Genomic DNA, 72089 nt, shown 5'->3' on the forward strand with positions numbered 1-72089 from the left:
TTTGAACACTTACTATGAAGAGTGTTCCTACATAAACAACATAGGCTACACAATTTCTCAGAAGATGCCAAAATTGTTGCTTTGTGAGTAAAGAATAAAAGTTAGAAAAAACAATTTTCAGTAAATGTTGTTTCTTTTTAAAAGTAGTTTCCAATAGTACCTTTAATGACCCATGTTCTCTTTTGAAATTTCGAAGTTGACCACAGGTACCCCTACTTTCGTTTGTTACCGGAATTGGTACTACCACCAATCGATTCTTTACAAAGGTTTCGGTTATGAAAATTTTTATGAACAACCAGTATCACAATACTTTCCAGAAAAAAAGGCTGGTATATATATATACAGGGTGTTTCAAAACACGGGGCATAATTTCAGGTATGTATTTCCCACATGTAGACAATCACAATAGTTCATTACAGCATGTGTCCGGAAATGCTTTATTTCCGAGTTATGGCCATCAAAACATTGAAATTCACCGGAACGTTTTTCTTTCCGCAGGTCGTTGCCGTCAAAGGAGACATTAAGAGGGCACTCTGACAGTTCATTCCGAGGCGAAGGTTACATTCAATGTTGTGTAGGCGTTAGACTGTGCGGCATGTATTCAAATCAAGAGCTGGCAGAGATACACTTCATGTACGGTAAGGCGGAAGGCAATGCTGCGCTGGCTCGTCGTTTGTACCAGGTGAGGTACCCACAGCGACAATGTCCAGATCGGAAGACATTTGTACGTCTCCATTACCGTCTGTGCGAGTATGGAAAATTTAAGTCTCCTGGTTTGGGAAGGGGACGACCAAGATCTACAACTCCAGAAGTACAGGAGGAGATTCTGGAGGCTGTGAACATGACTCCTTCTATCAGCACACGAAGGGTAGCGTTGCAAGTCAATGTTCCTCATACGACTGTCTGCAGACTGTTGAAAGAGTATCAGTTGTATCCCTATCATTTGCAACGTGTACAGGCCCTGTCACCAGCAGATTACCCAGAACGAGTTAGGTTCTGTCAGTGGTTCTTGCAGCAGTGTGGTGTAAATCCGAACTTTCCTGCCTTAGTATTATTTACAGATGAAGCACAGTTCACACGAGATGGCATAACAAATTTCCACAATCAGCATGTATGGGCGTATGAAAACCCACGTGCATCTGTTCCATCTCATCACCAGGTATGGTTGTCCCTCAACATGTGGGCCGGTATCATTGGTGATCGATTAGTTGGACCCCATGTACTTGGTAACAGACTAACGAGGCAGGCGTACACAAACTTCCTGGAAAACACCATACCTCATGCTTTAGAAGACACTCCACTGATCAATCGTCAACATATTCACTTCCTGCATGATGGCGCTCCTGCACACTTCAGTCGTACGGCTCGCCGGTACTTGGATCGAAGGTTTCCTGATCGATGGATAGGTAGAGGTGGCCCAATTGCTTGGCCTCCACGCTCACCTGATCTGAACCCTCTCGATTTCTACTTGTGGGGCCATTTAAAATCATTGGTTTATTCGTCTCCGGTGACTGATTTGGAATCCCTTCGGAATCGAATTGTGGCATGTTCTGAGGACATACGCAATACTCCTGGAGTTTGGGATCGTGTTCGCAGGTCAATGAGACATCGATGTGAGGTCTATATTCAAGCAGGAGTTGGACATTTTGAACATCTTCTGTAATGACAACGACCTGCGGAAAGAAAAACGTTCCGGTGAATTTCAATGTTGTGAAGGCCATAACTCGGAAATGAAGCATTTCCGGACACATGTTGTAATGAACTATTTTGATTGTCTACATGTGGGAAATACATACCTGAAATTATGCCCCGTATTTTTAAACACCCTGTATATATAACAAAAATGTCTCAGGGAAAAGAGTTTATAATTGAAGGGAATCCGAATTGAAAAAGTGCAACTTTAGTTTATTTTTGAAACTAGATAATTTTCGACAGTCTCTGACAGAGACAGAGTTCAAGAGATGAGCTGCAGAGACGGTGAAAGATGAAGAGTAGGAGGATGTTCTGTGTTTAGGAATGGAGAGTGTGATATTATAGTATTGTGAGCGAGTATCCATTTCGTGATAGGGGGACAGATGTTGAGACGGACCCAGGACAGCATATTTAGCGACTGTCAGATACTGTCAGATTTACGGACGTTGCAAATAAATCGAACGCACGCATTATAAACACGCTGTTGTCTGTCAGTCTCATGTTAACGTCAGTGTAAAGAGTGTCACAGTAATCATAATGAGGCATCAACAGCGACTGTACTAAACTCTTCTTCAGAAACAACGGAAGGAAATTTCGGATTCTTTTTAATTTGTGAGTATTCCAACCTAAGTTTTTGTTCATATAAATTCCTAGATTTTCTGCTCTATCACTGTGAGGGACAATAGTTTCATTTATTTTAACAGGAGATAAGTCACCTGTGTTTAATTTACATAAAAGTCGTTGATTTCCCAGTATGCCTGTGATGTCTCCGAGTTCAATTTTAGTCCAATATTTTTCGTCCTAGAAATAAAAGATTTTAGGTCACTGTTAACTTCATTTATTGCTTAATTTAGTGCGAGGTGCAGAGATATTATATCTTTGATGGGCGATCATAAGAGTACAAGTCAATTTTTAGCGAAATTGAGATAAGTACAGTTTTGTCATCATCGGCTCGTTATCTACGTCTGATAAAAGGAGTACAAGTCAAAGACTACTCTCTTAACACCACATAAATTTAATTTAATTTCTGACTTGTACTGGTCAGACCAGAGCTGCTTTCCATTGTAACTCTGTAATGTTTGATTTATTATTGTGGCGCCATGTTGGAAGACCTATTCGCGTCGGGAAGTTGCGCGCGCATCTAGTGCGAGGGAAAGTGCTGCGTGACGCGGAGCAGGGGGAAACATCGGGATGTGTCGCAAAGCCACGCGAACCGATTGTTGTGGAAGCTACGCGACGCAGTACATTCGAGAACGTGTAATCTAATAAATAGAAGGGCAAGTGAGCTGCAAAGAAGGGCCAGTTTAGTTTGGTCAGTTATTTTGTGAATCAGCAGCAAGCGACTAAGGAAGCCAGCCTTCGAGACCGGGGTTTGACGTGCAGAGAACTTGATTGAGTAACTGTAGCAGCATCGAGGCGGAAGCAACGCGTCCGGAAGTCTTGGGTTCGACGTGCAGTGGCCTTGAGTGAGAAACTGTGGCAGCGTCCAGGCGGAAGCAACGTGTCCGGAAGTCTTGTGTTTGACTTACCGTGAACTTGAGTGAGTGAGCTAGAAAACTAGCCAAGGCGAACGAACTGTGAACTGAGAACTGACAGTTTTGGTTTTGTAAATACCGTATTTACTCGAATATTTCACGCACTTTTTCCCCGCAATTTCGATCTATAAATTAAGTTTGCGTGAATTAAGCGAGGAATTTCACAAGCTGGTATTTTTAAGGGTAAAAATGACAAAACTAGGCAGTTCCCTTACATATCCTAGTACCTTGTCTTCAAGATCAGGGAATTTTCCACTTTTTGGCCCACGAAATGCTTTCCTTGATCCATTTGTTTCTTGAAGAGCTTGTTTTTGTTTCCTCCTGTAGCGAATATTAAATTCTGGAACTGTGAATTCACGTCCAGCTGCTCTGTTGCCATGTGTTTCTGCATACGCAATAACTTTTAATTTGAAGGACGCAGTATGACTCGAATATCGGAATTTACCATTCATTGTTAAAACTTTTCACAGACCGCTTTTGACAGGTCTCCCTTTTCGAGTGTCAAACTCAACTGATGCGATCCAACACAAAGCTTTCAAACCACCCCCATTCACATGGTAGAGGGAGGTCAATACCCTATACCGGTATTTTTAAAGGACTTTCATAGACGAGAAGGGTGCGCCTGTAACAGGTAGGTGTCCGGTCCCAAATACCGCTATGCACTCTCTCGTTACGGCATTTAAGATACCGTACATTCAGGGCTCCTCAACATAACACACCTCATTACTTCAAGTTTCAGTATGCACTTGTTACAGTATTTCACGAATATTAAATGCGTGAAATATACGAGGAAATTAATTTATTAAATTATATAGTAAATAATTTGGGTGCGTGAAATATGCGATGGCGTGAATTACGCGAGTAAATACGGTAGTACTTTGTGAACATTAGTTGAGATTAGGAGTACATTGTTGTTCTCCTCAATAATTCACGTGAGTTGTCATTGTCGTTCTGTGGAGTGCAATAACGACTACTGTATTGTGTGGAATACCCATTATTGCCGAGTGTGTGGGATTCAAGTAGAAATTCAAGTCTCATTATACTTGAATAAAAGCTACACTGTGTATCACTGTTTGTTGGATTCCAGCAATAATTCTGATAGATGTGTAACATTTAGATAATATGTAACTACATATATATAGTTCTAATTTCTTAATAATATTCCGCTCAAATATTGTTTCATGGAAGTAATAATATAAGATCTCTGCTTCAAAATTGTTGACAATATTAATACTACAAGAGCTTTTTATTCCCTAGTATTGACCAATAATAATACTATGAGAGATTTTTATTTTTATGATGATGCTGGTAGTACTGTCACGACTTTTAGTTTCATGTTAATTAATGAAATTGACTCAGGTGTTAAAGATGTATAGTAGTCGTGCTGCAAATATTATTTCGCTATTAAACAGAGTAGGTAAGTAAATTATTTAATATATGTTATTTTTTCAATAAGCTGAATTTTCTGGCATTCAATCACAATGAATCAGTTTGTAAATAAATCTGTCATCAAATAAAATTGAAGATATTATTTCCATTTGTGTTCCCATCCGAGACAATGTGTACAAAATAATTTTATAACATTTTTGAGAATATTAAATGGTTGTTAATTAAACATATTACGATTAAACAATTTTCATTATACAACAGTATTGTTAATATTACATTAATATAATTTTTCAGAGCCAACAACTAGTAAATCTAATAATTTGAATGATGTAAAATTAAGTGAAGTTGCTGTCAACACTGAGATTCAGGATCCTTGTAAAGACTACGATCACTGTTCTCGTAATAATATTTCAGGTAAGCACAACAGTTTAACACATCTGAAAATAAGAATGAAGAATAATTTAGTGCATATTTTTGATTAGAATTGATGCTTTATTTATGAAAATTAATGAATAAAAACAATCAAAAATTAATTAAATTTAACAGTGTTAAGAATTTACTTTACAATGAAATTAAAAGATAATCATAATAATAAACGATAAAATTACAGAATTTTTGTTACAATAGCATGGATAGTACATTAATCAAATTTTTTCAGAAGCATCAGGTAGTGGCATTGATGACGGCAGATAAGTAAACTTAGATGACAATGCTGTCGATCATGAGATTGAGAATCATGTTGACGATTATACTTCTATTAACAAATCTTCAGGTAAGATCAATAATATTACTCATCTAAAAATGAAATATGAGTAAAGAATTAATTATGTAATTATTTCTCTAACATTTATAGTTTATGAAATTGTTTATACATAATTTAATTTAATATTTTTTATTTTAGATGGTCAGGTAAATTAGACTAGCAACTACAGAAATACGGGTATTGAAATTGATGACCCACAAGAAGAACGAGAACTTACCACGGGCGTAGATATTGACAGTGATGACTCAGTAAAGGACAAAGATTATGTTCCTAGTTCTTCAAGTTCCGAAGAACGCGCTACAGATATTACTACTCAGTTTAGTTCTCCAGGTGCATCTACCTTTCCCTTTGTTGCAAGAAATGAAGTGAACATTGATAAGGTGTATGTTCCAAAATTATATGCTAGAAAATTAAGGAGGGAACACAGTGAAAAACGGAACACAAGTCAGATATATGTCACTATAACAGGAAAAGAAATTAAGAAAATGGAAATGAAACAGTTAGGACCATGTCGTATAAGATGCAGGGAAAGAAGCTCTGACGAAATCAGGAGCACCTTATTCCAGGAATTTTGGTCTCTGGGAGGTATACTGAAAGAGTATCATATACGGCAAATCTCGTAGAAATCAGTGGCAAAAAGGTATCTAGAAAAAGTGAAAATGTTGAGTCTGGGAAAAGAAACAATAGGCTAATTACAAATAAATTTCATCTTCAGATTAATGGTGAGAGAGTAAAAGTTGTCGAGCCTTCTTCAAGGAGATGTGTAATGTGAGTCAGATGTTTGTCACTAATGCAGTGAAGAGAAAACGTAAAACATTGTCAGGAATACCAAAAAATGAGAAACGAGTGGACAGTACAAGCAGAAAGCATTCTGATGAACTGATGGCTTTTGTAGTATAGTCGGAGGCACCGATTTTGGCAGATGACCTCAATGACATTTCCAGTAGGCGAGCCAATGTTTTGTGAGAACTACAAGAATGAATTGCGATAAGACTATCTGTCGTTGTTTATAATATGTTCACACTCGCCTCTTCTATCGTCATTATTAGACTAATTAATAAACACACCACAGTACAGTCCGATTCATGAGAGTGCCTTAATGACTTTCGTTCGCCTCCTGCATTTTCTAAATTAAGAGGAAAAAAGCATTGCGTAACGAGAACCAAGAAATTATTGCAAATGTTCATTACTTCATGAAGCGACAGGCGAAAAATAGATATGAGTTGTGTCGAATTGTCTTCATTAATAACAAACATTCATGAAGTACGAGAATAAGTTGCGAAAGCGACAGGAATCGACACGTTGGATAAATAACCGAAAGAATAGACATGCTGAAATAAGGAAATACGTGATTCGATAATCTACGAGATTCGATCCGATACTGTGGATTGAGTCTCGGCGTAGCTCAGTGATCAGAGATCCTAGTGCGTGTAACTGGGAGTCAAGAGTTCGATACCCGGCCCCGGCGAGAATTTTTCTCAATTAATAACCTGTGGTAATTCGATAAACCAAGCAAGAAACCTTTTCCTTTTAATGAACTTTCCTCAAAAGTATGGTCAACAATTTGTTTAAATATCTCTAATACTTTTTGAGTTATGACCTAAAAAGTGAGACTGTATAAATTGACTTGGCCATTTAAATGTGGACAGACCTTCTCATCTTCATACGTTCGTCGCTCATTTCCGTATAACTTAAATTTTCCAAATCACTTTCCCTCATAACTTCGATAGTTTTCAAGATAATACATTTATGACATTTTACATGCAAGTGCATGTTATACTAGAGAACAAGCCCTGTTTTTGGCATTGTTTTACCATTTTAAGTTATTTTTAATTAATATTTTTTACGTAAAGCAATAAGTTTGCAATTACTCGTGGCAAAAGGAAAATATTTCTTATTTATATATTTAACTGGTAAGAGTAGAATTTCATAACACACATTGTGAAGAAAACAGAGAAGAAAGCATTTTAAAATATTCAAAATCGAAAAAAATATATCGGAGAAATCAATTTTCCCTGCACAGATAGCAACAATTGAAAAATAGAATTACCATTCACTTACCATTCACAATATATACTTAATGGATTCCAAAAAAAAAAAAAAAAACTGTTTATTAATCTAGAAGTATTGCCTGATGACTATACTAAATTCCAACACAAAATTCATTGAAGATATGTAGAAATTATATTTTTGAATTTTGGTAAATTCATACTGTGTTACATTCACATACCTCTTTAAATGCATATGTTAATTGTGTTTTGTCTGCGTTACTCGATGCTTTCTCCTTTTTTTAGTACAATTCAGAGTACTGAATCTGCCATAGCCTGTTGAATTCGCACAAATTTTATTATCAGTAATTTTCGTCTTGAGAACACTTCTGATATCAAATTTAATATCTCGCCCATTTTTGTCCGACTCTACCATTTGAGGGATCAATTCGGACAAAATAATATCATATTCGTATTCTGTGATCCCAAATATCTCCAGATGTCAATTTTCGTCGAGATCGGACGATTTGAGATTTTTCATTCCCTTCTGCCTTTTCACTATTCCTTAGATGGTATTTAAAAAATCGGAAATGTTTAATCAAAATTGTTGAGAGTAACCTTCATTTTAAATGTTACGTCTCTACGTCGGCTAGTTGAAAATACTTGAGTGAAATTTTTAAACTGTCATCTCCTTTCTCTCTCCTCTCTGCTCTTTGGGGGATAAAAAAATCCTCAAAAGTTATCTGAATGTGTTACATGATGCTGAATTCTTTTTACATTTCTTATACATTTTAGAAACAATTCTGAGAGATGAGATGAACAGTCTAACTCAATTTTATAAAGGAGCCTCTGTTTTAAATTTAAGGGTTGAATGGCTGCTGGTTAAAAGATAAACCAGTATATTTTGATCATTATTACCTCCTATTTTACATCCCTTAATGTTCGTATTTCGTAAAACTGTCTTATCTTTTGACTAAGGATTAACAGAAACCTACACACAGGGTTTAAGGAGATTTAAGACGATTAGTCAGTCCGTTGATTATAGAATAGTTTTATATATATATATATATATATATATATATATATATATATATATATATATATATATGTAGATTGTCTTTATACTTTATAGTAACGAGGAAAAGATTATGCAGCGGCAACGGGAATTATCTCGAAAACAGTGTGCCGGGGACTTCTCTTTTCATACGCATGCACACATACTGTATAGATTACTGCAGTTGTATAAAAGTGGTTATATGTGCATGTTTTTGGAGATACTGTCAATCCGAGTCCACTAGGATAATCAGGAATGTATTGTGACAGCGACGTGAGATTCGAACTCACGACCAGCAGAAGGAAGTGCAAAGTCGGCCGGCGCGGAGGTTGCGCGCGCATCTGCTTCTTGTGGCATGTTCTGTGACTTAGGGAGTAGAGTGGAGTGAGGAAAGAGCGATCGCGGAAGAGAGGAGAGCGGGTCCGGATTGTTCGAGTGACGCTTGGAGATATCCAGATAATTCCAGAGAGCTATCTCTGGACAACCGTAGAAATTTCTCGTAACTATGGTTTAGTTATAAAAGAAGAAACGCGAGTGAACTTGAGCAGTTTTATTCAGCCAGTCAGTAAGCCAGCGTTGTTACAGTCTGTGAACAGAGCAAGCCAGCCAGTCTTGTGTACCGGAGTTCGACTTGAGTGTGCGTCCGCAACTGTGTCAGCATCCAAAGACCTGAGTTCGAGTGCAGTGGACCGCAGTTGGAGGGACCTGAGTTCGAGTACAGTGGACTGTTTCTGAAGGTCTGGGGTTCGAATTCTGTGAACGCGAGTGACTGAGCTAGAAGAAATAGCCAAGACGAACGAGCTGTAAACTGAGAACTGACAGTTCTGTGTTGTAAATAGTGCTTTGTGAATATTAGTTAAGGTTAACAGTTCATTGTTGTTCGTAATAGTCCAAGTTAAACTGTCATTGTCGTCTGTGGAGTGCACTAACGGATACTGTGTTACTGTGTGGAGAGCAAATCCTATTGTTGAGATAATAAAATTACATTGTTGTTGAGTTGAAATAAATTTACAGTATGTTTACTCTTTTGTCTCACCCATCCCAGCTGCAGTTTGCTTGCGACGAAGATAACAACCGACCTTGCAGCTAGACTAACTCGCTCTGGAGTTCTGATTAATAAAATCCATCTGCCTAAATCGATGGCGTCAACTAACCGCTCGCTGCCTTGACAGTAGTTTGCGTGACATGGTTTCAAGGTCGCGAATCTAATGAGGGCATCACTGTACATGCCAATGTTTTTCAAATTGTTTTTTGTGAAACCGCAATTTTTCCCGAGACTATGATCTTCGTAAATATATGTTAATTTATAATTACTGAAACAAAATCGGTGTAAACATGAACTAAATTATTTCATAAATGCTTCATACTTATATTTTCACTAAAATGTGTTTTGTCCAAATAATGAACAAAGATATGCACAATTATATAAGAAATGCTATACGTTACTGAAGTTTCAGAATTTCATATTTAACTAAAGGTGCTCCGCTGATAAAAGTTTCGGAAACACTGATCACAGAAATTACTTTTATATAGCTTATTTCATAACATAAAATTATATTAAACCACAAAATAATATACTTGTTTCTCTCCCAGTTTAGTTGCCTGAAATCGATACAAATTTTCTGTAGACTTAAAGAACGTTATAAGATACGAAATATGAATAAATTAAGAGACACGTACAATTTTACTTCTTAAAAGTCTATTATATAAAATTTAAATTTATACACAGCTATTGAAGTTCATTTTGGTAAAAGAATCTGTATTAGTCTGAAGTTATTACCACAGTCTATTATATACTGTCGCGAAGCTCAATACGTAGTAAATATGTAAACATTAGATAGTTGCTCACCACTAGGATCGCTAATATCGCCTCACTACAGGCAATGCAAAATAATATCGTCAGAGTCTATTGCTTCTAGGACCCACAAAACTCAAGCTTCGTGACTGTACATAGTAGACTGAGTTATTACTTTTAATGCAAGGCGCGGCACTGGCTCTGAGCCGTAGGGCCTTCCCTGACGGGTCGGTATAGCAGCGGTGCAACATTTGTTTGAACGATGTTGTACCGCCCTGGACTCCCTCACGGTACGGCATGTCTGCGGCATGTGTTTTTTTATTTTTAGTTGGTTGTTTAACGACGCTGTATCAACTACGAGATTATTTTGGAATTTTCAAGTTAAAGAAACGATAAAAAAAATCTGTTCCCCCATTCACTGTTTGAGTCGCTTGAGAAACTTCTTGCCCCAGCAACTAAAACTTACCCTAGTGCAAACCCTAGTAACGCCGCACTTCGATTATTGTGACGTTTTGTTAAGTGACCTAAGTTCTGAATTGTCAGTCAAGTTACAGCGAGCTCAGAATATGTGCGTCAGATACGTGTGCAACATCCGACGGTATGATCACATATCACCGTCCTTCTCAAGTCTCTCGTGGCTCCGACTTAAAGAACGTAGAACTTTACACTCTTTGTCTTTACTCTTTCGAATTCTGCACACTTCAACACCAAATTACCTTTCGTCTCGCTTCTCTTATCTATACTCTAACCACGACGTAAATACCAGATCACTTATCTGTGGCACGCTAAGTATACCTCTTCATAGAACATCTTGTTATTCATCATCTTTTACAATATCCACCTCGCGTCAATGGAATTCCTTGTCACAAAGTATTAGGGGCTGCAAGACAATAAACACCTTTAAGAACAGCTTAAAAGATAACCTTATTAGCATTTCACTCCAATCATACTGATTTAAACTATCACTGACTACATTGTTACTTTTTTCTTTAGACATCATCCTGATTGTGCTGTATTTTAATTGTCTCGTAATAATCTCTTTCTATTATCTAATATTATTTGAAATATATTAACATTCTATGTATTTTAGTTTAATTCTGCTACACAGCTTATTTCAATGCTTAATTAATAGTTCATAGTATTTTCTTGTTTAATTTGTAAATAACTTTTGTATACATGTAACTCTCATCTAAATCAAATTGTTGGATTCTTTGTAAGTTCATGCATATGTATATACACTTTTTGCTGGTTGAGTGGAAGAGAAGGCCTTACGGCCTTAACTCTGCCAGCTAAAATAAATCATTATTATTATTATTATTATTATTATTATTATTATTATTATTATTATTTAACGTCGATCAGAATGGTGATAGCGAGATGGTATTTGGAGAGATGAGGCCGAGAATTCGACATAGATTACCTGGCATTCACCTTACGGTTGGGGAAAACCTCGAAAAAAAAAACCAAGCAGGCAAACAGCCCAAGAGGGGATCGAACCCGCGCTCGAGCGCAACTTTGCACCAGCAGGCAAGCGCCTTAACCGACTGAGCCACGCCGGTGGCTACGTGTGTTTTTCTCTGCATCACTCCACTGCACATTTTCTAAGTTCTCAGTAGTTACTGAACCTTCTAAAGGAATGTCGTCTAGTGATGAAGAAGATATTTCGTTCTATGTGTATTTAAGGTTACGAAGGAAAAGGAAACGATACTGGGTACATCCGTATATTGAAAAGAATATCAACTCTAGGTTGTTTGTAGCACCACGGCAATTGACACTAGATGATGAAAAATTCCTGTCAATGTACAGAATGACGAAGAGGACATTTCAAGATTTTGGCAACTTATCAGTCCAGCCATTAATAGTGCTGAGGAAATGTTATTAATAACATTAAGGTATATGAATAAAAAAAAACATGCTACTAATATTCAGTATGTTTAATATTTCTTTAAATCCGAAAAGTTTCACTAAATTCAGTATTATAATTACGTGTACAGATTGGGCCATAAGTTCCTTACCTATCTACTAATCTAATGGCTCTATGTGAGCTCCATCTTTGTTTGTGCTTGTTGAATACGTCTCCATGTTCTTCGCGACATTTTACGTAAGATATTTTCTTCATCCCACTATCGCGATATTAAACTGCCTGTCACTGTCATTGCTATAGTCGGAGGCACCGATTTTGGCAGATGATCTCAATGACATTTCCAGTAGGCGAGCCAATGTTTTGTTTTGTGAGACCTGCAAGAACGAATTGCGATAAGGCTGTCTGTCGTTGTTTATACGTTCACACTCGCCTCTCGTATCGTTATTATTAAATAATAAAGACACCACAGTACAGTCCGATTCATGGGAGTGCCGTAAATGACTTTCGTTCGCCTCCTGCATTTTCTGCATTAAGAGGAAAAAAGCATTGCATAACCAGAACCAAGAAATTTTTGCAAATGTTCATTACTTCATGAAGCGACATGCGAAAAATAGATATGAGTTGTGTCGAATTGTCTTCATTAATAACAAACATTCATGAAGTAGGTTACGAGAATACGTTCCGGAAGCGACAGGAATCGGCACATTGGATAAATAACCGAAAGAATGGGTATGCTGAAATAAGGAAATACGTAATTCGATAATCTACGAGATTCGATCCGATACTGTGGGTTGAGTCTCGGCGTAGCTCAGTGGTTAGAGATCCTAGTGCGTGTAACTGGGAGTCACGAGTTCGATACCCGGCCCCGGAGCGAAGAAACCTCATGTTCCAAAAGTATTAATGGAAGCAGATGAATATGAGAGCTTAATTTAATGACTTAAATCACGCGTAGCATGTGTTTACAAGGAATGATAATAGGTCACGAGAAAAGCCGTCGATTCGTTTCTTGTGTTTTTTAGTCTGAGCTTGATGGATGAATTTTTTATACCGTAATAATTCGTACACCTGTCGCATCCGCCGTTAACCGATTTAAATGTTTATTTATTAAGATGCTCCCATTATCAACTACTTAACGCAAAAAATGTAAAATTTTTTCACTATCTTCATAGTATGTGTCAGCAATTTCGCTTCTTCTCCAATAACAAACAGGGTCCTTTTTCTTTGTGGCGGTCTTCTGAAAAGAAGGACCAGGATTTAAATTATCGTTTTCGTTTTTTGACTCGTAGACTTCAGCACCATAAGGAAAGGGATGGATGAAAATTTGGTAATTTTTTGGGGAATTTTTTTTAAGGAAATGAATCTATGCTGACTACTTAGACTTTGCACTTTGACGAAGTTTTAGAATCCTACGGCGGTTGTGTCATTAATTTTACTATCTTAAAAGATAGCGACCATGAAGTTTAAAATACATGCAAACTTTTAGACTATTTTCCCATACTTTTTCCCCTACTTCTCTGCATTCATGTTGCTAAGTATTTCGCAAATCTTACGCTAGGAAGCTGACATTTTTACTGCATGTTCTTTAAAGTATACTTAACAAAGTTATGTTCACACTTTTTAAAAAAACAAAATAATGTTTGAATAAAAATAAATTGTCTGTTTGTATTATGTAAATTATATAAATTTGAATATCAATAGCTTAATTTTTTCTCCTACTTTAACAAGGTAAAACTAAAAATGTGAGAACATAGCAAATATATTGTAAAAAATCAGACAATGCTTAAAATTTGGGAGTGGCCGAGAAATTTTGAAAATATGCAAATTATTATTATCATTATTATTATTATTATTATTATTATTATTATTATTATTATTATTATTACTATTATCATTTTAATTGCTGTAGCTTATTTACCAGATGTCAAGATCTTAATTATTTATCTTTTTGTAAAGTCACTAATGGTGATATTGATTGTGAATCTTTTCTAAGCAATATCAGTCTTCGTATTCCAGCTAAGAGTTTAAGATTTGATACATTTTTTTATAATAGAAATTCTAAATATCTCTCTCCGGTCTGCAGATGTATAAATTTGCATGGATTTGGACCTATTTAATGCGTAGTATATAATTTTTGAGTTTTATATCAGTTATTATTTTATGCCTTTTGTTTAGATGGTATTTAAAAAATTGGGAAAATGTTTAATTAAAATTGTAGAGAGTAACATTAATTTTAAATGTTACGTCTCTACGTCGGGTAGTTGAAAATACTTAAGTGAATTTTTTAGCCGTCAACTCTTTTCTCTATCTTCTCTGCTTCTTTGGGGGATAAAAAAATCCTTAAAAGTTATTTGAATGTAGTACCTGAAGTTGAGTTTCTTTTACATTCCTTATACAGTTTAGAAACAATTCTAAGAGATGAGATAAATAGTCTAACTCAGTTTTATAAAGGAGCTTTTGTTTTAACTTTAAGGGTTTAATGTATGCTGGTTCAAAAAATAAACCAGTATATTTTGATCATTATTTCCTCCCATTTTACATCCCTTAATGTTCGTATTTCGTAAAACTCCGTCTTATCTTTTGACTAAGGATTAACAGAAACCTACACACAGGTTTAAGGAGATTTAAGATGATTAGTCAGTCCATTGAGTATAGAACTTTTTTTATATACGTTACAGTATATATATATATATATATATATATATATATATATATATATATATATATAGATTGTCTTTATTACTTTATAGTAATGAGTAAAAGATTATGCAGCGGCTACTGGAATTAGCTCGAAAACTGTGTGCCGGGAATTGGTCCTTTTTCTTACGCATGCACACAGTTCCATAAAAGTGGTTATATGTGCATTGTTTTTGGAGGTGACTGTCCATCCGAGTCCACTAGAATAATCGGGAATGTATGTTTACTCTTATGTCTCACCCAACCCAGCTTTCGACGAAGATAACAACCGACATTGCTGCTATGAGTAACTCGCTCTGCAGTAGTGATTAACAAAATTCATCTGCCTAAATCGATGGCGCCCACTATACAACACATCAAATCATTCCCTTCTTACGAGTCGCATTACAAAAGACGCACAAATAAGGAAAATTATCTCCCATCTCATTTAAACTTCAAAAAATGTATTCATTTTACTGTGAAAACAATCCTAACACAGTGTCACAAAAGATTTATACTCAAGATTTTCATAAATTGAATCTGATCTATAAAGTCCGTAAGTAGATAATTGTCACAAATGTGACACATTAAGCATGAGAATTAAATGTTCAAATGACCCAATAGAATGGGAACAAGTTGAGTCAGAATTAAGTCGCCATCACCAACTGGCTGATATGGCCTATCACTCCAGAAAGGATGATAAAGAACTTTACTAACAAGACCCTTCAATAAAAAATGTTTGTTTGGATTTAGAGCAGTGTCTTCCAACTCCGTATCTGAATAGCTGAGTTTCTTTCTACTATAAGTGCCAGTTGTGGACTTATAATCTGATGATTCATGATCAAGGCACAGGGGAAGTTAAATGTTATATGTGGCCCGAAAGAGAAGGTGCACGTGGTGCAAATCAAATTGCAACCTGTTTGTATGAAGAGCTTCTTGCCCTACCAGGTGACGTTACTAAAGTTGTTCTGTACTCCGACACATGTGGAGGACAGAACAAGAACTCACATGTAACTGCTATGTTTTTAACACCGATGCAAAATAAAATATCATTGGAAATCAATGACCACAAATTCATGATCAGCTTACACAGTCAGTAGTGTGATGCTGACCATGCACAAATTGAAAAAAAAAAAATATCCGAGTTCACACCCATATGGCTGGTTCCTACTTGTTCGGACAGTAGGATAGAAGAGCAAATTTGTTGTAAATGGGATGACATATAATAATTTCTTTTTATTTTTCATCACTGTTACAATCATCTTTGGTTCTGAGGAAGAGTCAACAAGTGAACCCTTCAATGGACAAGAGGTAAAATAGTTCCGATACACAAAACCTTCTGGAGAAATATTGTTCAAGAACAGTTTAGATAAAAATGTCGCTTTCAGATGCTTGTCATTTTTGAGACGAGGGAATCCTAATCCGGTGTTGAAACCCAGAAAATGCTATGCTGCTGGTCTTCCTGTCTCTAAAGAAAAGAAGAAAGATTTACTTTTCCTCCTGCCACTTATCAGTCCAGAGTTCCACGACTCCTATAAAAATCTAAAGATTAGCAATACAGTAGACGACACTTTGCCTGATATTGACGAATTTGAAGAAAATTAAACTTTTTCTCAGTAAAATCTCAATTTTGCAACAATTCCTTAAAATAAACATTTTTTTGGTTCTTATTTTACTTATAATCCTTGTTTCTAATAAATTTGATCATTTTCAATTTTCATTAATTTCATATATTGTACGCATATGTTTTCCTTTTTGTAATAAAATAATAATTTCCTTTAAATACTATGTTTTCTTACGATCATAACGGTACAAGTCAGTTTTCGCTCTAATAAATTTCAAGGTACAAAAGATACAAGTCATTTAATTTTATCATCATGGACCTTAGGGCAGATTAATTATATCCACCTTTAAAACAGTTAATAACAGCACATAAAACTCCGTGTGCCTCAGTGATGTAAGTGGGAAGGAAACAGCAGCAGCACATTCTGATCTTATTTTTAAGACATATTCAAGACTTTTCAAACTGCAGTAAGAAACTTGTCGCACAAGGCTACGATGGAAGTGCAGTGATGACCTCTTCATTACATGGTGTCAAGCTAATATTTTCCACAAGCTCTCTTTGGTCACTGCTATTGCATAGTGTTTAAATTTAGCACTGTCCCAAGTGTTTCAAGTATTCCTGAATGCCGTATATTTTTTGCTACTCTTTCTGGGCTTTCCAGCGTTTTTCTCCAAATCACCAAAGCGCACAAAATTCCTTGATGAATTTCTGGGTGGACGATTACCACATGTTTCCCCAACAAGATGGAATAACTCGTCACGACTTACCAATACTTAGAGTAGTCTTTTGTAATAGTACTAATTTTAGGCAGTAGTTGCAGTAGGCCTAATCTTATAGATTTTGTAAAATAAATTGGTACCAAATACCAACGTATTTTTATAATTAGTAAAGTTATAAGTATTTGAATCAAATATAAGTAGTCAGAAGGAAAAGAGAACTTGACTGCACGGCTGCTTGGGTAATCTGTTGGGCCACCGCACGTCACTGCTTGTGGTACACCTGCACGGTACGCCAAGAAGAAAAACGATCGCAGAACCGCACACAGTGTTGGCGTACTTGAATGTAGGAAGTAAATTACGAAACATAATTTTAACGAAACTGAATTATTATTATTATTATTATTATTATTATTATTATTATTATTATTATTATTACAATCTCCGATAGAGTATAACATTGTTTAAATGACTTCCATCAAACGCTATAATCACAGGCAGTACGCAGGCGGTCTGAGTTCGAGCCCCGATTTGGCCCAAAATTTTTCATGTGAAAAATCCATAGTATCATTTCTGGCGGATGTTGTAGCAGTTTGTGTATTTCTAGGAGCTCTCCCATTTCCCCACATTAGACATCACCATCATTCCGTCTGATCTTCATTACGCTATCTTTCCATAACATTTCCCGAACGCCTGCTAGTGGTGTACGGAGGGAAAGCCAGCTGATGATGTTTGGAGGGAACTGGCATGGAGACGAATGGGTTCACCTACTGAAGTTCTTGATGTCCCGCGCAGTGGCGTCGCGGTCTGAGGCATCCTGCCTAGGACTCACGTTACGGAATGCGCGCTGATTCGAGTCCTCATGAGGGAAGAAATTTTCTCATGAAATTTCGGCCAGTGTATGGGACCGGTGCCCACCCAGCATCTTGATGAACTTGATGAGCTGCAATAGGTAGCGAAAATCCATTTTCGCAAACCAGCTGTAACGGCTTGGGGGATTATCGTTCTAACCACACGATATCTCCATTCTGATTGGATGATCGTCCATCTCTGCTTCGGCATGTGAACGTGAGGCCAGCAGCCGGCGGATAGATCTTGGCCCTTCAGGGCTGTAGCGCCATGGATTTCTTTTTACTCAAGTTCTTGATACGCAATGAATCTTAGTGTAGTTAGCCAATGTGAATTGGGAGTGTGTTTTGTTCGAGGGTTATTCCAGTAAATATTCCAGGTCGCTATGTGAAGTTTTAAGGAAGTTTATGATCGTTCAACCTCTGTATTTGGCCAATCACATTTCAGTTGTCAGTGGAATTACAATTCCTTCAAAACTCTTAAAATAATTTTTCAGATGCAGGAAATTATACATTTTTTTAAATTCTACTTTTGTGGTGAACGTTGTAGCTCTTAGTCACTAGATTTAATAGAAAATAGTATGACAGTTTAAGCTTTAGGTTCAGCATATGAAAGTACTTGCACGATTTATCACTTAAGTAAGTCAGAAAATACCAGCACATAAAATTATACTCTATATTTAATATTGAATTAATTTATCAACACACACACACATACACACACACACACACACACACACACACACACACACACACACACATATATATATATATATATATAAAATTTATTTTCACTTTGTAGTTCGAAACGAAATTCATTACGCCTCAAGTATGATCCCTTCCCTACTGCTTCACTTGAATTTAAAAGAAAGAGTTGGGAGAAATCGGTCCTCATCGATAAAAAAGAAAATTACACAATATTTGTCTCCAAAAATGGAACATAGCACCTAAAAAAATTCAGATATCGCCCGAAATTGAAACAAAATAGCTAAACGTTCCGTTGACGGCTAGATTAGATTTCTTCCGGCTATCTAGCTATCTAGTTGGCAACACTGCCGCACAAAATGGGGAAAGCACTTTCACCTCTCTGCAACCGTCCAGAAGGAAGCGAATAAATACTTCATTACTAGAATCCGGATTTTTATGTAGTTACATATTTTTTCCTTAGTATGTATCTGTCTGAAAACTCAAAATTTGGCGAATTAGTATACTACGATCATTATATTTCATTTCCATGCTACATATTTTAACATATTTCGCACAAGAGTACATAATTTTAAGACAATTACCTATTTATACATAACACCTTTTCGCTGCTCAGGCTGTCAAAACTGTGGACAAATTCATTACATATGTTTGCGTCGACCATCACTCTGACGGTGCGGGGGAGGCAATAGAAACAAGGCTTCCAAAGCATAGAATGGACACATTTTAAAATGGCGATTTTTGAAAATGTGGATCATCTGCATTGATGTACATCATTACTGTCATTATTGTGGATATTTCACAGGAGGAGTTTTATTTTAAGTTCTCCCAGTTGGTTAAATTCCCCTTTACTAGTCACTTAAAGGTACCCGATTTTCTTCCGGTTGGTACATCGGCTGACCCTTTTCTCCAGTTGGATGAAGTAGACAGTCAGGAGGTAGATTTGACCCATTTAAAGGATGAACAGACCGGTGTTGTGCCGCCGGTACGGAGTGAATCTCGTGTAGTCCTTCCGGTGTTATGTGAAGTGCCACTTTTGTTTCAAGGAGTTAGGGAGGCTCAGCGCCGCGATCCCGAACTAGGACTTATTTGTGAACGTATTCAGGAGGGACATGATATGATACTTTATGAGTTGAGGCAGGATATACTTTGTTATGTCACTAAAAATGATCAGAAGCCGAAGGTTGCAGTACCCAATGAATTAGTTCTCGGCGTTTTGAAACATTACCATGATTCACATCCTGGGGGGACATTTGGGTATTTATAAAACTTTGGGAAAATCAGGGAACAGTTCACATGGAAAGGTATGAGTACCCAAGTCTCTCAATATATCAAGGCCTGTAATATTTGTGGTTTGAGTAAAACGGCCTTGAGAACTAAATACGGCCAACTTGCTTCATCTTTGGAGGATCACCCTATTAGTAATCGTGCTAAATTTTTTTCACGCAAATTAGCATGTATGTATAAGGGGCCCTTTCTTATATCTTCCTTTGATTCCCCGATAACGGTTAAATTGTGTGGTACTCAGAGGGACCTCCTCCGTGCCCACGTTTCTCAGCTTAGGAAAGTGGGGTGCGTGCGCCACCAGCCAGATGGTTAGGGATTAAACCCGTGGGGGCGCCGGTTTCTCAAAGAGTAGCCCTTCTGTAGTCCATGCATGAAGTAAGAGGCTATCTAAAATGGAGACCTTTTTCCCTGAAGTTTTGTAAAGGGGAAAGGGTTATTTATTTTTAGGTGTGATGGTCTGGTTGGATTCGTCGTTCGAGAGATTCGGTAGCGGCGAACGGCGTTCCGGTAAAGTGTTAGGTAAAGCTGCAAGTGTTAGGTAAAGCTGCAAGAGTAGAAGGCCAGAAGCTTGCAAAACGTACTAAGCTAGGCAGTGAAATGAGGATTCAGCTGAGTAAAAAGGGAAAACAATTAAATCAAGAGAAGAAGAATTACTTACATGGTTGTATTGTTTATTAACTTTTTGGCTCAGTTTGGAGTTTTAAATATTACTTTCACATTTATGTATTGATGTCCATTTATTCTTTTTCTTGTTCTGTATTATTATGTATGTATTTCACTCTAGGTTTATATTCAAGTACTATCCCAGCTCGCGTTAATTTTTTTTATGGCGGTTCACTCGGGGAGTTATGTATTTATTTTCTTTTTCGATCCTTATATTTTTCATTTTTTTTCTCTTCTCCTCTTCTTTTTCGATGTTCCTTTCTATTTTCTTTTCTTTTCTTCTTTTTTTCCTTTCCTGATTCTTTTGGTGTGTCGTAGTATGTGTGTGGGTATTTTGCCTTATTGCGCCATTTGTGGAAGCGAGCTGTGTCTATAACCCAGAGGTCGGAGGATTGGTTGCTTTGGGCAATTGGTTGCTTTGGGCGACTAAGATGAATGATGTGATGCTGAAAGATCTAGTGAGTCGTGGGGGAGTACAGTGGGTTCCCGGCTCCACCAGCGAACACAGTCGACCTAGGCCATTTACGTGCGGCCGTCTGGATTTAACCACTGTTGAGTTTGTGCTGGATGTGCGCCTGGAATTTGTTGGACCTGTCTGGGTGTTTCTCATTTTGAAGCTCACAAAGTCCACGCGGTGTTTTTGGTCGAGGCCTTGGCGCTATTGAGGAACTGCGCAGATTTCGGGCGGGGGTGGGGATGTCTGTGCCGTTTTATTATCGGCACCTGTTTTTTTATTATTCTCTTTCTTTCTTATTCCTTACTTATGTTTCTTCCTGGTTTTAGTTATCCTTCCTTCTCATAGAAGGCGTTGTTCTATCCGCCATTTTAGGTCTTATTCTTTTTATGTATAAGGAGCGAGTTTATTTATCACGCGATACTGGATTTTGATTTTCATTGGTTCTCTGTTAAAATTTATTCTGGGAATTTGCGTCCGTTTCCGGGAGGAACGGTTGAAGCGAGTGTAGAGTCTTGGAACGACGCTCGAGGAGAGAGGTGTTATTGAACAGCCATTGGGGGCTGGGGTTTTAGTTTAGCAGTGGCTTGTGATGGAATAACGGATAACCTGGTCTGAGGAGAGAAGTGAACTGTGGCAGTTAGAACTCGATCTGGGATGGTCGCTAGCTACACGTAGTCGTGCACTGGCTGTGGAGTAGAGATGGGAAAAGTTGTTATTTTCTCGTAACAGTTCCAACTGTTCCAATTCCACGAAAATACTAGGTTTCAAATAACAGTTCCAAAATAACAGTACCACAATTGAATATATTATATAGCCTACGCCGAAGTTCGCTCCACAGCATTGGATCGAATCCCTCTCCTCCAGTGTTTTCCCTTTGTGGCCTCACTTCATGTTGTTACCATAACAGATAAATTCTGTAGGATCAGAAATTAATTTTTACATTATATATATATATAGGGTAAACCATACAGTTATTGACCACTTGAACTTTGATGTGTTATTATAAGACAGGATGTGCAAATAATTAATTAATATTTTGCCAGGTGGTAGCAGCATGTTTTCTTATTTGGTAGTTACTTTAATTTTCAACAATAGATAGCACTGTGAGATGAAAAAATATATTTCTGCAAAACATACGTTCCCAGGCTTTGGTTTCTTGTGAAATTCTTAAGAGCTGTATTGTGGTTGAGTCGTAATAATTGCTGTTTCTTTTAACTGCTATTCATTATTGTTCCAATTATGAGGTAAGTACATCTCTATTTTGACTTTACACTTAAAAAACGTAATAAAATACAATCCCTAAATTTTGAAAATTTACTGGCTAATAACTGTTTAATTATAACGCATTTTTCAGTTATTGGCCACCCCGGCCAATAACTGTAATTTTAAAATAATTAAAAAAATTAATTATTTTCCTTCATTTAACTTATTAAATGCCACTATTTCACTAGTATTTTTATTTTGAGTCCATTAAGTGTGTGCATAGTTATTAGCCACGTGGCCAATAACTGTCTTAATGGGTGGCCAATAACTATTATTATTTATTTTATACTCTGGTTAGGTTATTTTTAAGACTCCAAAATGGGCTGACTATAAACCAATGGCGATGAAGGTAACAGTAGAAGAATTGGAAACTCACAGGACTTCACTTAGAGTCATTGCTAAAAAGTATGGTGTTCCTAAGACAACCCTAAAAATCAAAATAAAGAATGCTGAAATGGAAAGGTGATTTGAATCTTATAGCTTAGGAGGAAATTGATAATGAGTGTTCTGAAAATGTCATTTCATATCGAACACTGGATGCAGACAAGTCTACAGGCTTGTTTCCGATCTCTGATAACGAATTTGAATGACATAATGTGTGTCAGGAGTCACACGACAGCTGAACTGTGGCGCGAGGTGACAGACCAGTAGTGAGTGATCTCATAGTCAGAGTGCACGGCGACTCACAGCAGAAATTCCCAAGAAAATCGAGCCTTTTTGGGAGGGGTACATTACGACCCTTTCAGATGCCAAGTACAGTTAAGTGAAAATGAAAGAAGCCTGCAATACACGAGTTTTCGTTATTTCCAAGAAAGGCATGTTGTGTGTACTTAATAAGATTGGTAAAGCTCGAATGGAATTAATTTGTATCATCTCGTGGGGTGCGGCGACTTGTGACGGGGGGTGGATTTGCTTGCCTTTTCCACTCTGTAATTAATCCCAGCCGAGCTTTCCCAGTCTTATTAAGTACACATAAGATGTCTTTTTTGGAAATAATGAAACCACGTTTTTTGCAGGCTCCTATGATTTTCATGTAACTGTACTTAGCATCGGAAAGAGTTGTTATGTACACCTCCCAGAAAGGTTAAATTTTCTTGGGCGTTGCTACTGTGATACACCGTGCACTCTGATTATGAAGTCACTCGCTACTGGTCTGTCACCTCTTGCTGCAATTTAGCTGTCAGTGTGATTCCTGACTCACATGACGTCATTCAAATTCGTTATCAGAGATCGGAAACAATCCTGTACTCAACAAGAAGTTTTGGCTGACAATATTGACAATTACACCTATTATAAAATGCAAGAGGTGAACCCCGAAATGTGACTCTCCATGACAATTTTTTATATTGTATTTTTTGTGGGCTATTTAACAACGCTGTATCAACTACTAGGTTATTTAGCGTCGATGCGATTGGTGATAGCGAGATGGTATTTGACGAGATGAGGCCCAGGATTCGCCATAGTTTACCTCACATTTTCCTTACAGTTGGGGAAAACCTCGGAAAAACTTAACCAAACGATCATCTCAAGCGGGAATGAACCCACGCCAGGGCACAAGTCTGGGTCGGTAGGCAAGTGCCTCAGCCGACTGAACTACTCCAGTGGCCGACTCCCCATGACAATACAGTACATCAGCAAGTGTGAATGCAGGTTGCAGTAGTCAAAATTCTGGTTGTGGTAACATATTGTTTGTGAGAGCCACCGGCGTAGCTCGGTCAGTTAAGGCACTTGCCTGCCGATCTGGAGTTGCATTCGGGCGCAGGTTCAATTCCTGGTTGGGGTTTTTCCGAGGTTTTCCCCAACCGTAAGGGAAATGTCAGGTAATCTATGGCGAATTCTCGGCCTCATCTCGCCAAATATCATCTCACTATCACCAATCCCATCGACGCTAAATCACCTCGTAGTTGATAGAGCGTCGTTAAATAACCAAGTAAAAAGAACATAAGTGAGAAAATATCTTCCATGCTCAAAAGAGTCGAGAAAACATCAATCGACAAGTTTCTGGTGTGGCCAGAGACACCTAAAAGAGAATGAAAACATGATATAGAAAGATTGTCATTTTCGATATCACAGAGCTACCAGGATATGCACATAAAGAAGCGCGAACAGAAAGTTGTCCAAGAAAAGAAGAAATAAAGAGAAAATGTAAAGTTGCGAAAGAAAAGAGTAAACGAACACTCTTCAGAGAACTGCAAAATAAATCAAGTCCAATTTGTGACATCTGCAAGAAGCTTTCAGTGAAATTTGATGTGAAGATTGTAAAAAAGTATTTTATGTAAGTTATATTTCACGTAAACACAGACAACACATTCCTGAAAAAAATGATATCTCCCTATGTCACTCATTTTTATACAGGAGAAGATTCACATAACAGTATGGACCATAAGGCTAGTTTGGAGGATGATGATTATCTTGAAGAACTTGATAAACTCGCAACATATAAATAAGGGTCTATACAGTAAAGAGACATGTGGATTTATATTTTACATAAAACTGGAATTAGGGCAGTGCAATGCATGTGTAAATAACTAATAGAAATAATAGCAACAGTTTAAAATAATATCTGCAGCCAAAATAAAAATAAATGTCTGTTAGAGATGATAATTGTGAAGTGGCCAATAACTATGCAGTCAGTGGCCAATAACTGTCAAGAAGTGGCCAATAACTATAATTTCACACATATCAATATTATTTGGTCACTAGTATCACATAGTATTATTGATTCTATTTTTGTAACAGTGATTTGCATAAAGAAATAATTGACAATTGCAGATGCACAAACAGTTCCTTCTTACAATATAATGCATTGAAATCCTCGACTTTCAAACGTAAAATTTTCCTTAAGTGGCCAATAACTGTATGGTTTACCCTATATATAATTTAATTTAATTTGGAAACTGCACCAAAATAAAACACACCAGCAATGAACGAAACTCCTCCAGAGTCAAGTCCCTAAATTCAGTTCTGTCATTCTGTGAAGCGTGTGACACAATTTATTTATGTTAAAACCCTTTAGTCAAATTAGTTTATGCAAACATTTGGGTAAAAAAGGCAAAAGTATAAGTCGAGGGCCATGAGAAAGTTCAGAAGTCATACTGACAGTATTGACACCACGAAACCAGTTACGTTATATTTATGCACGATGCCAGTTCAGGATTAAAAGTTGGTATTGATTTTGTCTCTGAAAATTGTTGAAAGTAGCCAGATCTAGTGACAAAGTCGCTAAATTGACAACACTGCAGCAACGGTTCTCATAATGTAGTTCCATACACGGCCGACTTGATGCTAGCTTCGCTTCGCGAAGGTACCATCAAGTCGGCCGTGTCCCATAACATCGAGTATATTGTAACATGTAACAGCAAGTATTTTGTATAACAGGTACAGTACTACTAGTATATAATGTAACACTGGTATTTTGGAACAGGCCGTTACGTTATTTTATAGTAATAACTCATAATGCAGTTCCATAACATCGAGTATTTCTTGTAACAGCAAGTATTTTGTATAATAGGAGTATTTAATGTAACAGTGTTATTTTGGAACAGGCCAGTGAGCATAGAGCTCACTTCCCTGTATGTCATGCGATGCAGTACGATGTCATAATGAGTCGAGATGTGAATTCCTGGAAATGAAATCTTTTCTAATGCTAAATTGAATTCGTAGATCAGGTTTATTCGAAGCAGGAAATGTAATGTAATTTTAAATTATTTGTAAATTGGTCACGAAATCGAAATGGATTCCAGTGGTAAATAAAACCTAACCTATTCTTCCTCTTCTGCTTAGCTGAAGGTCACAATAGTATTCAATTTCTCCAAAAATGCATAAATAAAAGCTATAATCAATATGGCCGCGCTAAAATTCATATTAATAATGTACCGTCATGAAGAATAATAATCTCATTGTAATGAAATATGAAAATTTACCGTTGTACTTTTTTTAAACAAAAGAACTTCAATAATACAGTCATGTTTCAACAGACTTTAGTTTAATTTCAAGAATTGGTAATGAAACTAAAACTGTAAAGTATTTGGAAATAAAACATAACCTATATATTTTCGTCTCCCTTGATAAAATTCACACTGCAGTTACTATAATACAGGCATTATGTTATTTGATAGAATCCTATACTTAATTAACATCAGTTCCAAGATAATGTGTACATTTTTTAAAGACGATCTTCGTATCTTTACTATTTATCTTTCACTCTAGTTTCCAACATTTATTTCAGTACGACGAAAGGATTCCCAATTCTGCTTTCAAACAGTAGCGCCAACTTATATGGGCTCGTCGTGTTGTGAGATTTATTTAACTTACGGCTCGTCAAATGTTTGAGCCCACCCACTGTTTTCCAAAAGTTGGCGTCACTGCTTTCAATAGTACCAAACATGTTCCGTTCTGTGGAACAGGCGTTGTCATAATGTAGTTCCAAAGTGAAACGAGTATTTGTAATCGCAAGTATTTCGTACTAGCTCAAAGCAACACTGTTATTTTGGAACATAGTGTTTCAAGGTGCGGTTACTTTTTGGAACAGTTCCAAACAAGGAACAGTTCCAAAATAACTGTTACGTTATTTTTTCCCCACCTCTACTGTGGAGTATAGGAATTCTTTGATGATGGCGGCATGATGGTTGGAGGAAGACCATTGTTGCGTGATTTCGAGACAGGCCAGTCTACTCACGATTGTAACAGGTTTTTCACCATTAGTGATTCTATGTTTCTTTTCATTAATATATGTATATTTAATTTCATATAGGGTATTACGTAATTTGCATTTATTTAAAAGTGTCCGCTGACATTCGTCAGTTGTATATTTCCTATTAGTTGTTCTTGCTTTTTATATTGCTACTTCCTACCACATTCATTAAGGATAGGATTGTGAATCAGTTTTATTGACACTTTATTTCTGTTAATACAGATTATGCGGCTATTGTGTGTTATGGCGAATGTCAGTTGAGCGTAGATTATTTGGCAAGCCAGTCCCGAAGGATTAGTAGATTTATAGTTGGGTTAAATTCAGCTTCATCCATCTTGCTTGTTTACTTATGGAGATGTTCCCTTTGTGGACCATAATTACTAAGCCTACCCTTTGCATATATATATATATATATAGGGGGTAATATCGGACAGTGAGTTTCTTTCATCTACCACACGATGATAGTACCTGATTGACATGGTTACGTTTGTGTGATGTCGCATAGAGAAACGTAACCATGTCATTCAGGTACTACCATATGGTAGGAGATGAAAGAAACGCACTGTCCGATACTACCCGACTCTCCCCTATATATATAAATTTATTTCTCAAATCGTAGGTTATCTTTAAAATCTCTAAAACCTTGTTGTTTCTTCTGTTAATATTCTTATTACCTGAATTGTAACTTAATAAATGTTGTCAGGTAATTAACCTGTGCTAAGTGTTATATTTGTATCACCTCACCTTTACGAGACAATCAACCCTATTGTACGGTTGGCGGTAGGATTAAATTAAAATAATTTAAATATATTAAACCAGAGGCAGGCCATTTCATTGTTCTTAAAATATATGTTATTCACTAATCTCTGAAAATTTAACCCGATATACCTTCCTTAAAATTGTAAATGTATATAAGGTAGGTGAGCCATTTTCCGACATGGTCTTAATTACGACAGTGGGCTCTGCTGCAAAAACTTGCGATCTAAACCGACAGAGGACTGCAGTTTCTAGAAGCAGTCTTAGAACAATATCAGTTCCGTGATAAACAAGTTTGCAGAAGCGTTTCTCTGCCGGTCAGAGCGTGAGTAGACATTTTGTGTAATAGAAGTATTATCTGAAGGAAGCATATTTTGTTTGAGTATTCTGCTTTTGACAAAGGTATGCTATTCATATTGGACATCATTCACAATGTAAAGTATTGTAGTTTAATATGACGTTCATTAATTCCAGAATCTATCGATATGGATTGTGTAATAAAGCGATTAGTAACAGCAAACGAGGTGCTCTTAAATCCGACACATGTCGGAATTATGAACCCCGTTGAACTGACTTCAGTTATGCCTACTACAGGATTTATGATAAAGCATTCCAATATAAACTTGAGTTATTTAATGATCTTTAGCATTGAAACGGCATACTTAGCAGTATTAATGGATTTTACCAAAACTACTGCATGTTTAGCTCAGAAATTAGGTGCAAAATTCGTTATCTTTAATACCGCTTCTTTATTTTAGATTATGGGTAAACTTGTGAAAAGAACTGTTTTCACATTTTGTGAAATAAACGGCATAAAGAATAATTTTAATAAAAACTTAGGGTTAGCTGGTAGGAAGTGGATGAAATTATTTCTAAAGCGGCATCAAGATGTGTCAAAAAGGAAAGCTCAAACTTTGAACCAGGGCAGGGCAATGAAACTAAAGCGTGTAATTGTATAAGACTATTTTAATAAACTGAAAGCCATAATGGTCGAACATGAATTTATGGGAAAACCTGAAAATATTTACAATACCGATGAGAAGGGGTGTCGATTGAATCTTCATCACAACAGAAAGTTTTTTCTGCTAAAGGCACTAAACGCTTACATTTGATTGCACCAGAACATGGAGAAAATATAACAATTGTTGCTTGTTACAACGCAGTAGGTCAAGCAATTCCTCCTATGATTGTCTTCAAAGGAAAAAGAAGACGACCGGAATAGGGTGATGACATGCCCCCAGACACAGCTGTTAAAATGACAGAAATGGGCTCAATGACGTGTCAGGTCTTTATTAAATGGCTAGCTCATTTTTCTAAACTTAAAACTGTCGGCAAATCCTTGTTCATTTTCGATGGTGCAAAATCTCACCTTGATGCCAATATCGTTGATGTAGCAGATGAGCATGACATAATATTGTTTTGCTTGCCAAGTAATTGCACACACGAATTGCAGCCTCTAGACAAGACAGTTTTCGGACTCTTCGAACAATACTAGGATCCGGCAGTTTTGCGGTACTGGAGCAATCATGGCGAGAGAACCGTTACGAAAGCAAGGTTTGGGAGAAATTTCCGACGTTTGGTTGAAGTCCATGACACCTAACAATATCATGTCTGGGTTTTGGGCCATTGGGATCTGTCCATTTAACCCTGAGGTAACACCACATAGTGCATTAGCTCCTTCTGATTTATATTGTGGCGCCATGTTGTAAGACGTGGCGCGCGTCCGGCAGAAGGGAGGGCGCGCGAGAAGGCAGGCGCGCGGAGAGAAGGGGGCGATCTTCAGCGGGCACTGGGGCGCGGCGCGGGTAAAGGAAACGTGGGCTTCGGCAAGCGCTTGGGCGCTGGGCTGTGCGAGGTGAAGGGGGAAAAGAAGCAGCGAGAAACAGAAGTCTACAGAAGCGCAAGCCTCGCGACATCCGTTGAAACTTCGGGAAGCAGTACGTTCCAGAAGTGTGATTTATCGATAAATAGAAGGCAAGTGAGCCCCACAGTCAGTTTAGCTTGGACAGCGAGTTCAGTTTGTGAATCAGCAGCGCCCAGGCGAAAGCAACGCGTCCAGGAGTCTTGGGTTCGTCGGGCCGAGAGCTGAGTAACTGTGGCAGCGTCCAGGCAGAAGCAACGCGTCCGGGAGTCTTAGGTTCGACACGCGAGTGAGCTGAGTAACTGTGGCAGCGTTCAGGCAAAAGCAACGCGTCCGGGAGTCTCTGGTTCGACACGCAGTGAACTTGAGTAACCGTGGCAGCGTCCAGGCGGAAGCAACGCATCCGGAACTTGAGTTCGAAGTTCAGTGGACTGTCCCTGGAAGTCTTGGGTTCGATATACTGTGAAATTGAGTGAATGAGCTAGAAGAACTAGCAAAGGCAAACGAACTGTGAACTGAGAACTGACAGTTTTGTTTTGTAAATATTGCTTTGTGAACATTAGTTCAGATTAGGAGTACATTGTTGTTCTCAATAATCCACGTGAATTGTAATTGTCATCTATGGAGTGCAATACCCATTGTTAACGGGAGTGTTTAAATTCAGAAATAGAAAGCCATTATTGTTGTAATAAAAGTCACAATATTTTTGCAATCACCCAAAAAAGATAGAGAGGGGTTAGAATCCGACGAGGAGAGTGACGGTAACAGTGAGTCTTGCAACTCATAAGTCACTGAATGTGCTAATGATAGTGGAGCTCCTGTGAATGCGAAAGGCTGTCAACAAGCTTCACAGAAATTTTGACTTCACCCAAACTTAAGGAGAAGAAAACCAAGCCAAGACGTCCCGCTGTGAACTCAAAAGCTCAACGTATAGTGAAATCCTTATTCACCAAGACAGAAACGAAGAATCTTCCAAAGACTATAGCATAAAAAATTCCAAAGAAAATTTTCGAATGTCCCAGTAAAACTACGTCTGTGCAGGATTATCAAGAAGCAGGACCAAGTGGAATACCTTCAAAGAGAAAAGAAAGCTGGTTTTTCACAATATGTATGGTGGACAGAGTCGCTGATATGCGAATGTGCTGTAATTGTAAGAAGTATGTGCATGAAAAATGTGTTGACATAAGTGCTGATTTTCGAGGATCCTTCATTTGTCCTAATTGTGAAAAAGACTGATAATGTGTTTCTCCAGTCAAAGAATATTTCTATCCAGTTTCTATGTACCAAAGTTTCAATGAAGAATATGTGTTAATATTTTCTACCTTGTTTTTTTATCAAATCATCCTACTTGTATTGTGTCACCATATTGAACGTGTTTAGCTTTATTTAACTTGATGATTATAGTAATAAATATAATGAAAATGGTTTAGAAGTAATTAATTTCACTTATGTAAGGCCGCCTTAATGCTTCATAAGGTTATTGTTAAATTTGTTTATGTGTCGGAATTAAGGTACATCATGTGTCGGAATTAGGACCACAGGGTCGCAATTCCGACACTTTGTAAACTTTTCAAATTCGTTCTACTATTTGAATTTTACTGTACATACATACCTGAAATATTTTTTTCTAAGTATTTATGTAAATATACTAATCGTATACAAATTATAAAGTTTCCACGTTGAATGAAAAAATAAATATACATTTTCAAAGCTTAGAGTGTCGGAATATGGCTCATGTACCTTATTTATTACAGATAGAAATAACTTTATCTTGTTGCTTTGTATTTTTATTGGTAGGGGCTAGTAACAAAGATCCTTATGTCACATATTTACAGTTTTGTTCATTTTTTCAGCTTTTATGGAAGCAATTTTTAAGCCGAACTTCTTTAAACTTCTTTGATAACAATGAATGAACATATTAACAACATTACGTGTAAGTAGGATACTATGACAGTATAAATTGCCATATATAACATAGAAAACAAAGTTCTACGCATTAATCTGAAAAAGAAACTCCTGTAGATGAGGTTCTTTGGCACAAAAACTAGTGGTGTTTTAATACTTAACGAAAACCAATGTAACGTATATTAGTGGTCTACTATAAAGCCATAAACAAAAGTATTTAATCCTGAACCCTTTAGATTTGTTTTAACTGGTTCACAAAGGCTTAACAAATGCTTTCATAACCGAGCAGAAATGATGCTTAACATTGTGGAGTCCCGTGGTCTTCTGTACATTGTTATCACTGTGAAATATTATAATAATTCTGAACGTAAAGTAGAAATAACTCTGTACATGGTTACTTAATATCCGAAATGCAGGAATGAATGAGAACATACTAGGAAGCTCATTTGAATTATCTCTTTGTTTTACGCAAGAAACAAAATTTAGATAACATTCATTACGTTGAATTTCGTAATCTCTACATTTATATTTTGATTAAAATATACATAGAATATTATTAATAAAAGTTATTATATTTCATGGGCATTATTCCCGATTGAAATGACTGGTAGATATAGAATATGAGTAAAATTCGATCACTTGCTTAGGAGAAATGTCTATGTTCAAAAATACATAGGCCTACATATGTACCGACAAACAGATACGCAGACGGTACAGAATGTTCAAAACCATTTCTTCAAAACAGCTTTTATGAAAACGCGTATTGCATCCAAAATATAGAAATTGTCTTTATGTAACAGTACACAGAGTTGAAATATTATGGATTACTTTAAAATCAATGTAACTTCTCTTTGGCATATTCTGGATTACTTTAAAATCAATGTAACTTCTGTAAATGTGTTTCGATTGTTTCCTTCCTAGTCACGCTAAGGTATTTGGTTTGCATACGCGTGGTTAGGCGCCCTGAAGCCGACTCTTAATTTTAGATTTGACGGGAAGAATGTGGAGAGTCCTTACTCCAGAATCTCTCAAGGGAATGAACACAGACATGGAGAAACGACATCCTCGCCGACTTGACACTCCACGACCACAGCCGCCGTCGTCATCATCATCACCGGGTTTCAAGGAGGGGGGATAACTCATTCCGTTTCAAACTTTAGAACAGCTTCATTGCTGACGCGGCGCACAGACCTTCGCCCCCAGCTGAGAGCGTCAGTGCTGTAAAGCAGTGGATAGAATGTCTCATTACAGAGTTAATCGACTGTACTTCCTTGCAAATCCCTGCAGTTCAACAGGACGCTGAAATAAACGACCACTTACGTGCACACACGCACAGGTTATGGGGAAGTAATTATGACCGCAAGAACATTACTCATCTTCAATATAATTCCGCATTAAACATGTTGACTTGTTCGATGATATACAGTATATATTCCGTAGTGGTACTTTATTTGCTTGTAAAATAAAGTTATACTGTAAATGAAATGCCAGTGCCTAGGGTGGCGATTTCCAGGAAGGCGGCATTTTATCTCTCTTTCTTACAATTTTCTTTTCATTTTCATTTTACAGTGAAATTTATTTTTAAAAACTTGTCGGTAAACCTTTTCTGAAGTTTGTTTTTGAACACTTCGTGGAAGTCTGATATTGTTTTGTTATCGCATTGTCATGGTCGGGACGAGAGTAAAAGAAAAGTGTGCAGCTGCATAATTATATTGTAATGCCGGTATCACGTTATTATACTATGGAACTGCTTGTATAAAGAAGAATGAATTGTCGAAAATCAAATTGGATGTATGTTTATTATTGATCGCTGTGAATAGTAACCACAACTCGCAGTTACATTTCCAGTAAAATATATCGTCAATCGTCAATATATTTAATCACTTAATCATTTAATATATTTAATCACTTTCCAGCATGTGCACTATTAATTCCATATGAAAGGTTTATTCCGCAAAGAGTTAGGGTCGATTGCAGAAACAATATTTAACCAATGTTTAAGGTTAAACAACGCCTAATTATGGCTGCCACGTTGCGAAGACAATGTTTAATAGTAGACGATGTCTAAAACCGATGTTTAGCAGTCGATGTTTAAACACCGTCTAGAACACTGTTTAACCTCAATCTCACACAAGAAACGAGTGTATCAGTGTAAATTCAATGGAGCACGTTAATTATATTGGTGTGTTGAGACGGTTCCGGAGATATTTATTTCTACTTCGACGGCCTCCTCTACGTCGCAATCTTTTGCTTGATCGTAGTAATCCTTTTGAGACATATGGAGACGCAAAATTTAAAGCAAGCTTTCGCTTCTCAAAGGAAACTGCAAGGGACCTGCTGCGCGATATCGGACATTTACTTAAGCATGACACATTACCTATAACACTGCGGCTTCTTTTGACGTTACGGTTCTTGGCAACCGGTGCATTTTATGCTGTGAATGGTGATACTGGGAATATCAGTGCATCGACCGTGTGCAGGATAATAGATCGTGTTCTGACTGCTATCAACAGTTTGAGGTTAAGAGTAGCCTAATCAATTTCCCTGACGATGACGAACTCCCTTTCATTAAGAATGATTTCGCTGTCCTTTCCAGGTAAGCCGTAACTTATTACTATAACTCATTTCATTACTGACCTATATTCGTTAAAAACGTGATTATATTATTTATTTCTTTCTTTCTAGAGATAATTTCCCGGGAATAATAGGTGCCATTGATTGCACTCATATTAGAATAACCTGTCCCAATCGTGAGAGAGCTGTTGTGCATATAAACCGGAAGGGATTCTATTCCATTAACTGCCAAGTAAGTAACGACAAGTGTTCCTAAAAAGTAATTTGTTGCCTCACCACTCATCCTAGTGACAATATTGCTACCAAAAATATCAATTTCCGTACATAGACGTTAGATGACAATATGATATAGAAGCATTTTCATTTGATTGCAGGTGATATGTGACGCAAAGATGAAAATCAGGAGCATTGTTGCTCGCTGGCCTGGCTCAACGCATGATAGTAGAATATTTCGGAATTCCACTGAATGACCGCTTGGAAAGAGGATCTTTTAGGGGATTCTGGTTATGCATGCAAGAAATATTTACTTACGCCGATTCTGAACCCAAGAAATGCAGCTGACAGGCGTTATAATCGAGCTCATGTATTGGCCAGGAACGTAGTGGAAAGAACTTATGATGTATGGATAAAGAGATTTCCCTGCCTTGCATTTGGTTTGCGAACAAAGCTACAGAAAACTCTGAAAATCATCGTTGCGACTGCTGTGCTACATAACCTGGCTGTGCAGCACGGTGAACTTGACCTTGAAGGAGAGATACCAAATGATGACGTACCAGTTGATCCCCCAGCAGATGATGACATGACAGGGAACAGATGGCGTCAGCTGATAATCGATAACCATTTCACCAAAATAGAATTACATGGCTACTCACAACTAAAAAAAAAACACAGCACTTTATTGAATATTTATAGTAACATACTCGTACATATTTATCAGACACTTTAACTTGTGGTTGACTAATTCTGTGTGTGCCATTCAGATAGTTCATACCCTTTCTTTAAAATTTCTTTTTCAACTAAATAAATTTCCGATAGCGCCTTCCTTTCTTGTAATTCTAACACCTGCAGCTGTTTAGCGTGAATTTCTCTCATCATTTCATCTGCCTCGTCCACTTCCTGGCTCCTCCTTTTATTGGACTTTACTCTGGAAATTCACAAAACATGGATTAAGTACAGAGAAAAAAAACGACTAATTTTTCCTGTTATGAAATACTGTACTATGCATCCAGTAGGCACAACACAATTCACTACTGCTGATTGTTGCTTACTGTGGAGTTTGAAGTGAAGGATTCACGCCTGCGGTGTCGTTCAGTTCGAGTAAACACAGCATGGGAACATCCAATGTCAGTGTTTCTTCCATAGGAATCTGTTTTCACAGGGAACAAACAAAACGCACGTCATGCCATATATATTTTTTTTTACTATTATAAGACACCAAGAATATAGGATTGTTTATAGTATACATTTCACGTACCGGTATCTCTTCAGCATATCCTCCCTCATCGTCGTAGGGGTTTTCTAGTGGTTCGGCGGAATCATCCAATACCGCTATTACGGTTTCTTCTATAGTTGTAATCGGGCTTCCTGGAGGTCCACCTCCTGTTCCTTTGTTGGTGTTTCTTTTTTTGTCCAAGCTGCATTTGGCTTGCAGCTTTAATCGACGCCATAGGCCTGTCAATATACCGGACGTAATTTAGCACACACCTGTTCACTTAACAGTTAATTTTTCGCATTTAAAGTTTATTTCTCACGTTTAAATATTTCACTTTGAAAGGTGTAACTGTTATTTTTGTGAATAAAATATCAAAATTACTTTTAACTTACCCATTAACGTATTTGTATCACGTGGCGGGTTCTGAGGAAAACTGCTGTTAAAAACATCTGTTATTTTCCTCCACGCCGCCTTCTTTTTCTCCAAAGTTTCACTGTTGTAGGATTTATTTTCTACAACATCATAATTTCTTATTATGTCCGACAACACGGTCTTTTCTTCCTTAGAAAAGTTCGAAACACGTTTCGCCATTATGCCTGTTGTGTTGTGAATCAGCTGTTTTCCATTTGGCGCCCGCGTTAATGAAACGTTTCCATTGGCTCCGCCATTGTTGATAGGCAAAGAATCTAAATGCAAGATACTCCACACGTCTCCTTCCCAGCTAAAACCGTAACTAAAACGGTATCTTACTAAACACCAGCTGAACATTGTTTAAGCAACGGAAATTCGTACGTAACTTAGACGTTGTTTAGTTAAACAGTGTCTAAGACTTAAATTCGGTCATCGTTTCTGCAATCGGCCCTTAGAGTTTATTTTTCAATTTAGTTCATACTTTCTATCGAAGTAAGAAATTACACTCCAACAAAACCAAGGCTTAAAAATAAACCACAACCTTCCATTCACAAATCAATTTTTGTTTCAACAATGAATATGTTTGAATATTTCTTTGCATCGAGTCTGATGTGCTTCGTCAGATCGACTTCATGACATCATCAGTGCTTTCTCTGTGAAGAAAGTACGAAGAAAAATAATCTTTATATTTCACAAGTTATTTTGAATCCATTAATTTATTGTTTTCTGAATTGTAATATTTAATTTAAAACTAATTTAAACTAAACATGAACTGTATCAACCAGCGGTATTCATTACGCGGCCCGCGAGCCGCATGCGGCTCTCGAGGACGTTTATTGTAGCTCTTGGGATAACATGACTTTCATTACATTTGCATCTAAATTATAAATCTAAATTCTAAGTATAAATCGTCGCTTAAGAACCAATACCGCGTAACTGACATTTTTGTTCAAAACTGTTTTTTGCACAGATGATGCCTCCACTGTCATCTGCATGCATTGACAAGCGCGGGAATTTGGTTGCATGAATGGCCTGCGTGCGAAGGAGGGGGGTGCAATACCGCGTATCTGAAGTTACGAGAAGTCTGTAGGAAATACCGCGTATCTGACAACAGATATTATGTCTACTCCCAGCGCGCCCTCTGTACGGAAGCTGGTTTTCGTTACTGCCTTGTAAAATTGTATCAACAGCGTGTGATATTCTGAGAAGATTAAAGAAATGTTCAGTTTCAATTATTTAAAAGGTAATATATTAGAATTATTTCACTAATGTCAATTGAATGTTAGTTGAGCTGAGTTCCCGCAGAATCTTACTGCAAGTTCATTCACTGAAATATAGTACATTTAATATTTTATTATTATATAGGCCTACAGATACAATAAAAGAAATAGACAATGAGACAACAGTCAGTTTAGCGAGAACGAAATCCTATCTGTGCTATGTTCTGCATTCAAGACGGGAGAAACTTCTGTGAACATTAACGAAGGTGTGGCATAAGAAGTATCACAGTTATTAAACGTTTATTTTTCTTCAGTTACGGAATCAAAAGAGCAAAGTTAATTTAAGTCCTTAATATAAATAATCATGAATGGGCCGCTAAAATAATTTGCGCTACATTCAGTGGTGCTGAGCTTGGTTCCTTCCATTTCCTCCGGTAGAAGGAAGATCTAAATTGATCTACATTGATGTTTTTTAATCCATTTATATCACATTTATAAACACTAGTAATCTCATCTTATTCGTAGGTGTACTGCCTGATAATTCAAATGCAAGAGAAAACCGTCCTGAAAATGGGCTGCTGCAGATCAGGGATTGTCCATAGATGATATTGCACTGAAAGAAGACGCTGCGCAACTTCCATGGCACATGATCTGGACATTACGAACTGTAGACGAGAAAGTAGACTTATTCAATACGTTAATACTTCAACTTTATGACAAACACGCACCATTAAAGACCAAACGTACCAGAAAGACCCCAGCCCCTTGGATGACGACTGAAATACGTAGCCTGATGTCCGAACGCGACTTAGCTTATAGAAAATACACCCGCAACAAAAACGACGAATATTTTAACTCCTATAAACACCTAGGAAATAGAACGACTCAACTAATAAGAAACGCTAAACTGAAATACTCCTACAAACTTATAGAACCCAACACAACCCCTTCCGAATTATGGAAAAATCTGAAGGTTATTGGACTTGGAAGGGCTAGTGAACAAGCAGACATTCCCATCCCACTTGACCGATTGAACGAACACTTTGTAAAGGACCCGACCTTAAACGACACAACGAAACAAGACACAGTTTTGCCTGACTCAGCTCCCCCAACTCGAGACAAATTCTATTTTACCGACGTCACTCCCATTGACGTAATGAAAGCCATCCGACGCATCAAGACAAAAGCCCAAGGGCCAGACAACATTAGCATATTACTCATACAGAAAATACAAGACATAGTAATACCTACAATTGCACACATATTCAATAGTTCCTTAATCACTTCAACTTTCCCTAAAATATGGAAGCAAGCTTTCGTTCTTCCTCTTCCAAAAGTCAAAGTTCCCACCGACCCGAACGACTATAGACCAATCAGTATCCTGCCAGCCATATCAAAAGTACTGGAAAGAATCGTACACAGACAAATTACTAACTACATGAACGAACACAAACTATTCGACAAGTATCAGTCAGGTTTCAGAGCTGGACACAACACAAGCACTGCTCTACTTAAAGTGACCGAAGACATTCGTGAAGCAATCGACTCTAATAAAGTAACAATACTAACACTTCTTGACCTTAGCAAAGCTTTCAACTCTGTAAATTTCGACCTGCTCACCCATAAATTGAGAAATCTGCATTTGTCAGAGACTGCTGTGAGTTGGTTCGAATCCTACTTACGGGAAAGACAACAATGTGTTGTATCCGGGAATCGAAGCTCTTCCTGGCTTAACATAACATCAGGTATACCACAGGGTTCGGTACTCGGACCATTGTTGTTCACAATATATGTCAGTGATATTACATCTCATGTAAGGCATTGTAACTATCACTTGTATGCTGACGACCTTCAATGCTACATCTCTTCCCGCTTAGATCGAATAAATGACGCTATAGATAAATTGAACGAAGACATTGACTCGATTGTGACATGGACAAAGAAATTCCATCTTAATATCAATCCTGGAAAGACACAAGCAATCATATTAGGACACAAACGGCAAACCGACGCTGTAAAGCACCTCGACATTTCCCCCGTTAAAGTAAGTACAGTGCATATCCCTTTCAGTTCTTCGGTGAAAAATCTTGGCATTCACATGGATAATAATCTCAACTGGGACATACAAATCACAGAAACCTGCAGAAAAGTATATTCTATTATTCATGTGCTAAAAAGGATAAATGTTCATCTTCCCTCTTGCTTAAAAAAGTCCGTTGTGCAGACCCTTGTATTTCCCTATTTTGACTATGCTGACATTTTACTGACTGACCTTTCCAGCGACAACAAAATGAAACTTCAACGTGCTCATAATTTGTGTGTACGTTTTGTAAGCAATGTTCGTAAATATGATCATATTACCCCATCCCTGGAAGCAATAGGTTGGCTTAAACTAGATAAGAAAAGAAATTTACATTCACTTCTCTTTCTCTTCGAAATCTTGAACTCTTCTATTCCTTCGTACCTGTCGTCTCGCTTCACTTACCTTTCTTCCCACCACAATCTGAACACACGCTCTCGCCATGAAACAATACTAACAATACCATCCCATCGCACCTCTTCATACTCATCCTCTTTCACAATAGCCCTGCCAAGACTCTGGAACTCGCTACCTGCTACATCAGGGACTGTCGAAATAAAATTCAATTCAAACGCAAACTTACTAGGCACTTGGTCAGTAATTGAGACTCGTTCAGACATGGTTTCTTGTAAATAGTTTTTTTAATCTACCACAAAATATCTCAATATCCGGTAATTTCATCACTATAGAATTTTGTTATTGTAGGTTTAATTTGTAATTTAGTAAATACAAAAATATTCTTTGTTCTTAACTTCTATGATAAAATGTCTAGCTTTCATTAATCAGGTATTCTTGTCGTACTTTAATTTTTATTGTAATTGTAATTGTAAATTTAATATTAATTGTAATCATATTGTTCATGTTATAGTTGTAATCCCCTGGTACAGGGGCAGAGAAGGCCTGACGGCCTTATCTCTACCAGGTTAAATAAATAAATCTAATCTAATCTAAGTCCATCCAGTGTTATCGGTAAGGTTATGATCGTATTATGCAGTCTGGTATGATTTAAAGCAACACTATTAAAAAAATAATACAGCTAGAAATAGGATAGGACAGAAACTGGAGATAATACCATTTCAATGAAGGATGTACACCAAATTTAGGATGCCTCTTCAGATGTAGACGATCCCGAAGAATTTGTGAGTGCTACTTATTCTACATCTTTACATTCGTCAGGAAAAGGTAAAGAGAAGAATCTACAAGCGTTTCATGGAAATTTGACAGAAAAGAAAAAGAAGTTCAAAGCCACAAAAGGATAAGTGGAAGAAAGTGAAAAATAGAAAACTTAGAATGGAAGAGGAAGCTTATCTTAGCTACAAGAGATCTAAAGATGGCAAAGTGACACATGATACGGAAAGAGATGCAAGGAATTTGGGGCCAGAGTGTAGTTATAAAATGTGCCAAAATTCGAAAGTAAGGGGCTGTAATTTAATTTCTAATAAGAGAAGACACATCTTTCAGGCATTCTGGAAAACTATGACTTGGGAACAGAGGACCGTTTACGTATCAAATCTTGTTGATTTCACTCCTACAAAAAGATCTGGCAGTACAAATTCTGAATCGAGAAGAAAGAGAACATTTGTCTACAACCTAAAAGTTGATGAGAAAAAAATTCAGGTTTGCAAAAAGATGTTTCTGTGTACATTGGGAATTAAAGATTGATTGTGCGATATTGGTTAGCTAATAGTACTGATGGCGTCCCTTCAGTAACAAAAAAGTCATCTTCTCGTGCAAAAGCACAGGAAAAAAAGAGCATTACTAGCCTGCCTAAATTACCGTCACATTATTGTATACAGAACCGATTGTGCCATAGTTTTTATGATAGTATTCCACACTAGGGTTACTCAAGGATTACTTTTTGTGATTTCAGCATAGGCCTATAATTATTTCTTTATTGTGTTCAACGAATACTATGCCTGAAAAACTATCATCATTATTATATTTTTATATGATTTTCTTTTCATTATTCTCAAGTCAGTAAAGTCCATTGTCAATAATAATAATAATAATAATAATAATAATAATAATAATAATAATAATAATAATAACATTATTATTATTCATTATTTTATTATAAAATTATATTTGTCAGCAACGTCTTAGTAACAATTCTATTTATCTATTCAAATACGTAGTGTGAAAATAAAGTACCTGGTATCAGATTATTATTATTATTATTATTATTATTATCACAATAAACATTGAACTGTGTCTTCTTTTTCCTTTCCCATAGTTTCAGCATTTGATTGACTAAGAATGCAGCAATCATTGTCTGGAACGTAATCTAGTGCTGATTCAAGCTACAGCCTACCGACCTAGACCTCAAGTCAGACGGTAGGACAACAATTCAGATAACACATTGACATATACAAGAGCACGAATAATATTTCCAGAAGGCAGTTTTAAAACACTTGTCAACATGTGTCCTGAAGCTGCTAAAGTTGCCTCACAATACCGAGTAACTAACAAAATGTAGTCAACGGCAGAGTTCCAATACCGCGTAAGTGACATGGCCAAATATCTACGGCCATGATCATCCATTTTCACTTAGTTACAAATTAGTTATGATATTTCATAGCCATACACCACTTTTCAAGACTATTGCGTTATTTTTATGGTTTTTATTCGGTTTTTTCCTTCTCCTGTAAAATTTACATTTTGTCAGTTACGCGGTATTGGTTCTTAAGCGACGAAATATGTATTTACTTAATTTCTACAAAACTTTGGATATCCCTGTATCATTCCTAGCATTGCAGTTTAGTAGCGTACGTGTTCAATAATGCAATGTATTAAATTTCTGTGTTCAGCCTTATTGGTTTGATGAGATGTACGCTTCTTTGGTAGACTGTTTGAATTATTTTTTCATTGTCGTCGGATGCTTTCAAAATGAAATATACACTTTTCTTAGTTTCTATGAGCAAGCGACTGAATACTCGGGTAGTGGTTACTGTTATACTCCTATTCAGTTGAACAGTTAATTGATAGTGGTATGCTTTGTCGAAAGGAAAAAAAAAGAAAAGAAAATTGGAAGAAGAGGGAAGAGTTTTGAAGATAGTTGGGAGCATGATTTTTTCTTCATACCTGCTAAAAAGGAAGGCAGCGCCATGTGTTTATTATGTCTTGACATAGTTCTAGGTTATAAACGATTTAATCTTAATAGGCATTATATTACCGTGCATTCAAATTTTGACAGCAAGTATCCTAAAGATTTTAAATTGAGAGTGGAAAAACTAGAAACATTAAAAATGGCAGCAGATGTAACTGGGTTGTCAATTTTTGCCCTGAGATTAGAAATCTCAAAAATGAACTTATTTATCTCCTGCAGGATTCAAAACTAGAAGGTATTTTCGAAGAGAAACGAAAAAGAAATTCAGTTTTAGAGTTTTGGAATACAGTTCCAGAAAAACAGTTCGGGAACTTGGTGTCGTGTGCATATAAAATTTTGTGTCTTTTTGAATCAACGTATCCCTATTTGTGAAATGACTTTCAGCAAGATAAAGTTCATCAAGGGTAAACATTGATCTTGTCTCACAAATGTGAACTTGGAAAACCTGCTGAAGATATGTCACAAATCAACCAGTTCATATAGACAAAATTCTACAGGAGAGTAGCAGAGTTCGACCTTCACTTCACAGCAATAGTCTACATAACTGTAAGTTATCTTAAAATTATGTAATAATAATAATAATAATAATAATAATAATAATAATAATAATAATAATAATAATAATAATATAAAAATCAAAGACAGTAATCAGTAATGAATGTGTTTATCCATAAATGTAATAAGGCTGCGAGTTAAGTTTGAGTGCTGTGAAATTTGGTGCGGCTCTCCAACAGATACTGTTTCGTATATTCGGCTCTCTTGTAATTTCTAGTTAGTACCACTGGTATAAACTCTTTGTGGGAGTTAATACCAGTGGCGGCAAATTTTAGCACTGCCTAGGGGCGACACTATACCTAAATCCGGCATTGTATAATGCACCCAACAAAACTAATGAAGACGTGATAAGAATATTAGACCTACAGAAATTAAAATATTTCTGTGATATAATCAAAAAAGCAATAGATATTTGAACAAAGTATGAGGAAGCAATAGCATTCACAAACGCTTTATTTATAATAAGAATTGGTCACTTACAGCAAATAAAGTAAGAAGAGCAGAAAGTTCACAAATGCGATTATTTAGGTCCATTATATCAAAAGTCCTGATTTATATGCATTCAAAAAGGTTGAAATATGCATGGAAATATGCTCTACAAAACCTTAAAATATGCTTCATAATATGCAATATAAATTTCGAAAAATAACATATTCTAAATATTTTTAATCTTAATGGAGAAAAGAGATGGGAGTTATTTAAGCCTCATTATATGCACAATTTGTTTAAGTTGTGTAAAACATTTATATTGTAAGAAAACACAATTAAACAGCTAATTTAAGTTTCACTCTATTACTTAGTTAAACATAAAATTTCTATCTTCTACTCACATTGAAACTGAGAATACTAGGAAACAATGAATAACATCTTCATGCTTCCTGCACCAATAAAGAAACATATTTTGTAAACATTTGACATGGAAAATGGTCGCTGTCGTGTAGCGTGAATTTCTCTGACAGTAAGTGTTGTTCGGGATAAGGCCCTTACACATGGACAAATATTAAGCATCGAGGTCCGAGGATGACGTCAAGTTGTAACAGTGACGTATGTATGTCACGAAATGACATATTCCTACGAAGCATTTATGACTTAGTGATAGAGCTATTTCTTTTCGTTTCAAAGGCCGAGGTTCGAGACTCTTTTATGTAAAACGCACACTTGTAAAAACAGCGTACACGATGATTCCCTAGCAATTCCGTGTGAGAGTGTGTACCCGCATTAAAAATGGTCTCTCCACATCAAAGAAGTAAAAACTGCATGGGATAAACAATATCAACTTGTATAAACTGCCTTTCTAATTCTGATGTTTCACCATGCAAGAATTTTGTTATCTTGCAATAAGAATGGTATCCAGAAGTTTTTCAGGTACTGACTACAGTTTTTCAGAAACGTTTTTTGCAATCCCATGTGTTCCTGGTGTCAATGTATCAGTAACATTTTTAACTAAGGACAACGAGCGTAGTTCAGTCGCCTAAGGTGCTTGTCTGTCAAACCGGAGTTTCACTCGGGCGCGGGTTCGTTCCCCGCGTGGACTTATTACCTGGTTGGATTTTTTCCGTGGTTTTCCCATACCGTAAGGCGAATTTCAGGTAATTTATGGCAAATACTCTGCTTCATCTCGCCAATACCAACTTGCTATCACCTATCCCAACGGCGCTGAATAACTTAGTAGTTTATACAGCGTAGATAATTAAATAGCCAAGTAAAAAAAAAAAAAAAAAGGAACAACGACTTTTGCAGTGGAGAACACTGTGCTTCCATTTTTTTATTTGTTTCCGATTCACTTGGTACTAAAACAAATATGCTAAGCATAATGTTGCGCTCCCATAGGGAACCATTTCTTATTCAAAAAGCTAAGGGGAATTGCTAAATATGCCATTTTTATTATAAAAGAATATATATATATATATATATATATATATATATATATTTATATTTATATTATAACTTATAACATAGAACTTTCATATTAAAATAGGAAAATATGCAATCATATGCAGTAACAAATATGTGTTAAGTGATTACTGCTGCCATCATAATCGAAGAAAACCATCTTTCCAAATGCTAAATTAGTTTTCATTCAATATGCATTTTGTATATAAATCCGGGACTTCAATTATTATAACAACAACTTGAGTAGACTATCTCTTAAAGAATTAAATAGGGAATGCCGAAATTCGAGAAGAATTCAACGTGTGTGTATATATGTGTGTGTATCAAATTTCACTTACGTGATTCGGTTCCCGCTTATTGCACACCATTTCAACGGGCCACGCTAAGCATGATGTTTATCTGTGGAGAGTTATGTCGTGTACTAGAGTAATTGTAAGTGTGTTCGTGTAACTGTAGTGTAGGGAATGGTGAAGGATGATGATAATGAAGATGAGGAATGGAGAAAAGAAAACCAGGTGCCGGCAAGTTGCCCACTCTTCTCGAATAACATCAAGGAGGCCGCCAGGCTTAACGTCCCCAACCCACGTATGAATCACTATCAACAGTGACATATTTATGCCTTCTCTTCATATGCACTGCGGAGAAATTTGGGATTTAACTCAGGCATATTGGTGCACAATCTAGAGATCAGAAGTTGTGCGCCGCCAACTCTCCTAGTCCAGAGGTAGAAAATTTTACACGAAAACTCTGACTCCGTAGGGAATCGAACCCGGGCGGCTAGTCTGGAGGCAGACACACTACCACAGATGTAACTCGGTGAACAGAATTCAATGTTCCAATCTTAAAGACGAAATGAAATACAAATTGTGATCGAAAGAACATACACGTATACTTTTCAATCCAGAAACTCGCATACTAAAATTTAGACGTTGATAGAACGAAGGAAAGTGAGGAGGCCAAAAGGAGATAGTTTCAATAATAACACTGGATAACAAAATTAAACTTTTTTTTTCACAAGAACTAAATTAAGTGTCTTTGTCTTGAAGTGTTCAAATTTGCTTTCAGATTTTTTTCATCAGACATGATTGTTTTGAGAATGCGGTTTAAAATTATTTTAGAATTAGTGCTTACATGTTGCTAAATGATAAATATACACTTCATTTTCGCTTATTTAAAAATTTTTATATGATGATTTTCGGGCATATTTTGCCTTTGGGATGGGATGTCTCTCTCTACATGGTCCAGCAGTAGTATGCCAACATACTGGGATTTTAGTTGCCTTGGTACCTCCTTTCCATTGTAGAAATCTGCTAATGAAAATGCTTTCCAAAATTTTCGGGAAGAAGTCCAGATGGGAGTCCAAAAAGTCAATTTTTAAAGTCATTTTGCACTGTATGAATTCTTAAAGTCACTATTTCACGATAGTTTTATGCTTTGCCATTTCCGAGGAAATTCACAACAGATACTTTTTAATGATTTCCAGGTGCTTTTTCCAGTGCATTTAACAGTTTCTCAAAACGTTCATCATCCAATATCAGTAATCTTATTTGTGGTTCTACAAAAATTTCTTTCTTCAGTTTGCATCACTAACTTTGAAAATTTAGATTCTTAATAGGTAGCATACATAAATGCAGCAGAATTTTTATCAACTGTGTTTACAAATGTTTCGTGAGTTCCAGTTTTATATGCAGGAGAGGTAAATAAGATCCTTTTTTCAGAATTTATTATTGAGTTATTTGACACATTTTTATGCTCAAGAATAAAATATTCACCTTTAGACTATTGTTCCCTAATGTGGCGAGACTTTCTATCCCTGCTGTCACATTCACGCAACGAACAGCAGAATTCAATGTATCCATGTTGCAAACCCTGCAATAAAGCTATCACCTTAAAATCTCCACTGGATGTTTTCAGCAGCAATTTCAAATTATCATATGTCTCTTTCATATCAGTGGCATGAGCCATAGGTATTGATGGGAATACATTGTCATTATGCAGATGTATAACCTTAACTAACTTTCGGTGAGTATATGAACAATCCCCACTCTTCTGACTGGTGTTGATGTCTGAACATGAATAAGCCTGCACAATGTTGTCAATCCATTTTAAATAAAATTTTCACAATTGATGAAAAATTCTCAGTTATTATAACTTCATTCATCATTCATTCATTCATTTATTCATTCATTCATTTATTTAGTGTTCTGCCCAAGGGCAGGTCTTCCACTGCAAACCCAGTTTTCTCCAGTCTTTCCTATTTTCTGCCTTCCTCTTTGTTTTCTCATGCTCCATATATGAGGCGTTTACAATATCAATGACATATGCGCCAACTGTATGAATTTCTGTTTTGTTCTCGCAATATATTCCCTACACTGTCCTCTATCATCACAGGGAGATTGACTCCTTCATACTTTTTGTAAGCGGAAGAAAATGCTGTTCAAATACATGATATGTGATCCTTACAGCAATTTTTTGGAACGAGGTAGAATTATGAGAATAGCTATGGCGTATGCGCCAGCGTGTCTCTTTAAATCCGCTGTTCTACCACAGAATGAAGCATATAAATTTGCTCATCTTTAATATGCATGAGGTTTAAAATAATGAAACAGTAACTATTACAAAATTCTCGTATATTTTAGAAAATCATATCAGGAATTAAATTTATATTTCACATTTATATCATATATTTTGTATCAAGAATTACATTTTTCATCCAGTTCTTGCTGTGAAGTGTTTATTTCTGTAATGCTGTGCAATATTAATCCCAACCCACTTACAGTATTTGTTATTTTAATGTGTTTATGTATTTTATTCAACAATCATTGCAAACGTGATGTTTATTTTTGCAGAATGCCTTATGTCCACTGATTATTTGTCTTTTTGTCCACAAGCAAACTAGAAACGTGATGTTTGATGTTTGTAAGATTTTCTAATCCGTCATCCCTCATGTGCCCAATTTATCGTCTCTTTCTCAATAAACAGACTTAAACGTGATGTTTGTTCTTTCCAGTATCAGAAACCTCTCATCTCAATCGTCTTCTTACAGTAGAGTTTCTTTCAGTCTTCTCTTACTGAGAAGTATATAGATGTACTCTGTTCAGGGTGTTTAGTTACTTAAATTTGCGTTTGTAACAGTGCTAAATTATGAGTGAAACAAATGGTGCATGATCTCGTCCTAGGAAGCGTTCAATACAGGAATCAAAGTGTAAAGCAAGTTTAAGCAAAAAATTCGAAATCTAGGAGAAAAATATGTAAGTGAAAATACAAAAAAAGTTGTGAATGTGAGAACAATAGGGGCTCCATGTAGATGTGATCGCTTTGATAGAGTACAAAGGGATAAAAATAGGCTCTATATTTAGTGAATTCTGGAGAATTGGGGATTAAGAAATGCAAAATGTTTATTTAAACAACTTAATCACAAGTGTGGATGTAAAAAGAACACACGTTAAGAACAGGCCCTCTCGTAGGTTGCGTACCATAGAATACAAGGTGCTCTTCCAAGGTACCGCAGTTTCCCTTAACTATGGTCAACATTTTTCACATTTTTCTTTGTGTATTCAGTACTATTCATCCAGATTAAGTGAAATTTTGGCTTCTGACTCTTGTAAGTGTATATTAAATAAATATTGACATATGTGTTTGAAATTATTTAAATACAAGTGTTAAAAAAATATTAAGTATTGGTATTTACTTGTATTCTGAGTTGCCCAACTATGGTCCACTCATATATTCATACTTGAAAGCACGAATGGATTATAGCTGGAGCTGTAATTATTCGTATATCAATACATTGAGTTTCTAATTTACAATTAAAAGTACATGGATTCTATTTATTAGTACACATTGCATAAACACACAATAAACAAGTGAAATCTGAAAGTCATTTTCCTGCAATAATGAACATCTACATTCACCGGCAAAAAAACCGGGCCATCTAAAATTTCTCAATTTCTTTTTATGACATGATAATCAGAAAACCCATTATGAAATGAAGAAAATATTGCTTCCCAGACAAAAACTCTTTTTTATTATCACTTGCGCTATTATTTTCAACGCCAAACAATGGACATAATGAAAAGGTGTAAAAACTTACAAATTGTATCAATTTTCTTCCAAACGTTCGACTGATTTTGTGGCCACCCAAATGTTGATAATAGCGGGTATTCCTTCCCCGTGACTGTATGACTGTTACCATTCACCGATTCAATCCTTCGATCAGATTCTGGATGTCAGTCTGGTCGATTCTATTCCATTCTTTATTTAGAACATTTCGGAGCTGCTGTAAGTTGCTGTGAAGAGTTAAACGATTTCTAATTCTCTTCCCTAGCATACCTCACACATGTTCACTAGGGTTTATATCAAGACTTATTGCTGGCCATGCCATCCTATTCAATCCAACGTCGTGAAGGAAGGATTCTTGTAGCATGAGGGCGAGCATTGTCATGCATTAACAGGAACTTTTCACCAATAAGTGGAGCATATGGTCCCACAAGTTAAATTACACCTTCTTCGATGTATCTTGGAGCAGTCAAAGCACCTCCATTAATGAAAACAAGTTCTGTGTGACCTTCATACGAAATACCACCCCATACAATTACTGATCCTCCTTGGAAACTGACACGTGAAGGTACATGGAGAAAAACGTTCTCCTTCTCTTCTCCACACTCTTTCACGTCCATCTGTAAACTAAATCTCGATTCATCTGTGAAGAGCTCTCATCGTCACTCCCCCAGGTTCCAATTAGCATGATTGTAAGCAAAACATAACCGTTCAACATGATGTCGCTAGAGCAATTCTGGGCCGTTAGCTGGTCTTCTGGAATTTAGCCCACATTCATCCAGACGTCTTCTTATAGTTCTCTCACTCACGTTAACTTGTCTTATTTTCTGGAAGGCTCTTCTGGTCTCAATAGCTGTGGAATGACTATTTCTTAATGTGTTTAGGGCAGTAAAATGGCCGTTACGAGCCGAAGTTACTCGTTTTCTCCTTGAACCGGGTCTCCCGGAATAACCTCCTGTCTCTCTAAAGCGATGGTACACTCGTTGTACGGTCGATCGAGGAATCCCAAGAACTGCAGCCACATAACGCTGACTATTCCCATCTTCTATCAATGCAACCATTTTGCTGAATCGGTAGGAATTAATGACATTTGTATGCAATTAAATACTCCAATACTGCCTCAAAAGAGCTTACCATTCTGTAGACTTCTTCAGCTTATCTTGAAATAGAGAACTTTAGACACAATATTGCAAGAAGAACGAATCTTCTTTTCATGTCATTGTTGGATATTACGTATTATATATTACATTGTTACGCATAAAAAAATAAATGAATAACTAGATGAACCGCAGCACACCTACAATTATTGAAAAAATCCTACAATTTTCAAAAATTTTAAAGAAAATGTAGTTGATCTGGTTCTTTTACCTGTGAGTGTATATTACGGAACAAAAGTACGGTATCAAAATAAACTAACACATTCTTAGCAAAATATTATGCACATAAATTCACTGATAATGTTTATTTACTATACTGAGAACTACATTCAGTAGGCTTATTTCGATTCTTTGAATCTCCACTTCTCTTGTAATTCTGAAATTCAAAATAGATATCTCTTTTGTTTTACGCATTTATGGTCTTCAATTTGTTTTACGATGTTTTCCTTTTTATAGAATAGAACGTCTTGCATTTGTCGCCACCTCGGTAATTGCCGCTTCTTACCATACATGACACAACAGCTCCATTGTTCTTCACATCCAAATCTTTCCCTGGCCACAATTCCTCCTTATAAGTAACTACCATGCCTATAGCATTAATTTAACAGTTTTGGTCTTCTTTTTCACCTCTGACTCACTGTCTGTATATATAGAGAGAACACTGGAAACATCTTAATCTGTATCCAATTCGCATCGCGCTCATAGTCACTTACAGAGACCGTTGTTTTCCTTCTACCCTGAAGTTTTCGTTTTACCGGACCATCATTCGTGCTACTACCTTTGATGCTGGAACAGCCTGTTTCTTTATTAGCTGGACTATAATGTTAAATGGTGTTTTAGAATATACTGAGATACCGTATTTGCAGAAGGAAATAATCACATTTATCACATTTTGTGGAAACAAATATTTCAAAATGGAATACAAGTATTGTCCACGAAAAATTGTGGTACATAGTTGAGCACTGACTTCTAGCCTTGAGGTTAAACATTTTTCACACAGAGTCCTTAACCTCTGCCAGTCTAACTATTACGTGAAATAAACACTGTATAGCCAGGTTTAATTGTACAAACAAACTTATATCTATAACTTACCAGTTCTACAGAGGAGAGCTTAATAAAACAGACAAACACAAATTGAATGATTTCATGTCTTTACACATTCAATAGAACGATGCACACTGACCTTGTTAAGCATCCGTATCATTGTTACGTGTAATGGTAGATGGAAGCATCTATGGGGAACATAATTCCATCCATCACAGTGGCGCCTCTAATGGCAAACACCGAACTCTTGGGGGACTAAGTGGAACATAATGCGTTTTGGATCATAGTTGGGTGCTTGGACCATAGTTATGGGAAATGACGTTATTTCTTACAATGTTTGTGCCTTTGCTTTTAGGAACATGCATGATTTAACTGACAGACGGTTACGTACTATATGTGATAAGGTGAGAGCAAGAGGTTGTTTAGATGGAGACCAGCCTGGACATAGGAAAAGGCTAGGAAATTACCTGAATCTATGCGGGAAAAATTAATAGAACACACCAAGACTTACCTGCTATGTCAAGTCTTTACAGTAGAGCAAAGAGTCCCAATAGGAAGTATTTGGCGCCAGAGTTGAAAGTTTCAAAACTGTACAATCTTTACAGTGACTAGTTAATTGAATATTACCCTAATGAACAGCCTGTGAAGGAATAATTTTATCGACATAAGTTTAATACTGAGTTTACCCCACCTATGTCAGACACTTGCAATTTCATTGACAGAGTCAAGTACAAAATTCAAAATCTGGATGTAGTCCGTGATGGAGAACAAATTAAAAAATTGAACGCAGATAAAATGTTGCATGACAAAAGAGCAAAAATTGCCTATGGTTTTATCAAAAACTTTGTAGATAGTGAAAATTATTTAGTTGCTGCAATATCAAAAGACTTACAATAGGCTTTACCCACTCATAAGAATAACTGTGCAATTCAATACTATAAAAGAAAATTTCTGGACATAAAATTTTGGAATTCATAACATAGTAACAGCAAAGGCCTCAATGTACATTTGGGATGTGACTGTGGGTAAGAGAGGTTCATGTGAGATAGCAAGTTGTTTAATTCATTATATTGAAAACAACATCCTATCACATGTAAACGTGCTTCACATTTTTAGTGACAAATGCAGCGGTTAAAATAAAATCTCAATATAGTACTTACTTGCCTACATAACATTCATTCTGGACGGTTAAAAGAAGTATAACATACTTTTATGGTGACAGACCATTCTTACTTACCTTGAGACAGTGATTTTGGCAATATTGAAATCTATCTCAAGAAATGGGAAGTATTTACAAGCATTCACTAAGCGAAACTCATTAAAATGTGCAGAAAATCCAGTCCTTTTGATGTAGTCATGATGAATAGGGAAGATTTCAGGGCTATAGATATACTTCAGCTTCACATAACAAAGCAACTAATAAAGGGATTAATTTTTTTATGGGAAGAGTTTTTGTTTTCTCACAAGAATTCAAGATGGGATTCGGCATTAGGTCGATATACAGTATGGACATATCTTACTGGGTAAAATTACAAAAGGGCCCAGGCAATGTTTATGATCCCATTCAATTTGATTTTTCAAAAGTTTTTCTTCCGAAGAAGTACAATAAACCTGTTGCATTATCACAAGAAAAACGTGAAGCTATTCAGGAACTTTCAAATTACATCCCCTCATCTCATCGCAGATATTTTAGTGCTATAATTAGTGGACAACAAGATGAACAGCTAATAAACGTGGCCATAGAAGACGACAGCGTGCTTGATTATTCAACACTTCACTAATACACCTGACACAGTTCATTTTATGTTATGTGAAGAGAATTGTAATGTACTAATGGTGGTGGTTGTGGTGGTAGTGGTGTTGGTGATGCTAGGCTTATTTTATTAGCATGGATCATTGTGTTGGCGCATACGTCACTAACCGATCCATCAAACTTCAAGCGCATTTTACGAGAAAGAAGAGTTTGGCGCATACGTCATTGCTATTCCAAACGCCTCATATCTTAATGTCGTCTATCATCTGATGTTTTCTTCTACCCAAAACTCTTGTCCCGTTCATCATTCCTTCCAGTACATCATTCAGTAGACAGTTTCTTCTCAGCCAATAACCCAACCAATAATTTCTTTTCCTTTTCCTGATCAGTTTCAGCATCATTCTTCCTTCGCCCACCCTTTCCATCAAAGCTTCATTTCTTTTTCTGCCTGTCCACTTCACACGTTCCACTTTTCTCCACATCCACATTTCAAGTGCTCCTATTAACTTCCCTTAACTTCGTTGTAATGTCCATGTTTATGCTCCATACACTGCCACACTCCGTACAAAGCACTTCACTAGTCTTTTCCATAGTTCTTTTTCCAAAGGTCAGCAGAAAATGCTCTTTTTTCTATGAAACGAACACAAGCATTATGAACACGCTGAAGCCTCAATGACAATTCAATACTAAGATCACTATACAAAACGTCGCAATAGTCAAAGTAAGGCATCACCAGGGTCTGTATCAAGATCTGTTTCAGTTTAGAAGGAAAGAAAATTTTCAGTCTTTTCAGTGAATGCAAGATTAAGAAAGTTATCTTACAGACATATTTTACCTGTGCATTCCAGCTGAGATTCGAGTCGAAATGGAAACCTAAGTTTTTAACCGTAGTACTGAATGGTATTATAGTATTATTTAAAGTCACTGGCAAAAGTGTATTAATGCTGATGGAAGATAGTAATCTTTGATGTCCCAGTAGAATTACTTGCGTTTTCCTGGGATTAAGGTTTATCCCGCATTTTCTAGCCCAGCTGCTGATTAACGTAAGATCATGATTTAATTTTGATAGGCGATCATTAAGTGCCATGTAATGTGGGTCCCTATCACCACGGCATGGCTCGTCCTCAGGTTGCGGATAGAGGAGACGGCCTCCAGATATGGAGGGTAGCTGCGAATATATTGAATAAGCAGTCGTGGACAGCCGATAAGGGGTGGTCCTCCAGCTTGGGGGCTGAGCGAAGGGCTAATAACTCATCACCGTAAAAAAACAGCTTGTTACGAAACCTAACAGTAAGCCTCTGAATGGGACTGATTCTCCGGCACGACCAGAGCAAAGGAAAAAAGTAATAAGATTTGGTACATGGAACGTAACTAGTCTTTATAGAACAGGAGGGGTAACATTAGTAGCAAAAGAACTCACTAGATATAGAATAGACTTAGTGGGAGTACAAGAGGTTAGGTTAGATGGGAATGGCATATCACAAATAGGCGATTACGTATTGTATTATGGGGAAGGAAATGATAATCACCAATTAGGAACAGGATTCTTTGTACACAAAAGAAAAAAATCAGCAGTAAAATAGTTCGAATTCATCGGTGACAGGTTATCGTATTTAGTACTTAAAGTAGATGGTGCGATATCGTAGTTATAAATGCTCACGCCCCTACAGCAGAGAAAGACGACCATATAAATAATAGCTTCTGTGAGGAATTGGAACACACTTTTGATCAGTTACCTGGATATCACATGAAAGTTTTATTGGGAAATTTCAATGCTAAAGTAGGACGGGAGGATATTTTTAACCCACAATTGGAAAAGAGAGCCTACACGTATGTAGTAATGACAATGGAGTTAGGTTAGTCAACTTTGCCACATCAAAAAATTTAATTGTCAAGAGTATAACATTCCCATAAGGATATACATAAATATACGTGGACTTCTCCAGACGGAATGATACATAACCAGTCAGATCACATCTTGATAGATAAAAGGAGGCACACTTGTATAGTAGAAATTCAAACTTTCAGGGGGGCAGACTGTAATTCTGACCATTATTTCGTAATTGGAAAATTAAGAGAAAGACTATCAGTAGCCAAGCTAGTAGAGAAACGAGCTAATATTAATAGATTCAACATTCTGAATTTAAGGACGAGTAAAGTAAGCAACGTCATCAGGTTGAAAATTCAAAGAGGTTTGCTGCTTTAGCAACTGCTGACGAAGCTGAGGAAGAGTTAGATGTGAATAGCGTGTGGGACTATATCCGAGATAATATCAAAATTGCAGCTGAGCAGAGCATAGGTTATCATGAAACTAAGAAAAAGGAACCATGGTTTGATGAAGATTGTTCCATTGTAGTAGATAGAAGGTAACAGGCAAAATTGAAATTCTTACAGGATCCAATCGTGGAGAATGGAGATAATTATTTCAATGAAAGACGGGAAGCAAGTCGTACACTTAGGAATAAAAAGAGAGAGATTACTTGAAGGAAAAACTGAATGAGATAGAAACAAATAGTAAGAATAAAAACATTCGAGATTTATATTAGGGTATAAAGGAATTTGAAAACGGATATCAGGTAAGGGTAAACGTGATCAAGGATGAGAATGGTGACTTGCTTGCAGACTCTCATTCAATCCTGAACAGATGGAAAAACTATTTTGGCCAACTACTAAATATACATAAGCCAAATAGAAATGATCGGGACGAAATTGAAATACAAACTGCTGAGCCATTTATACCGGAACCCACACTTTCTGAAGTCGAAATTGCAATAGAAAATCTGTAAAAGTACAAGTCTCCAGGTATTGACAAAATTCCAGCAGAATTAATACAAGAGGGTGGAAGCGCATTATCTAAAGAAATTTATAAACTTGTAATTGCTATTTGGGAAAAGGAAACTGTACCAGAACAATAGAAGGAGTCCATAATCCTACCTATTTTTAAGAAGGGGGACAAGACTAACTGTAGTAATTTTCTAGGAATATCACTTTTGTTGACGTCGTACAAAATTTTGTCCAATATTCTTTTGAGAAGATTAACTCCATATGTAGATGAAATTATTGGGGATCATCAGTGTGGTTTTAGTCGTAAAAGATCAACTATTGATCAGATTTTTTGTATTCGACAGATATTGGAGAAAAAATGGCAGTATAAGGGTACAGTACATCAGTTATTCATAGATTTCAAAAATTCGTATGACTCGGTTAAGAGAGAAATTTTATATAATATTCTTATTCAATGGTATTCCCAAGAAACTAGTTCGATTAATTAAAATGTGTCCTAGTGAAACTTACAGCAGAGGCCGTATTGGCCAGTTTCTATCTGATGCTTTTCCAATTCACTGCGGGCTAAAAGAAGGAGATGCACTGTCACCTTTAGTTTTTAACTTCGCTCTAGAGTATAGCACTAGGAAAGTTCAGGATAACAGGCATGGTTAGGAATTGAACGGGTTACATCAGCTTCTTGTCTATAAGGATGACGTGAATATGTTAGGAGATAATCCACACACGATTAGGGAAACGCGGAAATTCTAGTTGAAGCAAGTAAAGCGATTGGGTTGGAAGTAAATCCCGAAAAGACTAAGTGTATGATTATGTCTCGTGACCAGAATATAGTACGAATTGCAACTATAAAAATTGGAGATTTATCCTTCGAAGAGGTGGAAACATTAAAATATTTTGGAGCAACAGTAAGAAACATAAATGGCACTCGGGAGGAAATTAAACACAGAATAAATATGGGAAATGCCTGTTATTATTCGGTTGAGAAGCTTTTGTCTTCTAGTCTTCTGTCAAAAAATCTGAAAGTTAGAATTTATAAAACAGTTATATTACCGGTTGTTCATTATGGTTGTGAAACTTGGACTCTCACTTTGAGAGAGGAAAATAAGTTAAGGATGTTTGAGCATAAGGTGCTTAGGAAAATATTTGGAGCTAAGAGAGATGAAGTTACAGGAGAATGGAGAAAGTTGCACAACAAGAAGCTGACACGTATTGTATACTTCACCTGACATAATTAGGACCAAAAATCCAGACGTTTGAGATTGGCAGGAGATGTAGCACTTATGGGCGCTCCCTGAAATGCATATAGAGTGTTAGTTGGGAGACCGGAGGGCAAAAGACCTTTGGGGAGGCCGAGACGTAGATGGGAAGGTAATATAAAAATGGATTTGTGGGACGTAGGATATGATTATAGAGACTGGATTAATCTTGCTCAGGATAGGGACCAATGGCGGGCTTAAGTAAGGGCGGCCATGAACCTCCGCGTTCCTTAAAAGCCAGTAAGTAAGGAAGTAAGTAAGTAAGTAAGTATCATTAATTGAGTTTGGTCGTGAATGTATATATATCTGAAAATCTTCTGCATAGAGATGATGCTGACAATGTTTAAGGTCAGTAGAGATGTCGTTAATGTAAGTAGCGAAAATTAGAAGCCCTAGTACAGATCCTTGAGGGATTCCTACCTTCACGTCTCGCCATGAAGAAAACCGATTATTGTGAGACACACATTGATGGCGATCGCGAATGTAAGACTCCATCCACATTATTGCCGTGTCTGACAAATGCAACATTTTCAGCTTTGCAATAAGAATATCAATGTCGATAGTTTCAAATGCTCGAGAAAAGTCCAGTAGTGATAGTACGGTCACTTCGAGGCTGTCCATAGCTTCACGAGCATCTTCAGTGATCTTAAGTAGGGCAGAAGAGCTGCTATGATTTGGTCTGAAGCCGGACTGGAGTGGGTCAAGGAGATTATACGAGTCCAGGTAGTCGGTGAGTTGCCTGTGGACTGTACGTTCTAGTTCTTTAGATAATGTCGGAAGAATACTTATTGGTCTTTAGTCGCTAGGAGTGGTAGGCTTAGTGACTTTAGGGAGGGATCGAACAAGAGCATATTTCCATTGCACAGGGTAGAAGGATGTGATAAGAGAAGCGTTGAAGATATGTGTAAGAGTTGGAAGAATAATGTCGATTATGTTACTAAGCATTGTTGTGGTAATACCGTCGGTGCCTTGTGCTTTTGTTTTGATACGTTTTGAAAATTTAATTATGTCTGTAGGACATACGTCACACAGAAAAAATTTCTCACGTATAGACGGAGATCGGGATGTGAGTTCGTTTATAACTTGTTGTTTTGTGACTCTGTCAGGACAAATGTGTGGTGACGAAGTATTGTGGTCATTTAGTTCGTCGAGTGAAATGTTAATAGTCTCAGTCTGTGGTTTTTGTTTACCTAGGCCCATTGTTCGTAAGTTTTTCCATAAATTCTTTGCTGTGGTGTCAGGTTCGATAAGTCTGTGGCTATGCTGGATTTTGGCATTACGTATTATTTGCGTCGTTCTGTTTCTCAGGCTTTTGTAATACTGCCAGTTATTAGCGGTTTTATGACGCTTATAAGTACGAAAAGCCGCATCCCTTCTCGCCATTAGTTCCCTTATTGTGTCGGTCATCCACGGGGCAGGAGGTCTAGATACTCGTCTAGTCTTTACGGGTGCGTGTTTGTCGTATAGTTGTAGTATCATATCATTGAAAGCTTCCACTTTCTCGTCAACAGTATGTAAGTTCCAAATATAATTCCAAGGCATTTCTAAAGCGTCAGCTGCAAGTTTAGTTTCATCAATGTTATTCATGTCCCTGTAAGATATTATCTTGGATGTCCGTTTAGGACACTGAAGCGAGTATTCTACGTAAACTAAGTCATGAGCTGAGATACCGGGCACTGGTAGTTGTCCGTGTCTTACGACTCTCTGTGGGTGAGTGGTCACAATTAGGTCAAGTAGCGTCTCAGTAGGAGAAGTGTGATGTGTTGGTAGGAGGGGTAGTATTGTCATGTTACAGGAATTAAACATTTATTTAACCTTAATTGCATCTGCTGAATTAGTAGAGAGAAGGTTAGTGTTGAAATCACCGGCAACAATAGCATATTCATAATGGGGAATTAAATCCAACAGTGCATTTTCAAGATCAACGAGATGGCCAATTTTCGGGGGTTGGTATGTAACGCAGATGAGGAAATTTTTAAAAGTTGGAGGAAATTTCGACAAAGAGAAATTCTGGACGGGCTGAATACTACTGGGAGGGAGAGTGTACAATGATTTTAGGTTGGAGATCACTTCTAATATAAGCTGCTACACCACCTCCCCAGGTCCTGTTTTGTCATTTCTAAGTAGCGTATAACCAACCAAATGGACAAGTGAAGAGAGGAGTGTTGGTTGAAGCCAGGATTCGGACACAAGTATGCAATGAAGGTCAAGCGGTGAGAAGATGGAAAGAAATTCGTGGTAGTGAGACAACGAGCTCTGTGCATTCACATGAGCTACTTTAAGCGTAATGGGAGACGATGAGAATGACAGCTTTAACAGGCGGCGGCGGGGGAGAGGGAAGGTTGTCGGTAGAAGGGTTTATGGCAGTTAGTGCTTGAGGATATATTGTGAAGGGGTTGTTGTCATGGCTATTGTCGAGGTCAGGAGCAGTCGGACAAGATTTCTGGCAAATTCCTAAGTCAATGTTGCCAACACAAAATATTAAACAGTGAAAATGCTATAAATTGTAACGTAAATTTATAATAGATATTTACTTAAAATATTAATTCTATCACTATATTAAGTCAATAAAAACTAGGGGTGATATATGCAAAACTTTAAAAAAAATTGAGCGTATTAATAGTAATGATTATCTAAAGAATTGCACAAAAGGGGAGAAAATAGAGATAAAGTAAAAATGAAAACAGAACTAGACCTTGAGTGCCTTATCGCCCGACTTCTACATGTTCTGGAGATCCTCCATGCGCTCTATTCTTCTTATTGTGCCTTGGTGGTTTACTATGATCGCGCCGTCGCTTGTGCATACACCATTAAGTCCAAATCTTGTTATGGCTTCCCTTAGAATCGCGTGTCGCACCTTTGTTAGATCCTCGCGAACCGTAATTTTAGACCCCTTCAATTTTCGTTTGTTGCTGAAAATTTCACACCTCTTGCGATAACTCACAAATTTGACGATAATAGGACGAGGTTTATCACCATCTCGCCTACCAACACGATGTCTTCTGTCAATGTCCGAAACATTTATTTCGACACCTATTTTCTGCGCCACATCTATAGCTATTTTGTCGGTGTCTTCGTTTTCTTCTTCCACAATACCGAATATTCTAACACACTATCTACGGTAGTATTGCTCGAGATTGTCAATGTTGCTTTCTAGTTCACTAATATTTTTGTCTTTCTCGAGTAAGGTTTTCTTCAACTCAGTAATCACGTCACTATTTCTTTCGATGGTCGCTTTCACCTCGGCCACAACGGAATCCCGTATAATGTTTGTGAGCACCTCCAGCAGTCTCCTTGTGGACATGTAAAATGCTCACAATATTTAACATCTGCTGTCCTATAGTTGAACGCAAATAGGTCTTAAGTCTTGTAAGACCTTAGAAAGATATATCTGCTGTTGCAGTTGACACAGGAATCGGCATCACAATTTTAAAAACTTGTACAGTTCTGAGAGCATATTCCCTAGATAAACTTCTTGCTTGAAGTAACTGATAAGGTCGTCCATGTTCTCAACGTCTTTTCCTTCATTCTGCAGCATTTCATGAAGCATTCCTCTGTGAAGTAGGAGATGATCAGAGTCTGTATCTTTTCCATGGAATTGTAGAATTTTGTCCTTACTTGCATCACTTCCAAGTAAAAGTTACTCAACTTGCAGCAAGAAATTGTAAGCTTCTGTTTGAAAACGGGAAATGAAACATTTGGCAGTTCTACCTATGATTTCAAAGTACAGACTACTGTATCTTTGTTCGACTGAGTCATATGGCTCTGCTGAATTGTCTTGAGAGTCATTACACCTTTTGGGAATCTTTCTTCTTCGGGGCACCGTGGGTGAATGAACTTCAACAGGTATATTCTCTCTTGCATTTATTCAGGTGTCATTGAAACTCTTTCTACAAAATTCAATGCCTGCTCTTAGGGCCTCTGCAAGATGAAGAGAATTATTTTGCAAAGCAGAATTCACTGAGTCTATCTGGCCGAACAGTTTGATAAGAATTTTAAGATTGGGATTGGTGATGGTGTATCTTGTACCACTCAGTTCAGTTAATGTGCTAAGCAGCAGGGATGTAGTGGAGGCGGAGCGGAGTGGAGCTACGCTCCGGCACTGTGTTCGAAGGTGGAGCGGAGCTCCGGCACTGATTTGGAATTTTAAAATCTGTTTTGACAACACAGTACTTTCCCAGCTAACGATATCTTAGTTAATATCAGAATATTTAGTGATTATATTTTCTGTGCTTCCTTTAGAAAATCGGAACAAGTTCGAAAGTAGAGGGTCGCGAGACCACTAGGAGCGTAGACGGGGTGTGTGGTGAGAAATGGGGGAAGAATTAGTGACAGGACAACCATGAAACTAAACTTCAGGGCGCCTGCTCGAACTAATCACATTCCTAGTTCACTTTCGTTTCGTATCGTATTTCGTTAGTTTTCGCGTGTTTGTACGATACAGGAGATTGTCTATGGTGTTACTTACCGGAATGTATTGTGTTTGTTTCCCAGTTATTTTACGAAGTTAATTTTTAAACAGTTAATTTACTGCCTATAATGTGACTGAAAGGCTGCTTGAAACTTTTGTTTTCATCTATTACCCTTCAGTAAATATGGAACAAAATAAATATATACAAAAAACATAAACCTCTTTCATTTCTCGTGCCATTGCTGCTACTAGTGGAGTTACAAAAATTTCCTCTTCTGATGCTGGTGATATGTCAAGCCCATCGCTTTTATTTAATGAAGCTAGTAATTCAACCAGAGATACTGTTATAGAAGATATAAACAGTTCCAGTATGACTGCGAAGGATATTAGTTTAAGAAGGAGTAGGCTAAATCATTAATAGCATATTCCAATATAAATACTATTGTTGGTTAAGAAATTGCGTGTGTTAAATAACATAAATAGTGAAGTTGCATCAAGACTGATTAACATCGACAAGTGTGGTACCGGTATAGTGAAGTGATAAAGTGTAGTTTTGGTCCATTGAAATATTGTAGTGTGGTGATACTTCAAAGTATAAATAATTTAAAACATAAATAGTGAAGTTTCTTCTAGACTGAAATATAAGTACAGTGACGTGTCGTGTAGTTTAACGGCAAGTGTGGTATAGTAAAGTGATAAAGTGTAGTGTTGGCCTATTGTTTGTATGACTTTTCGTTCGATTGTATATATTTTGTATATATTTTAATAGAGTAATTTATATTATTTCTGCGTTTTCTTAAGTATTTTACATTTTAGCTTAATTGCTTATATTATATTTTTAATTTAATCGCTGTGATTTTGGATTAAGCTTAGGTAATGTATTTTTAGGTAGTTTTTATAGTCTGGGTTACAGTTTACATTAATTATTGTAATATTGCATTTCAATGTATATAAGAAGTGATTTTAGTGCTACTGGTAGTGCATGAGGGATATAAACTGCTAACAATAAGTGTGTAATAGTAGGAAGTGTGAAGTGTAGGCCTAATTGTTTTCGTGATTTATTGTGCCAGTGACATGAGTGCTAAGGCGTGTCATTTGAGTGGAAACTGTGGTACGTGTCGTAGGAAAGTTAGACAGGGAGTATTTTGTGACAGTTGTAGAATGTGGTTTCATTACGGATGTAATAACACTACTAGTGATGAGGTTAGTCTATGCGGTAACTGGTCATGTGAACTCTGTCACTATAAAACATTAGTTGTAAAACAGGAGGAAACCATCGCCAACCTACGATATGAGCTGGAACTTTTCAAAATTCAATTGGGAAGTAGAAACGTTGCTTAAACTTTCAATACAGATTTGCTTGATTTTAAGGTTGTATCAAGACAAAATCGTAGGAGGAGAAGGTTCTCTGCTGAGGATGTTAGTGAAGTAAAATTGACCGACAGATTCAATTTTTTAAAAACAATGGAAGTTGATCAACCATCCCTAAGTCCTCCACAACAGGCTTCTGCTGAAGATGATGGTAGAAAAAGTAAATTATTTTTACTGGGGCTTCCGGGTTATAAGGTCCATAACAAAATGTCCACAAGTACAAAAGGTCCACAAAAAAAGTCCACAAACTTTTAAAGTCCTACATACAATTCGTCCATGGAATGAAAAGCCCAACATCTATGTGGTCCACCATATTATATAGCATATCATACGGAAAAATCCATCATACGAAAGGTCCATACAAAAAGGTCCAATATACAAAGCTGATTAACAGAAATGAGTTACTAACTGTAATAATAATTAGGGCCTACATATATTACTGGTCATCCGGAAAGAGGGTGAAGGCGAGCAGTTCCCCCTAGATTTTCTCCTGAAACATGGAAAGCCTATGAATTAGTAAATAATTCATGGCAGGCAGCGTACGAATAATGTGGTTGAAAAATTCCACTCACAATTCCAATGGCTTGTATAGACACATCACTTGAACATTTGGCGATTCATTAGCCATTTGGAAACAACAGCAATCGGAAACAGAACATTTAGTAACAAAGGTCCTTGGTGGGCATACAAATATTAGGCAACTAGTAAATAAACGGTAATTCAACCAGAATTTTCAACATTGTAAGTAATTACCAAGATTACAAAGATAGGAATGAAATGTTTCGATTCTTAGAGCGATATCATACGATTTGAAATTATGTAGCTACCCTCATGATGAACATAGATGTATCTTTTGTATTACATATGTAATATGAATAACATAATTAAAATGACAATAAATTGAAGCATTGACATGGGAAAGGTCGTAACTGCCAAAAATTCGAATTTTTAGGTTTTTCATTGAGAAGGTAGTAAATGGCCATGCCAATGGCACAGAGAAGTCTGTATGTCCGTATGTAATGAAACGAAGTTGGAAACGTAGTCACTAGATGTTGTAAGTTGTATGTGCACAGCTGTTGGCGCGGAGAAGGTAGTAACTCCTTTTACAACATCAGAGTGTGTCTAGACAAATATGGGCTGATAACTGTGCAGGGCAGAATAAGAATCGGATGATTCTAATGGTCCTGATTTACATTATTGCCAAGAAACATTTTGATTCAGTGGACTTAAAATTCCTGGTTTCAGAACATTCCTACATGCCATGTGATAGGGAATTTGGCATCATAGAGAAAAGAAATAAAAAGATGCAAGATCATGGTTCCAGAAGAGGTAAGACCTAATAATGTAATAGTGATGAAGGATGAGGATTTCTTCGACTTTTCTGCAAAATGTGACAAGTTTTTGAATACAACTCCTATCAAAATCAGCACCCTCAACTGGATTAGACTCTCAAGAGCTGATTTTCCTCTAATAAAAACAAGACAGTCATTTAATGACCTTGAAATGTGGACAGAGCACAGGATTTTTAAGAATGGACAGTCATTAACGTCAATCACTAACTTGCAGTGCTTGCAATGCCTTGAAAGAAGACCAGTCGTCCCTGATGCCAAAAAGAGAGACTTGTTATTTATGTTAGACTTCCTCGATGAAAAGTATCATGCTTTTAACCGAAAAATTTGTTCATAATGTATAAATAACGTTAATTCTCAGTTTGGCTAAGGAGTGATTTCAATGTTGTATTTTCATAAAATAGGATTTCACAGATAAATCTGTGCCGTACTTTTCAAATTTCATATGTAACACAAACATGAGTGTATGCCTTTCATTTAAAGCAGTTTCTGTAATAATGTAAGTGAGAAAGTGTTCATAAATTTGTTTTTTGCTTCCCCTGAAAAATTTTGTTTTTGGCAGTTACTACCTCTCCTATATCAGCGCCTCAATTCCTCGGCACTTTCCTTGCAGTTTTCCTTGTTGGACATTTTAGGGAAATGGACAAATTTATATGTGCACATTTTCAAAAGTAGGACATTTTTAAGGAGAGGTCTTGCTGACAGTGGACCTTCTCAGGTAAGGACATTTTTATGGCATGGACGAATTTTCTATGTGGGCATTTCGAAACGTTGGACATTTTCGTAGAGAGGACCTATTGCACAGTGGATCATATCTCACTTAACCTTACTGAGGAGCAGTCACGGGAGGGGAATAGCAAACCTGTTGAAAGAGGAATTAGGGACTGACTATGAGATTTGTAGCATAGTAAAACTTAGTGCTGGACTTACTTATGTTACAGAAGATCTGGTAAAACTATCTTCTGGTTTTACCAAGAGGGATCATATTTTAATAAGTGGTGGGCCAGGGAACACCCTGGATAGAGATGTTAGTTACTCTGTTGAGAAATATGTAGAGAATATAAGTAAGGACGGCAGCCACACAAATGTGGAGATAGTGGAGCTTATTGACAGGTATGACAAGCCGTGGCTTCATAGCAGGGTGAAGAGTATGAATGCACGACTTGGACGTGCCTTGATCAGACCCAATGCCTCTCATATTGGTGTGATAGAGGTATGTAGCATTAAGAGAGATGCTTATACATCTCATGGCCTACACTTTAATTCTAGAGGTAAGAAGAAGCTTTCGCATCTGATCGCTAATAGAATAAAGGGTAGGATTCCAGTGATTACCAATATAATTCCTACTGTTCATCATAGGGCATCTCCTTTTTTAGGGTAAAATATAAATTAGAAAAAGAAAGTAGTCCTACAGGTAATCAGAACAGTGAAGTAAATACAAATCATAAATCCTGTAGGGCTAATTCAAATTCAAAAACATAAGATACCGGAAGTCAGTTTAGTTTATTTCATCAAAACATACAAAGCCTTAGAAAGAAGTCATCAGAATTATTAACAATCTTAGAAATAGGACAAATAAACCCATATATAATATGCGTCACTGAACATCATATGAAACAACAGGAATTATCGGCACTTTCACTGGAAGGATACAAACTAGGAGATAAGCTATTGTAGACAGAATCTACAGAAAGGAGATGTGTGCTTATTTGTTAGAAACGATGTAAATTTTAAAAGCACCAGCCTTTCAAAATTTAGCAGAGAAAAAAATTTAGAGCTGTGTGCGGTAGAATTAGAATTAAAATCTGGTAATCTTATAGTTATAGGTATATACAGGTCGCCCTCTGGAGATTTCATACTTTTCTTCATCTACTAGAAAATACATTACAACACATACATGAAAAAAAAGCACGAATACATATTTTGCGGAGACTTAAATATTGACTCTCTCACTGAGAACACTAAAAAAGAAGATTTTAACACATTATTAGCAACCTTCAATTTAATACATACACTCAATTTTCCAACTAGAATACAAAAAGAATCGATTTCTGCAATCGATAATATAATTATAAGGAAAGATAGATTAGATAGTTATCGGACAGTTCCCACTATAAATGGTCTTTTAGACCATGATGCTCAACTAATAACAATAAACGATAGCATTCCTGCATCAAAACACCCGAATAATAGTAATATGCGTTACAAGAGCGGTATGTTGAAGTTTTCATGTTCGAGGAAAAGTTTGAAAAAGCGAAACGTAATTGAGCTTTTTCAATTTCCGAGAATTGAAAGAAAACATACCGCTCAGGTATCGTACATTATTTTGTGTGAAGATCGTTTATTTCATACCTGAAAGAGGATTTCTAATTAGTTGCAATGAAATCTCCATCTTGGTTTCTGTTCAATGACGGTAAATTTGCAAAACAAAAATATCTATCTTCAACATTGTTGCTTTAAAATGTTTTCTGTGTTTAGTATACTCCAGCAGGCCGTGATATACGTCTGTCTTTTTTCCCCCAGTCTATGATGAGTCTGGAATCTTGTTGATTTTTTCACGGCTTCCTTAATGTTACTTGCATCACGAATGCAGTAACTTTAGTGGAATTGCAGAGTTAAAAACACAAATTAACAGTGCAATTTCGGTGAAATTGCAGTGGTAAGTTTCCAATTTATAACTATTACTATATTGAACGACTCTAAAAATAATATGTTAAAAGCCTAAAGCAGTAAAATCAATATGTCAGTTAAGCGGTAAGAAGAGGGAAATTGTTATGTGTGTTAGGTTGGGAATACTGAATGTGGAATTTTGGAATTTCCGCGGATTGGTTTTGTGTGGAAACCAAGCAAATACGCACGATCTCGCACAAATTTAGGTTAAGGGTCATAAATGAAGAATCTTTAAAGGACTTCGAAGCTAAACTAAAAAATGAAACATGGGAATCAGTATTGATAATGGTGATATGAATAGTAAATTCAATGTGTTTCATAATACAGTCTTAAATATCTTTGAATCCAGTTTTCCTGTAAAGTACAAAAATTCTGAAACATCTAAAAACAATTGGATTACGCAAGGCATAAAAATCTGTTGTAAAACTAAGAGGTCTCTCTATATTCAAAGTAAAAATAGTAATGACCCCAAATTAATAGCTCGCTTTAAAAAGTACTCTAAAATATTACACAAAGTAATCTTAAAAGCCAAAGAACTTTACTATAACGGAATTATTCTAAACTCGAATAATAAAATCAAAACAACTTGGAACATAATAAAAAAGAAAGCGGAAAGTTTAGAAGTAAAGAACAAGGGATCACTCTTGTAACAGATAATAGAAAAACATCAGATACAACAGAAGTTGCGAACATATTCAACAATCATTTTCTCTCAATAACTGATAAGCTAAACATCCCACAGAATAATAATAATAATGCCATCGATTGTTTGAAAATATCTATTCCTGTAACTTTCCCAAATATTCCAATTTTTCCAACAAATTCACGAGAAATAATTACAATTCTAAAGCAATTAAAGTCTAAAAATTCCTCGGGATATGATGAAATTACTAGCAAAATGTTAAAAGCCAGTTCACAAATAATTGCCAAGCCCCTGTCTTATTTATGTAAATTTTCAATGTTTAATGGTGTATTTCCAGAGAGACAGAATTATTCAGTTTCTATTCCTTTATTCAAGAAAGGGGACAGAACCTCGCCCGAAAACTACAGGCCCATATCCCTTCTACCAGTCTTCACAAAGGTCTTCGAAAAAGTTATATATAAGAGAGTATATCATCATCTTGATAGATACAACATTCTCATTCCGTAACAATTTGGATTCAGAAAGAATAAATCAATTGAGTACGCGAAGTTTAATTTAACTGATAAAATTCTGAAAGCTATTAATAAAAAATTACAAGTGGGAGGGATGTTCTGTGATCTCTCCAAAGCTTTTTATTGTATTAACCATAAAATTATACTACAAAAATTAGAGTACTATGTTATTAAAGGCATAGCATATCAGTGGTTTGAGTCATATCTCCTAAACAGAAAACAAAAAGTGGAAATCAACGCATTAAATAACTGTTCACGAATAAACAAGTGCAGCCCACCGTGAAGCAACAAAAGCGAAATTTAGTTCAAGTTATTACATTGCGCAGAATGACCACACTTACAGTGACCATTTCGGTTTATTGAGATTCAGAATCTAAACAGAGTAGCCATTGGTGTTGCCTTGCATTCTCCTTACATCGCTGTTGAAATAATAGAATATACCTCTAAGGAAATGAAGGCTAGAATTATTAGAACAATAAAGGATGTATCTGGAAAAACATCCGTTGGAATTTATGAGTCTACCAGCCTAATTTAAAAATTAGTATTGATAGTTGAAACGGAGTTTTCGAGCTAAGATGTCGTGGTCTACTGGTGCAGATGTTACCAGACGTTTCGTCTACTACTGCTGCAGACATCTACAGTGGTTAGGTACCCTCGGTCGAAGTCTTCTGCTCGGGATACCTGTAGCAAATGATAACCTGACTCGAAAAATCGAAAAATCTAAAGAGGAGAATTGGGAGGACAAACATTAAAGGTACGCAAACGCGTCATTGCAAGGGGTTGCGGGCTATACGAAAATACATATGTGAGCTCCAAGCCTGTTGGCCATTAGTCTCACTTCGCTCATCCACTGAAGGAGCTCTTGAAAATTTTGAAGGGAAACCGAAAGTGGACGTAACCTCTTAGGTACCACATACGCGAGGGGGACGGAAATGTGATCAAGTGATCACGGGACGGGACGAGGAGGAGATGGCTGGTGTAAATCTGCACATTGAAATGAACTGTGTCATTTAGCAGTGCAGGAGGAGTCGAGAAGACTCTGTCGTCTGTTGTTCGATGACAAGGCAAACGAAGAACGCCAGGAGAGACGCCGTGAATTCTGAACCTGCAATTTGGAAGGTTCCCTGTCCTTTCGCATTGCGACTACATGAGTGACCTTACACATGTATTTAGTAATTTTATAAGCTCTGAACTAGGGCATTTAGTCGTTTGTTAGAAAGAAAAAGGGGGATTTTATGGGGAAGGGCATATAGGTCCGTGGCCCATTTCTTTTAGGGCTCATCGCGACATTTGTCTTAACGCCTTAGCAAAACCACGGAAATACCTTAGGCAGGATGAGTTGTCTCAATATAAGAGACTAGCTAATTTGGCTTTTCAGTAATAGGTCGATTGATTCATTGATTTATGATAGGGCGAGCTGCGAGGCAGCAGCAACTGTTCCGAGAACAGCAGTCCCAGCCTCAGGCTCGCGCCCCTGTGCAGGGGCCTCGTGCGGAGCGACGCACGGAACTCGGGCCGGTCCGCCAACAGCCGCAGCAAACGCAGCAGCAGCAGGCGGACATCCCTTCGCTCTTGGATGTGCCCGTTGCCGCGCCTCTGTGGTCCACCGTGGCAGCGACAGCCCCCCAAACTGCTGCCTATAATGTAGGACCTCTTTCCCAGCGCCGTAAGCGCAACAGGGGCAACAGAAAAGCCACCAAGGCTACCACGGTAAGGTCCATCTCCGCCCCTGTCCCACCGGCCCAGCAGGAGGCTATTGCAAGCACCTCGAAAGGCCCGACCGATCAAGGTGCTACCCTCGACCAAGTCCAGAATTTTGCCGAGGCGTTGCAACTAGCAAACCCCAACCTCCCGCTCGCCCCAATCCTAGGAGGATTAACGAGGGTGATAGTTCTCCTTATGGAGAATCCTATGTCTGCCCTCTCGGAGATATTTAAGCTCCTAACCTCCCTCGTTTCTCTCAATGGCCAGACGAAGAGACGGAGTTGCTAGGATGTGTATATGGAACGCCAAAGGGCTTAGACATGATAGACATGAATTCAGGGCTTTCCTAGACGCTAATAATATATACGTGGCTTTTAAAACAGAAACGTTCCTGACACCCCAAGTAAATTTAAGATGCGAGGGGTTAAAATCTATAGACAGGATAGAGCAGGTAGCAGAGGCGGAGGTGTAGCGGTGTTCGTTCGTTCTTCGATCGCGCACTGTGAGTATTTCCTTCCCCAACTAGCGGCATTAGAGGCAGTGGCTATTAGTGCCTACATAGGCCGACTCCCCTTTCTGCTTATGGCTGCCTACAGCAATTCGGGGGCACTAAATGAACGCGATTTAGATATAGTGACAAGTCTATCCGATAGATTCGTAGTCGCCGGGGACTTCAACGCGAAGCACGCTAGCTGGAACTGTCAACGCCCCAATGGGCAGGTCGTTAGGCTTTTCCTAAATTCTACAGAAAACGGATACGTCGCGATGACCCCTAGGGAACCCACACACGTACCGGATGCTGCGAATCAACTCCCCGACATATTGGACATTTCTCTGATGAAAGGTCTCACAACTAGAGCGAGAATAACAACCCTGGATGATCTTCCGTCCGACCACCTACCGGTGATAATGGAGATCATGCACCCAGTCGAACTCTCCCCAACCACTGAGAAATTCAACTATAAGGCGGCAGACTGGGTGTTCTTCCAAGACCAGGTAGCTGCTACGCTTGCACCACTTCCCCCCCGAAGTCACTCCGGCAGGGATAGATAGGTCAGTTAGCGACGTAACGGAGTGCATCAAGAAGGCAATGGATGCTGCAATGCCGAAACAGTCTTCACAACCGGGACGGATGCAGCTCCCATCCTACATTAGAGACCTAAAATCGCCCGCAATAGAGCAAGCATATTCCGGAAGCGTACTAGGTTAGATGAGCATAGAATAGAAAAGAACCGCTTGCGCATGCGGATCAGTGAGGCGGTCCACGAAACGGTCGTGGATGCTTGGAAATCCAAGGTTGAGACGATGGACAGCAGGAACATGTCAGATGTCGGGCGTGTATCTCGAAATCTGTCCAATCCGTCTCAATCTATACACACATTAGTTGTCGGGCCAGATGTCACGGCTTTTACTCCTGAGGAGAAGATTACTGCACTGACAGACGTTCTAGAGGCCACTTTTCAACCCGTTGAACAAAATTTAAACTTGCACCATATCAAAGCTCTTGAGGAATCGGTTCGAGACATCCTTAGCAGGAAGCCGGAAGGTGGGTTACGACCTACGAACTCCGACAATGTCGCCCATTTCATTCGTCGCCTCGGCCCTCATAAGGCTGCAGGACCCGACGATATACAAGGAATTATATTGCAGCATCTCCCAAGGTCAGCTATGAAGCGCATAGCAGAGATAGTTAATAACATCTTGGCTTCCGGTCACTATCCCATTCCCTGGAAAGAGGCTCACGTATTTCTCTTTCCAAAGCTCGGAAAGAATAAGATAAATCCAAGCAACTATAGGCCTATTAGTCTCCTCAGTTGTCTCACCTAACTGGCGGAGCGGGTCATACATAGACGCCTCACTGAAGTAGTGTTGCCCCAAATCAGGAACGAGCAGTTCGGTTTCCACCCTGGTCGTTGCACTACACTCCAGGCACCCCGCATGACGAAGGACATTACCTGAGCTTCGAGCACGAAGCGTGTAGTAGCTGCAGCTTACCTGGACACCGAGAGAGCATTTGACAAGTTTTGGCATGAGGGATTACTCGTTAAGTTACTGGGCATGGGATTCCCAGATGGAATGATACGCCTCATTTCTAACTACCTCCGAGGCCATACATTCAAAACCCGTGTAGGCACTAGTTTCTCCACCCCCGGGAAATTCGCGCAGGAGTCTCACATGTTTCCATTATCGGTCCCATACTTTTCAATAAATTCATTAATGACCTCCTCTTTCGCTATATCCACGGCAGAGGTAGTCAACTGTATATCTATGCAGACGACACTGCCCTCTTGGCGTTGGGCAAAACTTATAGATTAGCGTCCCGTAGATTGCAGTCGATTTTAGATCACCTCCAAGGGTGGTTCCACTACTGGAGGATCAAGGTTAATGTAGAGAAATGTCAGGCCATACTCTTTTCTCTAAGACAGAGCCTCGAAGTCATACCATCACCACCCCCCCCCACACTTTTCGGACAAGAAATACCGTGGATGAACCAAATTAAATATTTAGGGATCATTATGGACTTTCATCTCACCTTCTGAGATCACATCCAATCCCTTCTTCGTAAGGCCAACGGGTTGATTGTTAGACACTATCCCATTCTGGCGGCCTTAACTCCTGACAACCTAGGGGTAG

Source organism: Periplaneta americana, chromosome 7 (genome assembly GCF_040183065.1).
Source record: "Periplaneta americana isolate PAMFEO1 chromosome 7, P.americana_PAMFEO1_priV1, whole genome shotgun sequence".
In the NCBI taxonomy this organism is placed as follows: domain Eukaryota; kingdom Metazoa; phylum Arthropoda; class Insecta; order Blattodea; family Blattidae; genus Periplaneta; species Periplaneta americana.